This window comes from Procambarus clarkii, chromosome 50 (genome assembly GCF_040958095.1).
Source record: "Procambarus clarkii isolate CNS0578487 chromosome 50, FALCON_Pclarkii_2.0, whole genome shotgun sequence".
Taxonomy (NCBI): domain Eukaryota; kingdom Metazoa; phylum Arthropoda; class Malacostraca; order Decapoda; family Cambaridae; genus Procambarus; species Procambarus clarkii.
The window spans coordinates 22,664,149-22,736,237 of record NC_091199.1 but is presented as its reverse complement, the minus strand read 5'-3'; the positions used below and the strand labels follow the sequence as shown (position 1 = coordinate 22,736,237).

The 72,089-nt window shown below is 45.9% G+C and overlaps 1 protein-coding gene across 1 annotated transcript; it reads left to right on the top strand.

Annotated features, from left to right (window-relative positions):
- Positions 1-15,500: 15,500 nt before the first annotated feature.
- Positions 15,501-68,930, top strand: LOC138351694 (galactoside alpha-(1,2)-fucosyltransferase 1-like). Its single transcript, XM_069303714.1, has 4 exons — positions 15,501-15,638; positions 61,531-62,015; positions 63,671-63,756; positions 68,827-68,930. Exons 1-4 carry the CDS (start codon positions 15,501-15,503, stop codon positions 68,928-68,930), a joined length of 813 nt encoding a protein of 270 aa, XP_069159815.1.
- Positions 68,931-72,089: the final 3,159 nt, after the last annotated feature.

The window sequence follows — 72,089 nt, the reverse complement described above, 5'->3', positions numbered from 1 at the left end:
CTCCCTTGCTTTACAGTCTCCCTTGCCTCACAGTCTCCCTGGCTTTACAGTCTCCCTTGCCTCACAGTCTTCCTTGCCTCACAGTCTCCCTTGCTTCACAGTCTCCCTTGCTTCACAGTCTCCCTTGCCTTACAGTCTCCCTTGCCTCACAGTCTCCCTGGCTTTACAGTCTCCCTTGCTTCACAGTCTCCCTTGCCTCACAGTCTCCCTTGCTTCACAGTCTCCCTTGCTTCACAGTCTCCCTGGCTTTACAGTCTCCCTTGCTTCACAGTCTTCCTTGCCTCACAGTCTCCCTTGCTTCACAGTCTCCCTTGCTTCACAGTCTCCCTTGCTTCACAGTCTCCCTTGCCTCACAGTCTCCCTGGCTTTACAGTCTCCCTTGCTTCACAGTCTCCCTGGCTTTACAGTCTCCCTTGCTTCACAGTCTTCCTTGCCTCACAGTCTCCCTGGCTTTATAGTCTCCCTTGCTTCACAGTCTCCCTGGCTTTACAGTCTCCCTTGCTTCACAGTCTTCCTTGCCTCACAGTCTCCCTTGCTTCACAGTCTCCCTTGCCTCACAGTCTCCCTTGCTTCACAGTCTCCCTTGCCTCACAGTCTCCCTGGCTTTACAGTCTCCCTTGCTTCACAGTCTCCCTTGCTTCACAGTCTCCCTTGCTTCACAGTCTCCCTTGCATCACAGTCTCCCTGGCTTTACAATCTCCCTTGCTTCACAGTCTCCCTGGCTTTACAGTCTCCCTTGCTTCACAGTCTCCCTTGCCTCACAGTTTCCCTGGCTTTACAGTCTCCCTGGCTTTACAGTCTCCCTGGCTTTACAGTCTCCCTTGCTTCACAGTCTCCCTTGCCTCACAGTCTCCCTGGCTTTACAGTCTCCCTGGCTTTACAGTCTCCCTGGCTTTACAGTCTCCCTTGCTTCACAGTCTCCCTTGCCTCACAGTCTCCCTGGCTTTACAGTCTCCCTGGCTTTACAGTCTCCCTGGCTTTACAGTCTCCCTTGCTTCACAGTCTCCCTTGCCTCACAGTCTCCCTGGCTTTACAGTCTCCCTGGCTTTACAGTCTCCCTGGCTTTACAGTCTCCCTTGCTTCACAGTCTCCCTTGCCTCACAGTCTCCCTGGCTTTACAGTCTCCCTTGCTTCACAGTCTCCCTTGCCTCACAGTCTCCCTGGCTTTACAGTCTCCCTGGCTTTACAGTCTCCCTTGCCTCACAGTCTCCCTTGCTTCACAGTCTCCCTTGCCTCACAGTCTCCCTGGCTTTACAGTCTCCCTTGCCTCACAGTTTCCCTGGCTTTACAGTCTCCCTTGCTTCACAGTCTTCCTTGCTTCACAGTCTCTCTGGCTTTACAGTCTCCCTTGCCTCACAGTCTCCCTTGCCTCACAGTCTCCCTTGCTTCACAGTCTCCCTTGCCTCACAGGCTCCCTGGCTTCACAGTCTCACTTGCCTCACAGTCTCCCTTGCTGCACAGTCTCCCTTGCTTCACAGTCTCCCTTGCCTCACAGTCTCCCTGGCTTCACAGTCTCACTTGCCTCACAGTCTCACTTGCCTCACAGTCTCCCTGGCTTCACAGTCTCACTTGCCTCACAGTCTCACTTGCCTCACAGTCTCCCTGGCTTCACAGTCTCCCTGGCTTCACAGTCTCCCTGGCTTCACAGTCTCCCTGGCTTCACAGTCTCCCTTGCTTCACAGTCTCCCTTGCCTCACAGTCTCCCTGGTTTCACAGTCTCCCTGGCTTCACAGTCTCGCTGGCTTTACAGTCTCCCTTGCCTCACAGTCTCCCTTGCTTCACAGTCTCCCTTGCCTCACAGTCTCCCTGGCTTCACAGTCTCCCTTGCCTCACAGTCTCCCTGGCTTTACAGTCTCCCTTGCCTCACAGTCTCCCTGGCTTCACAGTCTCCCTGGCTTTACAGTCTCCCTTGCTTCACAGTCTCCCTTGCCTCACAGTCTCCCTGGCTTCACAGTCTCCCTGGCTTCACAGTCTCCCTGGCTTTACAGTCTCCCTTGCCTCACAGTCTCCCTTGCCTCACAGTCTCCCTTGCTTCACAGTCTTCCTTGCTTCACAGTCTCCTTTGCTTCTCATTCTCCCTTGCTTAACAGTGAGTCCCTTGCTTCACAGTGAGTCCCTTGCTTCACAGTCTTTCTTGCTTCACAGTAAGTCCCTTGCTTCACAGTCTCATTTGCTTCACATTGTTCCTTGCTTCACAGTCTTCCCTGCTTCGCATTGAGTCCCTTGCTTCACAGTCTTCCTTGCTTCACAGTAAGTCCCTTGCTTCACAGTCTCATTTGCTTCACATTGTTCCTTGCTTCACAGTCTTCCCTGCTTCACAGTGAGTCCCTTGCTTCACAGTTAATACCCAGCTTCACAGTGTACTGCTTGCTTCACAGTCTCCCTTGCTTCACAGTCTTCCCTGCTTCGCAGTGAGTCCCTTGCTTCACAGTCTTCCCTGTTTCGCAGTGAGTCCCTTGCTTCACAGTCTTCCTTGCTTCACAGTAAGTCCTTTGCTTCACAGTCTCATATGCTTCACATTGTTCCTTGCTTCACAGTCTCCCCTGCTTCACAGAGAGTCCCTTGCTTCACAGTAAGTCTCTTGCATCACAGTGAGTCCCGTGCTTCACAGTGAGTCACTTGCTTCACAGTGAGTCCCTTGCTTCACAGTGAGTCACTTGCTTCACAGTGAGTCACTTGCTTCACAGTGAGTCCCTTGCTTCACAGTGAGTCACTTGCTTCACAGTCTTCCTTGCTTCATAGTCTCCCTTGCTTGATGGCTGATAGTTGTGATGGTTGATGGTTGTGATGGTTGATGGTGGTGGTAGTTGGTGGTAGGGGTGGTTGGTGCCTTGATTGTAGTGGTGGTTGTTGAAGTTTGTGACAGTGGTGGTTGTTGAGGTTTGTGATAGTGGTGGTTGATTGTTGTATTTTGTGGTTGTAGTGGTTGATTGCTGTGGTGGTTAATGGTGGTCGTAGTTGGTGGTAGGGGTGGTTGGTGGTTGTTGAAGTTTGTGATAGTGGTGGTTGTTGAAGTTTGTGATAGTGGTGGTTGTTGAAGTTTGTGATAGTGGTGGTTGTTGAGGTTTGTGATAGTGGTGGTTGTTGAGGTTTGTGATAGTGGTGGTTGTTGAAGTTTGTGATAGTGGTGGTTGTTGAGGTTTGTGATAGTGGTGGTTTATTATTGTATTTTGTGGTTGTAGTGATTGATGGTTATCGTTGGCAGTAGTGGTGGTGGTTGATTATTGTTGTCGGTGGTAGTAGAGGTTGATTGTTGTTGGTGGTAGTGGTGGTTGATTGTTGTTGGTGGTAGTAGTGGTTGATTTTTGTGGTTTGTGGTTGTTTGTGGTTGTTGTTGGTGGTAGTAGGGATTGATTGTTGTTGGTGGTAGTAGTGGTTGATTTTTGTGGTTTGTGATTGTTTATGGTTGTTGTTGGTGGTAGTGGTGGTTGATTTTTGTGGTTAGTGGAAGTGGTTGTTGGTTGTAGTGGTGGTTGATGGTAGGGGTTGTTGATGATTGAGGTTGTTGAAGATTGTGTAGGTTGATAACAGTGGTTATTGATGGTTGTTGTTATTGATAGTAGTGGTGGTTGGTTGTTGTACTTGATGAAGGAGGTTAGAGGAGGAGGTCGAGGAGGAAGGAGGAGGAGGTCGAGGAGAAAGAAGGAGAAGGTCGAGGTGGAAGGAGAAATTTAAGGAGTATATATATATTTTTTTTCTTGCACGGGCCATTCGCCTCTGGTTGGCCTACTAAGTGTTGCTTGTATGAGTATAAATATTAATGAGTATTTATGACTTGTAAGGTCGCTTCTGTAAGATTTAACAATTACTTTTACTCTGTTGAATCTAATTTGAAGTCTTATTGGGTATGTATCTCTGCACCGTGTTAGATAATGTTTCAGTGGTCTGTCAGGAATGTCTCCACATGCTGACGTTTCCTCTCATCTTCTGGAACCTGTAAGCCTATTTCCCATCCACATAGGTATCCAAGCCCGATCCGATGTAAATGTTCATCTGTTGTTCTAATGCTCCCTTTATCAAAATAAGTGGTTCGTAATTGGTTTAATTCTTGTACCAACCCGCAGATCCTGATGTTGCAACTGCTGTGTTGTGGTCACTGTTCATCTTTTGCATTGTTCTATTTCTAATTACTTTCTTAATCTGTGATTGACTCTGTGGTATGTAAATGTCTACATTTCTTCTCTTAGTTGCAAGTTTTGCAGTTTCGTCTGCAGTGTCATTTCCTATTATTCCAACATGACTTGGCACCCAGTTGATAAGTACCTGATGGCCTTGACGTTTGAGTGTTTGCATTAATGATATGACATTCGTGATCCGATTGATGTTGTCACGTATGTGTTCTAGTTGCAAAGTTTCAATAGCAGTTCTCGAATCTCTATGTATGATAACATGTTGTCGGTGTTCAGCAAAAGCATGTTCCGAAGGCTTTTGAATGGCTAGCATCTCTGTTTGTAGCGATGAAAGCCCGTTTGAGAGTCTCCAACAATTTACAGAGTTTCCTGCTTTAACTGCAGCTCCGGTTTCTTGTTCCGGCTGGTCTAGTGATATATATATATGTGAAGGTACGAAACATGAAATAAGTGAAGCTGTCAGATGCCAAGTTTGCTTCTATAAGCATCTGTGCAATTTTACTTAACAGAGTAACAGACTGTTACTTAACAGTCTTATTCTTTTTTCCTTCAAGAGCCATAATCTTAAAGTCTGTTGGCAGCGATTCCCAAGGGGCTTGCATAATGAAGTCTGCATGTATTTCGTCAACACCCCTCTCAGTGACTGTATTTGTTATATCGAATGTATTGATGGTGTTTAATGCACAATGGGTCCACCTGTAAATATTAGAGGCTCTTCTGTTCCGAGTTAGCGCTCCAGTGATTATATCTTTAAGTGAACTGATTCTAGGTCTAGTCAATATCTTGGTCAGCATGAACGCATCAATTCTTTTTCCCTTATTTCGGTCGATATTAGCTTGGTTTTTAATGTTAGATTCAGTATTTTAGTCCATCTGGGAGCCCCAGTTATGACTCGCATTCCATCATTTTGAATAACCTTATCTTTTCCCCCACTGGCCAGGAGAAAGAGTGAGTAAGGCAGGCACTGCATAATCAACTAGGAAACGAATAGTGTGTATATTAAACATTCTTAACACTTTGTGTCTCGCTTCTAGACGTGGCCCTGAGATTGCTCTCATTATACTCAGTCAGGATTTTGCATTCTCCTTCAGATATTGAATTTGCTTGTTGAATGTCATTTTAGAATCTATCCACACTCCGAGATATTGATATTATGTAACCCACTGAAGGTTAATGTCTTGAATGCGTAGGGGCCTGTCTGGAGTGTGGCCACTTAGTCCCATTGCCTTAGATTTCCGTGCAGATAATTTTAGCCCTAAAATGCTGCATTCAGATGTTACGTTATCTAACACCCCTTGTGCTTTATTTAAAAGTGAAGGACCAGTGACGACTAATGATATATCATCAGCATAGCCTAGCAATTTAACCCCTTCTGCAAATGTCATGGTAACGAGGTTTTCCGAAAGGATGTTAAAAAGACTAGGACTGAGAACTCCTCCTTGTGGGGTCCCATTCTCATGCAAGTGGTAGTTCGACACTTGTCCTTGCAACTTTACTCTGGCATACCTGTGACTTAGGTAATCTTGAATCCATGCTAGCATATTTCCCTTTACACATTTTTTAACTGTGTGTAAAATTAGTTGCAGGCTTGCAAATTCGAATGTTTTTTCTAGATCAAGGAAGATCACTATTGCCGGACCTGAGTTAACTGTTCCTAGTAATGTTGCTATGCAGTTTTCTGTACCTACACCTCTAGGGAAGTCAAATAAGTGTTTAAGATGGTCTCTAGTCTTCCACAGTAGCCTATTTAAGACCATCCGTTCTGGAGTTTTACTAATGCATGAGGTTAATGAAATGGGTCTGTAATTGGCAGGTTCTTTTGACTTAGGAATCGGAATAATGTCTGGTTTCTTCCAAGAGTTACGACATGCGCTTGAAGAATATATTCTTATCATCATCTTCATTTGCTGTTTCTTCCAAGAGGTCGGTAGTTTGACTTGCTGCCAAGATCCATTGATAACGTCCAATATTCCTTGTTCTCCAGCAGGGCCTGCATGTGCGATCATTCAGTATGTAATGTTATCAGCACCTGGTGCAGTGTCCTTACTGCCTTGTTTGGCTCTGATTAGTTCTTGTTTGGTAAAGGAAAAGTCACATTCGTTATTTGTAGCTATGCTGTCATGAATGGCTGTCAACCTCTCTTATTTTAATTGTTCTTGCTTCCTTCTGACCATTGCAGGAAGCTGATATGAAGCTGCTCTTTCTGCAAATTGGAGAGCAAGTCTCTCAGCCTCCTGCAATGGTTGAATACATGCCTGTGGTCGGGCTGGTCGACCTGATATGGTTTTGATCTGACCCCATGTGCTGAGACTACTGTGTTCATTTAGAGTTTGACACCACTCAAACCATCTTGCGTCCTTTTCCTCTCTAGAAACTCGTATTGCTTCAGATATCACCACTCTTAGCAGAGTTCTTCCTTCTTGTGTGGGGTTTCTCTCTAGATGTTTTCTGAATATGTTGATTCATCAACATCTTGTGAAGATGTGGTTTTGTTCTTTATTTTCATTACTACAGAACCTATAGTTCTCACGTTTCGTGTTTCTTGGGGTAATGATTGGAATAGCTTTGCTTGCAGCAACTGCAATGGTTTTCTGGAAATTTGGTCTCATGTATGTTCAAATCCTCAGGTGGCATGTATGTTGCATACCATTTTGCAAGTTCCTCTTGGTATATATTTCAGTTGCCCTTTTTAAAATTCCACCTAGGTTGTGCAGGTGGTGTAGGAGATCGTACTATGTTCAATTTTGTGACAGTAGCATAGTGGTCACTGGTGATCACCGGGTCAACCTCCCACTTCGCCTGATCCTTGAGTGCTCTTGAGATTAATGTAAGATCAAGGGAACCCCCTTGAATGTGAGGGGGTTCCCCAGTGTTAAGAAGGATTATTTCAGGTACTTTTCGCAGAACTGCAGCTAAATGACGCCCATCTGAATTGGCTGATCCATTTGCACCTAACTCTTGATGATGACCATTAAAATCCCCAGTAATAACTACATGTTCATGTGTGGCCAAGGCAAACACTGCCTCTTCTTCTAGATTATGTCTAGGGGGCTTGTAGACGTTGTATACGAAGAGCTCAATATTAGCCAAATTTACTGTTACTGCTAATACCTCTACTCCATCCCGGCATGAAACTGGGTCTATTTTCTTGCTGGGTATTGTGTTTCTGAGTAGGGTCATTAACCCCTCTTTGTCTCCCCTGCTCATATGGTATAATATGGTGCTGATATCCAGCTAATCTGAAGGACTTCGTGGCTGGGAAAAGAGTTTCTTCCAAAAGGATTATATATGCTTTCGTACTGATTGCAGCTTCCTGAATGGTGTGGTTTTTATTTACAAGACGTTGTATGTTCCACTGCAGTATTCGTAATGGCCAGACGGCGGTTTCGACTCCTCTCAGAATTCCTAAGACTCCTCTTAGGAATCGACGTCTATATTCTCCACCTCGCAAGTCATGTCGCTGCAAATCGGAATGCGCTGATTGCCTACTGGCATTCCTTGCATTGTTGGAATCTGTGCATCCTTGTTGTCCATCACTTCGATGTTGGTATTGCTACACATGGGACTGCATTGATTGCTCGTGGCCGTTTCTTGTGTTGTCGGAATCTATGCATCTCTGCAATCCAGTATTTCGTTGTTGATGATGCTGCATATCGGGCTGCATTATATTGCTCATGCCCGCCTCTTGTATTGTTGGAACCTGTGCATCTCTGCTGTTCAATACTTCTTTGTTGGTGTTATTGGATATCAGACTGCATTGGCGGTTGATGTCTGTCTCTTGTGTTGTAAGAGTCTGCTGAACGTGAGTGGTCACTGCTTCTTGCAGTTCCTTTTGTAAGATTGATGTTCTGGTGTCTTGACTACCCGACTGTTGTTGGTAGTTTGTACATCCATGTCGCGTTGTTTGTCCTCTTGTGCTTCGTCTTGTCTCAGACTGTCTATTTCTTGTGTAACTCTGATCTGCTGCACGATCTTGTCCATTATTACACAAGTTATTTCTTGAGTATGTTGTTGTGAGGCGTTCTGCGTCATCTGTAGAAAAATTATAATGGTCTTTGCCATGATCTTCATGGTGTTTTTCAGCTGGATCTCTGTAAAACTGTAAATTAATTGTGTTTCGTTTCACTTTTTTTCTTTTGTTGTATTTTTGTAGCATTTTTGTGTGTTTTCTGATTTAGTATTGATAAATTCGAGGAATTTAGTTCTGTGAGAGTGGGTGTCTGTTGTGGCTGTGCACGAGTGTTCCAGACGTTGGTGTTGGTGTATGTGGTGCTGGTCTGTGTGTTTATCTTGGCCTGAGCTGTCTGTACCTTTTCTTTCCGTGCAGAGCAGGTTGTGCTCCAGGCATGATGTTTGCCTCCACAATTTGGACATTTGGCTGTTATCGTCTGGTTTGCTTTGTGCCTGGCTATACAGTCTTTGGCTGGATGCCTCAGGCTGCACACTCCGCATCTCTCCTGTCCGGTGCAGCATGATTGATGATGGCTGTATTGCTGTCATCTGAAGCAGCTCAGCGGCTCTGGGACGTATGGTCTCTGTCGGTATGTTCCCAATTTCCAAGATTTAATGCTTCTGGCACATGTCCCATGACGGTCACCAGCTCCTGACCTGTCGTTACTTTGTCTAGTTTTTGCGGCATCGTTTCGCATTCAGGATTTGTTTGTGTTCTATTACTGGATCCAGTTTAAAGTCGATTGAGTATCCCAAAAGCACGACTCATGTGTGTCTTTCTGAGGGGTCCAACTTTTCCAAGCATACAGGTTTCCCTTGCAGGGCTGTTACTTTTTCTGCGTAATTTGCAGTCTGTTGGTCTCGTGGTGTCATTATAATTTTTCCTCTCAGGTTGACTGTGATGAAAAGTTTGAGCTCTGGTTATTCCTTTTCCATTGGCGTTACTACTTCATAAGCTGTTGGAAAGTGGTCCGTCTGCATCATCTTGAATTTAGGAAAATGTGGAGAGTCTGAGAATGTCTGGTGTAAGACTGGTCGTGTCCTCTCCGGTCTCATACTGTTGTCCTGTGGCTGGGCTGTGGAGAGAGGTACATTGTCTGACACTGGCTGGTGTGTGACTGGTACTGTCCTCTCCTGTATCATACTGTCTTGTGACTGGGTTGTGGACAGAGAAGCATTGTCTGACCCTAGCTGGTGTGTGACTGATGGTGTCCTCTCTAGGCCCATTATGTCTGGTGTCTTGCTGGTAGAAGCACGTGGTGAAACCTCGATAGCAGTTTTCTTCGATGCCTGCAGCACCTCGGTCCATTATCCCTCCTCATCAGAACGCTGCCTCCATTCCCTCTTTCTCTTTGACTTCCTCATGACATCTCCACGTTATGAGGACCGATTCACTGCCCTACCTAATGCCTGTGACACTCCTAGGCCTGGAGAAATTTATTCCAATCCAACAGAGGTAAAATGATTCCTTCAGGTGGAATCAGGGATACCTAACACCTTAATGAGCTGTTTGGTTTACCTTTAACTGTTAGGCTCAGTACACGTTTTAAGGTGCCCCCTTGTGGCGATGCCCGCCGGGTATCGCCTCGCCCTTCAGGGTAAGACTCTAAGTGACCTGGTCGGTGATACAGTCCTCACAAAAAATAAATCGGCCATGGGCAACGAGTGTGGTACGACAGTTTGGGTCGCCTGTGTACTGGGTTGTGCAGTTGTTTCCTTGGGTTGTTTCCTTCCAAACAAGATATTCTCTGGGTCTTGGAGTATTGACGTGTTCTTTCTCATAAAACTGCGATGATTTGAGCTGATAGGTGCTCGAAATCTTAAGTTTTCCAGGGAACAAAACCGTGTGTGGCCAGCAAGCAATGGCACTGGCAGTGAGTCATTATGATGGTAGTGACAGTGCTCGTTGGTGATAGTGGTTGTTGATTGTGGTAGTGCTCGTTGGTGATAGTGGTTGTTGATTTTTTTTTTTTTTTTTTGAGATATATACAAGAGTTGTCACATTCTTGTACAGCCACTAGTACGCGTAGCGTTTCGGGCAGGTCCCTGGAATACGATCCCCGCCGCGAAGAATCGTTTTTTCATCCAAGTACACATTTTACTGTTGCGTTAAACAGAGGCTACAGTTAAGGAATTACGCCCAGTAAATCCTCCCCGGCCAGGATACGAACCCATGACATAGCGCTCGCGGAACGCCAGGCGAGTGTCTTACCACTACACCACGGAGACTGAACTTACCACTACTTAACACTACACCACGGAGATTGTGGTAGTGATTGTTGGTAGTAGTGGTTGCTGATAGTGGTAGTGGTTTTTGATGGTAGTGGTTGTTGGTTGTTGATGTGTTGGTAGTAGTGGTTGTTGGTTGTTGTTAGTGATAGTGGTTGTTGGTTGTTGATTGTGGTAGTGGTTGTAGGTTGTTGTTAGTGGTTGTTGGTGGTTGAAGAATATGAAAGGGTTAGGAAGAATAAGAACGGGTTAGGAAGAATAAGAACGGGTTAGGAAGAATAAGGAATGACGGAAGGAGAAGAATTAAAGAAGGAGGAAGAAGATATGGAAGGAGGAGGAAGAATAAGGAAGGAGGAAGACAAAGGAAGGAGGAGGAAAAAAGGAAGGAGGAAAAAAGGAGGAAGAATAAGAATAGGGTAGTGGTGCTGCAGGTGGTGGTGGTGTAGGTGTAGTGGAGGAGACGGTGGTGTAGGTGTAGTGGAGGAGACGGTGGTGTAGGTGTAGTGGAGGAGACGGTGGTGTAGGTGTAGTGGAGGAGACGGTGGTGTAGGTGTAGTGGAGGAGACGGTGGTGTAGGTGTAGTGGAGGAGACGGTGGTGTAGGTGTAGTGGAGGAGACGGTGGTGTAGGTGTAGTGGAGGAGACGGTGGTGTAGGTGTAGTGGAGGAGACGGTGGTGTAGGTGTAGTGGAGGAGACGGTGGTGTAGGTGGAATTGGAGGTGTTGGTTGATGGATGGTTGAGGTTTGTTGTAGTGGAGATAGTTGTGCTAGGTCGTAGTGGTGGTTGGGGTTGGTCCTAGTGGTGGTTGTGGTTGATGGTTGTGGTATGAGGTGGTTAGTGCTAGTGGTGGTTGGAGGCTGTGGTGATTGATGTTGTGGTTGGTGGTTGATGGCATTGGTGGCTGTGGTTGGTAGCAGTAGAAGTTGAGGGTTGTAGTAATGGAGGTTGATGGTCATGTTTGGTTGCAGTGGTGGTTAATGGTTGAAGTGGTGTGGTTGTGTGGTATGGTAATAGTGGTGTGGTTGTGTGGTATGGTAATAGTGGTGTAGTAGTGGTTTGTTGAGGTAATAAGGTGTTGTGGTGTAGTTGTGGTGGTGGTGTGGTGTTTAGTGTGTCTGGTAGTGTGGTAGTATGTGTGGTAATGTGGTGTGTGATAGTATGGTGTTTAGTGTGTGTGTGTGTGTGTGTGTGGTAGTATGGTGTTTAGTGTGTGTGTGTGTGTGTTTGTGTGGTAGTATGGTGTTTAGTGTGTGTGCGTGTGTGTGCGCGCGCGCGCGCGTGTGTGTGTGTGTGTGTGTGTGTGTGTGTGTGTGTGTGTGTGTGTGTGTGTGTGTGTGTGTGTGTGTGTGTGTGTGTGTGGTAGTATGGTGTTTAGTGTGTGTGTGTGTGGTAGTGTGGTGTGGTGTGGTGGTATGTGTGGTAGTGTGGTGCAGTAATGTGGTAGTGTGTGTGTAGGGTAGTGTGGAAGTATGGTGATTGTGTGTGTGGCAGTGTGGTGAGGTGTGTGGTGGTGTGTATGGTAGTGTGTGTGGAGTTTTGTGTGTGAGGTAGTGTGTGTGGTAGTGTGTGTTGTGGAGTGTACTCACCTATTTGTGAGTACCAGTACCAACCATGGATCTGGGAGAAGTGCCGTGAAAGGAAGAAATTAGAGGAATAACAGCCCAAGATATGATGGACCTGGTCATATGGATATGCATGGAGGTCAAAGAGAGATATTTATACCAACAGTAAAGGAAAAGTATATTTTTTTACCCTCGCCACCCTCATACCACCCCTAAGATACAACTGTCGGGAAAAACCGACTTCCTCTAATAATCTTAGTTACAATATGCAACTAATAGCGTTGCTGTTCTTGTAGTAATCCATTAACCCATATTAACACAAATGAATTTAATAAATTGTTCAAAGAAAACGAGATTACAGTGGAATTTTCCTTTAAACATGGGATATATTATTTCCACGTCATTAAACTATCTACATCCAATGTAAATTAGTCACTAAAAACCTCCAGTGCAGCATTAAAAACAATAAAAAACTGTTCTCTGTGATTGGATAAAATAAATTGTTATATATAAATGCGCCTCTCTACCTTCATCCGTAAATGTTCAGAAATTGAACCGGTTCTGGTGGCGTCACCAGACCGAGAAGGAGGAGGCGGCCCTTGTTGAATCAGCATTGCTCTCGTGAGGAAGCACAAAGAGACAGCTACGTTTGCACTCGTAATCAGAGCTATCCCTACCTACCTCAGCTGCCGCTACCTCTAAATAACGAGAAAACCTCGTATCCGGTCTGAGAGTTTCGAGATTTTGGGATTTAAGAAATGGTTTTGAATTTTGGATAATTTCTTTAAAAAAATTTCCTTAACTCCTTTAACCTTATTCCTATCGTGATATATACATCCGTCGACTTTACTTGAAAGTCTAGATGTGTCGCCTGAGGAAGGGCTTGCTTAGCTAACACACCAGTGTAGTAAGCAGCTCATTCCTCACTCTGGGACTATATAAGAACAATTGACTAGGCGAGAGTAAATGCCAAGACCTCAAAAAGTTGAAATCCCCTTCAATTAGGCCGTTGACCTTCGCGAATCACAGGAACGAATCTAACGAGTAGGTCATGCGCTCTCACAAAAAAGTTTCTTGTTTTGTAGTGCTATATATTCAGATCTAAACACAAGAAGCAGTCTCAATTTAATAATCGATTGGCAGAACTTAGTAGTGCAATAAAATGTGTGGGATGTAACGAAAAGACAGTGTTCAACATAACAACACAATTTATTCAATAAAGTACTAACTACTACAACATTGTAAGAAATATCAACGACGTTACTCAAAATCCTTCCTGTGACACTTTCACTGACAGCTAGACACCAGCCCGAGGCTGCATAATGAACTTACCCAAACATGCGGTGTGAACACAGAGGAATCAATCAAGCAAGCAAGATATCCTAATCTATAATCACTATTGCAACAATGACACAGTAGGCTAAGAGACAAGCCTCCAATAACCTCCTATCAGTACTCTACGCTTCTTGCAGCTCACTTCTGCAATGACAGTTACAATGCAATCAAACTAGTAGCCTATCAATGACATGACAATGACTATGGGGTTACTGGCAACTCCAGCAACCCTCCTCAATTAAATCTTTACGTTAACACTTCGTCCCTCGGACGATCAACAATCACTAACAAATTGTTTACATTAATATCAAAGTAACATTTATGTTAATTTAATCTTGTCTTCTCACAGACAAATCAAACTTGTACAACTGTCACTAGTAACTCGGAAATTACACAACACTCTACCAGTCGAGCATTTAGTGAGTAATCCACATTAATTCCTGTACTTCCAGACAGCTGATTAGTCTCTACTAGTTACGTTATCGGTTACTATCACCCAACGATAGTATACTCCAATTACAATGTCCAAAGTGCTAAGAGAACGGCAATCACTCGTGATTACCCTTAAGCAATTAATTACTTTCCCGAAGATCAATAATTAATTAATACAAATACGTAACCTCGTACAAATACGTACCACTGGCTCAGCAATTTACATTAAAGGCATGAATTCCGTTTGAGCCTTCCATACTGAGACCAATTCAGATGGCTAGTAACGATAATTAATCACCACGTTTACGTTATTTTACAATGACGTTACTCTTCCCACGAGTCAGTCATGTTACCTGTTCTCTGACAGATCAATAACAACGTTACGTTAATGGAACAATGGAGCCCTCGTGTGAGTCGATCAACACAGATCGAAGTTAATTACTTTGACTTCCTGGAACCTGTCAATTACGTGCCCCATGAGGGTGCGGACGTCAGGCTAGAGCAGCCAGTCGTCGTTAGCCGTTGCTGCGTGGTGGTTGGTTGTTGGTGTGGTGCGCCCGCTAGCCTGGGCCCCGGCTGGCAGTATGCAGGTAGCCGGTGGTAGCCATGTTCGACGGGTGGATACTGTACGGCTGGAATTTTCTGGTGCAGTGGACTGGTCCATTGTGGAGATTACTCTCCTGGACGTGCTCCGTGTCAACGTCTCTGATCTCCTGGGGCTAGAAAAGATATTGCCTACCCGTGTGGCGGTGTCCTTTGCCACGTCGTTTCTTTACCAGGAGTTTGTGGCACGCTGGGATGCACGCTCGCTTCCTCTTCCTGCTTCGGCTGTGACTGTGGAGATCTCGGATCCCTGGGGGCCCTTGACTTTTGTGAGTGTTCACGGAGTGCCGGTGACCTTCCCCGAGGCGGAGCTCATGTCGGCGTTTACGCGGTTTGGTGCGGCGGTGAAGCACCGGTTCACCACCTTGAGTGCGAGAGGTCTGAAAGGGGTCCGTCTGGGTGCTCGTATGCTCGTTATGCGGGTCGCGAGCCCTATTCCTTCCAGGGTTTCGTTTCATGGGCTCTTTTAGCAGGTATTTTATCAGGGTCAAACACGCACCTGTTTTCGGTGTAGTGCTGATAGCCACGTGGCAGCCAGCTGCGACGCTCCTCGTGCTGAGGCCCCTTCCGTTTTCCCGGAGGATGACTTTCCCCGCTTGTCTGTGCATGGGGATTCCCCGGTGGATCCTCGCTCTGTGAATGTGCCTGGTGTGGTTCCTGGGGCGGTTCCAGCTGTCGCTCTGTCTGGCCCTGATCTGTCTGCCCCGCCGGTAAGCCCTGAGGACCTAGGGGCACCTGCTTCAGACTTTCGCCGTTCGGTGGATGCAGAGGTGCATCCGCATCCGGTTGCTTCCGTGGTGGCATTGGATGCTGCTGTAGGGGTGGTGCCTGCATCGCCTACAGAAGGACTTGTGCTTCCCGGGGCTGTCGGGGTGGTGGTGTGTGTGTGACTCCGCCCCCGCCCTCTGCCTCGTCGCCTCTGGTAGTTTTCTCATTATCACGTGCCTCTTCTCCTCTACCGGTTCCGTCGCCCTCGCTGGATACCTCACATGTGCTGGAGTCTACCCTTCTGCATGTTGTGTCTCTTCCCTCTCCGAATCCGGTCTCCTTGAATGGTAGTGGCTTTCTGCCCCGCGTTGATGAGGCTGCCATTCTGCGTGATCGTGCTGCTCCGGCTTTGGGGCCGCCTGCCGATGGTTCTTCTGGGACACTGCTTGCAAGAAGTGACAGTTTCGACGATCTGCGGCCTATTTCTAAACGCCGTCGTTCAGCTTGGGATGTGTCACCTCGCCGGACGTAGGCAGAGGAGCCTGACGCAATGGATGATGCTGTGGGCGACGTTGTGCTACCTCCTGTAGTGCCTTCTGTGTTGGATGCTGTGCCCCCTGCTGGTGGCTCTTCTCAGTGGGCGGATGTCCCTGGTAACCGCGACCTCGTCGTGGTGTTGACGAAGGACGTGCGATAGGGGGACTCTGCTCCTGTTCCTGTTGGTAGGGGCCCTGGGGCGCCTGCGGAGCCACCCTCCGCGGGGCTCGGTGTGGTGCCTGGCGTGGAACGAAATGCGCGCCCTAGTGTGCGGCCCGATGGGCGGCCTCCGCGCCTGTTCCAGTATCTCCTGTTTCCTCGGCGGCTGTGTCCCTGCCTCCCGTGTCGGGTTCTTCGTCTTCGGTGTCCTATGGTTGGAGGCGAACATTCCGCAGGATGTGGTGATCCTCGAGTATATGGAGCGCCCGCGATCTCATGAGGGGCGTGCCCCTACGGAAAAGGAGTATTTGTTATGGGAGGCTTATACGCAGAGGTATCCAGTGAGGCAGTTCCCTGAGAAATATCCTCCTGTTTGACTATTGTGTGTTGTGGTGTTGCGCGCGCTTGGGTGCGTGGGTGTGGGGGTGGGATTGCATGTGTGTGCTTGAGTCGGGGGGGGAGGGATGTGTTTTCCGGTTCCAGCGTTTTCCGTTTTTTTTGTTTTTGGGCTTGCGTGTGTGTTTGGGTGTTGGCGTTTTTCTGTGTATTTTCTGTGTGATTGGCTGTGTGGTTGGGTGCGGTTTTGTGCTTGCAGATATGTGTGTCTTAGGTGTGGCTGGTTGTGCTACTGTAGTGCTGTGCTTCGTGTGGTGATCATTTATTTTCTGTACTTGTGTCCTTCTGGCCTTTTGATCGTTTCCGTGTTTTTGTGCTTTTTGTTTTTATGTGTTTTCAGTTCCCTGTGTGGTTTTGTTTTCTGTTATGTTATTCATGCCTTGTTGAGGCTGCTCCTGTGCTTGTGTGTTTGTTCTCCCCTTTTCCTTCGGGGTGGTTTGGTGTGGTTGTGTGTGGGTGCTTTTTTTTCCTGACCCCTGCATGGGCTTCTTCATTTGTTCTGTACATAATGTATTATTTATGGTTTTTTATATTACTTATGGTGTGAGTGCTTATTGCTCCTATGTCTCTGGCGCTTGCCATTTATGTTTTACTGTGCTCCTTAGTGTGAGGTTTGGGGTGCCCGGAATTGTATTTTGCTTTCCACCCCTTTAAGTTATAGAGGTATTTTTCATTATGTTCCTCTTCTGTTGATATACCTTTTCCCTTTTACATGATGTATTTTGTCATTTTCCTGTGCCATGTGTTATGTCTTATGCCGATTTTGTATTATTTTTTTATGTTTTCTCCTTGTTCTGAGGTTTGTACTTTGGATTTTTATATCAATAAAAAAAATTACCTGCCCCACTGTCCGATAATTATAACAGACAATACTCAAATTCTTCTCTGGCTTATGGCTTGGCTCCCTGAGACTAACAGCTGTTCCTAGGAAATAATTAACCCAAACGTGTCTTACGTTACTCAAGTTGTTAAAGAACAATTTCTCTATAAGCAATGGGTGTTCCCTTGGTTATGTTACATTAATTGCCTTGCAATCACCTCACTGAATACTGGACTTCGATGTCCAAGAGATACACAGGAGAATATAACCCAAGTACTCGACTCAATGCCAGTGTTTCACCCACGACAATTATAAATCACGATAACAAATCACCATGATTTACGTTACAATCCAGTTGCAATTACTAAACTGCAGAACACCAGTAAATAACGCTCAGTGCTCTAACCCACTAGAACACGGCCCCACAATAACTTACCGACTGCAATAACACACACGGTGATTGATCAGCACTAGCAAAAATCACCAACAACTACAACCCCTTGCAATAACCACACACGGCCTGTGCTCTAATTCAAATATATCAGAACTCGGCAAAACTCTTTACTGTCCTGTTGCGATGACCAACAGTGCTCTAATTACCACATAGAACATGAGCCTACACGTTGCAATAACCAGAGTAAATAACACACTATACACACTGGTCTTCGTGACGCTACGATTACTAAACTGTATATATATATATATATATATATATATATATATATATATGTCGTACCTAGTAGCCAGAACTCACTTCTGAGCCTACTATGCAAGGCCCGATTTGCCTAATAAGCCAAGTTTTCATGAATTAATTGGTTTTCGACTACCTAACCTACCTAACCTAACCTAACCTAACTTTTTCGGCTACCTAACCTAACCTAACCTATAAAGATAGGTTAGGTTAGGTTAGGTAGGGTTGGTTAGGTTCAGTCATATATCTACGTTAATTTTAACTCCAATAAAAAAAAATTGACCTCGTATATAATGAAATGGGTTGCTTTATCATTTCATAAGAAAAAAATTAGAGAAAATATATTAATTCATGAAAACTTGGCTTATTAGGCTAATCGGGCCTTGCATTGTAGGCTGAAAAGTGAGTTCTGGCTACTAGGTACGACATATATATATATATATATATATATATATATATATATATATATATATATATATATATATATATATATATATATATATAATATATATATATAATATATATAGATATATATATGTCGTACCTAGTAGCCAGAACGAACTTCTCTGCCTACTATGTGTCACGTGGAGGTGGTGGGCCGGGGCTCTGCTAACACTCGGCTGCTAGGGGCTCAAAAGGCCCAAATACTCAGCCCCTCCGACTCCCGGGATTCACCGGAGTCTCCTTGGTCACACAGGAGAGGACCAACAATGCCCACCTCCGCAGGTCTTTGCTTCCACCACAAAAGGGGTGCCACTGATTCACCCTGGAAGCCCTTCAGTCAAACACGGGGAAACTGCTGTTAACAGTTCCGGCCTAGACCCATGGGGGAGTGAAGGAAGACTCAGGCTTACCTTATAACCATAACCTCCCTGAGTCTTGCCTGCCAGACAAAAAAGGTTGCAGGAACTCCTTTCCCGCCTGTCTTCTCTATCTTCTTCTTGGCAAGGTCGCCAGCTGGGTTATTATATCTGCACCCCAGCAATGCAGTTCAGTGGGTGTATTATATATTGTTTGTAGCCAGAAGATTGCTACTCCCATAGATCTGCTACTAGACTGCTGGCCCAGGGTATTCTCCCAGGAAGGTCTGTGTGGCTTTGCCTCTCTATAGCCACTACGTTAATAGTTGCCACCATTCAGGCACTGATACTGATCGGATGGCTAAGGGTACACTTTTATGTAAGTCTGTGCTGTCTTTACCACTCTCCAGGCAATGAGAACTTCTATAGAGAACGTAGTGTTCCCTAGGCGGTACTATTATAACCTTCGTGTATGCTCATAGAGAAAATATCATAATTGGAGGCACACTTAAACACAGTGATAAAATGTGTGAATTTACTGATGCAAATTACATGAACACACACACACAATCACAAGTAATACATGAATATGGAAATAAGGATAATAAGTCTGGAGATCGTCAGCCTCTTCTTCCACGACCTCCAACACTCCTTCAACTGGGCAGAAAGACAGGAGTCCCACACTCTCTCACAGGAGGGCCTCTTCACCACGTCGGCGCCTCTTCTTCACTGTCCTGCCATCCGTACACACTGTCCCCTCTGACAGTCCTGGACACAAGCTGCCTTGCAGCCTATTCTACTACTAAAGTATTAAAGTCCTGCTGCCACATACATAAGTAAATATTGTGGCCTAACTAGCCTACTCACACAAGGGGTAATGGGAGGGAAAATGATCTACCTTACATTCCTGGCTCACGATGCCTGTCCCTCGATGGTGTGAGGTTCCCACGCTTCCTGAGTCGATCTTCGACGATCCAGGAACGTTCCACAGGTCCTCAGGTGTCGTGGAGCTTTCGCGTCGTCGCCGTTCCAATCCCTGAGATTCAGCTACCCCAATCCTGGTTCATCGAAAGGCGCTGAGCTAATCACTATTTTCCCACACTCGCCCCTTCCACAAGGCGTTGCTCCTTGTCCTAGGCACGGTGTCGTCCTTCCAAAACCCTTAGTGGATGTGACCCAGTCACAGCTAGGCCTGCCCGCCGCACCTTCCAGACCTCAACGTCCAGCGGTGCCGCCCAGCGTCGTCGCCGACTATTTTCCAAGTTTGGCACTTCTCTGCTCAATGAACTTGGTTCCTTTTTGCTTCCCAGAAGCGCAGGGTCTCCAATAACTTATGGTGGGCTGCGATGGCTAGTTTAATCCACTGAATAGGGCTTGTAGAGCCTCTAATCCTTGAGAGCAGACCGGGGCGCGTCCTGTCGCTTCCAAGGTCGGGTCAACTCTGATGTTGGCGCCGCCCGGGGCACTCGGTGACGTCATGGCGGGCCCTGATTGGTCGCCCGCGACCTAAGTCGGCCAATCCGCGATCGGCTAGTGTCCCTTCCAAAAGGTCATATCTGCATTAGGGGATACTCTTTCATTTTATATCAGGGCGCCAATTTCCCCTTATTTACAACTTATAATGTAACGTTCTCCCTTAACTGGCAGCCGGTCTGGTCGCCACATATATCATTAGACTCCCTGAACCTCAGAGAATCAGTAGGGAGAGCTGATATGACTCTTAAAGCAGGCAAACGAAAGAGATAGGAGAGGGCACCGTAACATATGCAAGGCCCGATTTGCCTAATAAGCCAAGTTTTCCTGAATTAATATAGTTCCTCTAATTTTTTTCTTATGAAATGATAAAGCTATCCATTTCATTATGTATGAGGTCAATTTTTTTTTATTTGAGTTAAAATTAACGTAGATATATGACCGAACCTAACCAACCCTTCCTAACCTAACCTAACCTATCTTTATAGGTTAGGTTAGGTTAGGTAGCCGAAAAAGTTAGGTTAGGTTAGGTTAGGTAGGTTAGGTAGTCGAAAAACAATTAATTCATGAAAACTTGAATTATTAGGCAAATCGGGCCTTGCATAGTAGGCTGAGAAGTGCGTTCTGGCTACTAAGTACGACATATATATATATATATATATATATATATATATATATATATATATATATATATATATATATATATATATATATATATATATATATATATATATATATATGTCGTACCTAGTAGCCAGAACTCACTTCTCAGCCTACTATGCATGGCCCGATTTGCCTAATAAGCCAAGTTTTCCTGAAATAATATATTTTCTCTAAATTTTTTCTTATGAAATGACAAAGCTACCCATTTCATTATGTATGAGTTCAATTTTTTTTCATTGGAGTTAAAATTAACGTAGATATATGACCGAACCTAACCAACCCTACCTAACCTAACCTAACCTATCTCTATAAGTTAGGTTGGGTTATGTAGCCGAAAAAGTTAGGTTAGGTTAGGTTAGGTAGGTTCGGTAGCCGAAAAACAATTAATTCATGAAAACTTGGCTTATTAGGCAAATCGGGCCTTGCATAGTAGGCTGAGAAGTGAGTTCTGGCTACTAGGTACGACATATATATATATATATATATATATATATATATATATATATATATATATATATATATATATATATATATATATATATATATATATATATATATATATATATATATATATGCGAACAAGCCTGAATGGTCCCCAGGACAATATGCAACTGAAAACTCACACCCCAGAAGTGACTCGAACCCATACTCCCAGAAGCAACGCAACTGGTATGTACAAGACGCCTTAATCCACTTGACCATCACGACCGGACATAATGAGGTGATAGCCGAGGCTATTTGAACCACCCCACCGCCGGCACTCGGATAGTAATCTTGGGCATAGCATTTTACCAAATCACCTCATTCTTTGGGGCACACGTGAGGAACACAAATGCGAACAAGCCTGAATGGTCCCCAGGACAATATGCAACTGAAAACTCACACCCCAGAAGTGACTCGAACCCATACTCCCAGAAGCAACGCAACTGGTATGTACAAGACGCCTTAATCCACTTGACCATCACGACCGGACATAATGAGGTGATAGCCGAGGCTATTTGAACCACCCCACCGCCGGCACTCGGATAGTAATCTTGGGCATAGCATTTTACCAAATCACCTCATTCTTTGGGGCACACGTGAGGAACACAAATGCGAACAAGCCTGAATGGTCCCCAGGACAATATGCAACTGAAAACTCACACCCCAGAAGTGACTCGAACCCATACTCCCAGAAGCAACGCAACTGGTATGTACAAGACACTCTACTATCCCCCACCTGGAGGACACTCTACTATCCCCCACCTGGAGGACACTCTACTATCCCCCACCTGGAGGACACTCTACTATCCCCCACCTGGAGGACACTCTACTATCCCCACCTGGAGGACACTCTACTATCCCCCACCTGGAGGACACTCTACTATCCCCCACCTGGAGGACACTCTACTATCCCCCACCTGGAGGACACTCTACTATCCCCCACCTGGAGGACACTCTACTATGCCCACCTGGAGGACACTCTACTATCCCCCACCTGGAGGACACTCTACTATCCCCCACCTGGAGGACACTCTACTATCCCCCACCTGGAGGACACTCTACTATCCCCCACCTGGAGGACACTCTACTATCCCCCACCTGGAGGACACTCTACTATCCCCCACCTGGAGGACACTCTACTATCCCCCACCTGGAGGACACTCTACTATCCCCCACCTGGAGGACACTCATCATTTTGTTGTCTTATATGTTATTAGAGAATCATTTTGTTATATTTTATGATTTAGCTTAGATTTTCTTTTTATTCCAACCATCCCCCTACCATCGCCACCCACACTACCCCCTAACACCGCCACCCACACCGCCCCGTACAATCACCACCCACGCCACTTTGTATAATCACCACCCATACCACCTTGTACAATCACCACCAACACCACCCTGTACAATCACCACCCAGTACAATCACCACCCACACCACCCAGTACAAGTGTAACACTGTAAAAGTGTTTGGTTTAGTTGTATTTAATACATACATAGAGTACATGAGTCACAGACAGGGATTTGAGAAGGCGCCAAGTTGTCGGCCGGAGTTTCACACCTCTAAGAGTTAATGACCACCAAGTGACCTGAGGTCAGATCATGCGAATTTCACCTTACTTCTACTAATCTTATAATTGGAGCCTGGTAGCCTTCAAACATGCCGACGTTTAAGGAGTGGCTTGGTAGAGTGCCTGAGGCTATCTACTTGTGGGCAGAGTTAGTTACTAGGTTCCCCAATATATACTAGGAGAGCGATCGATTTGAGAGCATTAACAGAGAAGAACAGCAGCCAGCAGAGCAGAGGAGACGGCCTAGCAGGGAGGCTGTCGGCTGGCAGGGCGGGACAGTCTCTGTCGACTACAGACCCCCCCCCCCCCCCCTCTATCCAGCTATAGGCAGACACTTGGTGAGTTGAACATTAAGGTGACTTGGTCGTGTTTTACAAGTGTTGTGTGATGATCAGGGGCAGTCAGTTGTAGTGTTCATAGATTCTTGGAGGATGACTCACTTTACATATATATATCTTGAACATTGCTTAAATTATGATACTTAGTATGTGAAATATAATTGAATTTATTATGTACATTGCCTTTAACTGTGTCCCCTAGAGTTGAGTTGAGGTGAGAAAGCCTCTGGGTTTACTGGTTCCATGATTTTACTGAGTACATGAAAGATGGGACATACTAATAATGACCTTGATAACATCTTTTGAGAATTTTGTGATACAGACAAGTTCCATTCCTTGTCTTGTATGTAATGATCATGAATGGATGGCGGCAGCATTTCGTCTTCTACTATCTACTCTTCTACTTCTACCTATCTACACCTCTCCCTCCACCCCTCTCTAAACTCTCACTTTCAATTAATGACCCTCCTTGCTCCTCCCACCTCCCTACCTCTCACCCCAAACCCTCACTAATTACTTCACTATTCATTTCTTTCCTTTCGTTTTCTCTTATACGTTTGTGGCAGTGAAATGTATTCTAGAGTTCTCTCTAGAGTTTCGGGTAACTGATCAAGTTACGGCGCCTTGTAGTCTTAGCACCTAGGTAGTCAAATACCGAGGTTACAAGGTGTTGAACGAGAGAGGTTGCCTTAGGAACTCTGGAGGGGCTCTAGAATAGTTAGCTAACTGAGGACGGGATAACGGACTAGAGAGAGCTGTTTCCCCCGGCCTCGTTAGTTAACTGGGGGGTGGAATAATGGACAAGATAGAGCTATTTCCCCCACCCCCTGTTACAATGTTGGCAGCGGTGTTGAACAATGTTTATCGTAGTGTTCATTTAACATTGTTCAGTCCCACGTGTCTTTTTGCCGCTCAGGCGCTATCAGGGAGATCTTGACAGGTGTTTAAATATTCGCGATTTAGCGAGTTTTTCAGTTTAGGAGATAGTGATTTTCTGGCGTTGTGGTTTAGTGATTTTGTGAGTTTTGTGGTGTTCAGGGAATGTTCACCAGAACTTGCGTGTGTAGTGATTAATGTTAGTGATAAGATTTGGTGATTTGGGAACTTAGCGGTTGTTGGTAGAGGAGGTCAGTTGAGTGTGACAGGTGACCCCCATGTCCCAGGGGGACACCCAGCCTCCGCTGGTTGCCAGGTCAGTTGGGGAGTGGCAGGTATAGTCCTTAAGTAGGTTTAAGTGGTGGTTCTGCTCAGATTATTGCGATGACTGTTTTACTTCATTTGAACGCAATAACCCGAGGTGTACTGGTAATTGTACAGCATACTAGAGGGAGGCTTAGTATGTCAGTAGACTTCACGTTGGGGACGCTCGACGTTAGATAGTCTGGTCACAGGGGTGGCAAAAGTTTAGAGCAACTACCTCAACAACTACACCATTACTACCACACCACCACTACCATCAGTACCACACCACCACTACCAGCAGTACCACACCACCACGACCACGACAACCACCACTAACACCACCACCACAACCACACTATCACTACTTTCACAACCACTATCACACTACCAATTCCACCACTACCACACTACCAACACCACCACTATCAGCAGTACCACACCACCACTACCACACACGCAACCACCACATACACCACCACTACCACACACGACCATTACCACACCAACACACCACCACTACCACATCACCACTACCACACTATCACTTCCAACACTACCACACCACCACTACTACACTATCACTTACTCCACTATAATCACATCACAACTAGTACACCACTACTACCACACCACAAATAGTACACCACTACTACCACACCACAACTAGTACACCACTACTACCACACCACAACTAGTACACCACTACTACCACACCACTACTACCATACCACAACTAGTACACCACTACTACCACACCACTACTAGTACACCACTACTACTACCACACCACCACTAGTACACCACCACTAGTTGATACCTGGTTGATGGGGTTCTGGGAGTTCATCTACTCCCCAAGCCCGGCCCGAGGCCAGGCTTGACTTGTGAGAGTTTGGTCCACTAGACTGTTGCTTGGAGCGGCCCGCAGGCCCACATACCCACCACAGCCCGGTTGGTCCGGCACTCCTTGGAGGAATAAATCTAGTTTCCTCTTGAAAATGTCCACGGTTGTTCCGGCAATATTTCTTATGCTTGCTGGGAGGACGTTGAACAACCGCGGACCTCTGATGTTTATACAGTGTTCTCTGATTGTGCCGATGGCACCTCTGCTCTTCACTGGTTCTATTCTACATTTTCTTCCATATCGTTCACTCCAGTACGTTGTTATTTTACTGTGTAGATTTGGTACTTGGCCCTCCAGTATCTTCCAGGTGTATATTATTTGATATCTCTCTCGTCTTCTTTCTAGTGAGTACATTTGGAGGGCTTTGAGACGATCCCAATAATTTAGGTGCTTTATTGCGTCTATGCGTGCCGTATATGTTCTCTGTATTCCCTCTATTTCAGCAATCTCTCCTGTTCTGAAGGGGAAAGTGAGTACTGAGCAGTACTCAAGACGGGACAACACAAGTGCCTTGAAGAGTACAACCATTGTGATGGGATCCCTGGATTTGAAAGTTCTCGTAATCCATCCTATCATTTTTCTGGCTGTCGCAATATTTGCTTGGGTATGCTCCTTAAACGTTAGGTCGTCAGTCATTATTATTCCCAAATCCTTTACATGCTGTTTTCCTACTATGGGTACATTTGATTGTGTTTTGTATTCTGTATTATGTTTAAGGTCCTCATTTTCACCGTACCTGAGTACCTGGAATTTATCACTGTTAAACATCATGTTATTTTCTGATGCCCAGTCGAAAACTTTATTAATATCAGCTTGAAGTTTTTCAATGTCTTCAGCCGAGGTAATTTTCATACTGATTTTTGTGTCATCTGCAAAGGATGATACGAAGCTGTGACTTGTATTTTTGTCTATATCTGATATGAGAATAAGGAAAAGCAGCTGTGCAAGGACTGTACCCTGAGGTACAGAGTTTTAACTGCACTTGGACTAGATTTTATATGGTTGACCGTTACTCGCTGAGTCCTGTTTGACAGAAAACTGAGTATCCAGCGTCCTACTTTACCGGTTATTCCCATTGACTTCATTTTGTGTGCTATCACGCCATGGTCACATTTATCGAAAGCCTTTGCGAAGTCCGTGTATATCACATCAGCATTCTGATTTTCTTCTAATGCCTCAGTGACTTTGTCGTAGTGCTCAAGTAGCTGTGAGAGGCACGATCTTCCCGCTCGAAATCCATGTTGGCCTGGGTTGTGAAGGTCATTGGTCTCCATGAAATTGGTGACCTGACTCCTAATCACTCTCTCAAATACTTTTATGATGTGCGATGTTAGTGCAACTGGTCTATAATTCTTTGCCAATGCTTTGCTCCCTCCCTTGTGTAGAGGGGCTATGTCTGCTACTTTAAGTGCATCTGGTATCTCCCCCGTGTCCAAGCTCTTCCTCCACACTATACTGAGTGCCTGTGCTACCGGCACTTTGCATTTTTATATAAATATTGAATTCCATGAGTCTGGACCTGGGGCCGAGTGCATGGGCATGTTTTCAATTTATCTCTCAAAATTTAGTGCGCTCGTGTTTATATCAGTTATATTTACAGGGGTTTGAATATCCCGCATAAAGAAATTGTCTGGATCTTCCACCTTCATGTTGTTTATTGGAGTGCTAAACATGTCCTCATACTGCTTTCTAGGATTTCACTAATTTCTTTGTCATCCTCCGTGTATGAACCTTCACTTGTACGAATAGGTCCAATACTGGCAGTGGTTTTTGCTTTTGATTTCGCATATGAGAAGAAATATTTTGGATTTTTCTTTATTTCCTGAATTGCTTTCTGTTCTAACTGCCTTTCTTCAGTTTCATATGAGTGTTTCAATTTCCGCTCGATTTCTTCAATCTCCCTATTTAAATTATTCCTTCTTTGACGGGAAATTCGTGTCTGCATAAGCGTTCCGTTATTTTTTTACTGCGTTTATAGTGTCGTCTGCGTTCTCTTTCTACGTTAGATCTCTTTCTGGCTTTCCTCAAAGGAACATGTTTCAGACAGACTTGATATGCTTCTGAAGTCAGTTTTTCTATTCCTTCTGTAGGACTTGTATTACTTAAACAGTTCCCCATGGAATGTTTGTAAGTTCCCTGTTTATTATCTCCCAGTCTATCCTTTCATTATTATAATTGAATTTACTGAATAGCCCCTCTCGCTTTATCAACGTTTTAGGTCTATTCTGAGTATTGATGGTCGTTTGCACTTCAATGAGCTTGTGATCTGAGTATGTGGTATCTGATATCGTAATGTCTCTGATAATGTCTTCATTGTTCGTAAAGACCAGATCTAGAATATTTTCATTTCTCGTTGGCTCCGATATCTGCTGATTGAGTGAAAATTTGTCACCGAATCAAAGTAGTTCTCTAATCTGTGGTTGGTTAGGTCCTGATAGATTTCCTGGTATAATATTATTGTTTGCTGTTCTCCACCTGAGATTAGGCAAGTTGAAGTCACCTAGGAATTAGTGTATAGGTGTATTAGTAGTGGTGTATTAGTAGTACACCACTACTAATACACCACCACTAGTATCCCACTACTACCACACCACAACTAGTACACCACTACTACCACACCACAATTAGTACACAACTACTACCACACCACCACTAGTACACCACTACTACCACACCACAACTAGTACACCACTACTACCACACCACAATTAGTACACCACTTCTACCACACCACCACTAGTACAACACTACTACTACACCACTACTACCACACCACTACTACCACACCACAACTATTACACCATTACTACACCACCACAACTAGTACACCACTACTACCACACCACAACTATTACACCATTACTACACCACCACAACTAGTACACCACTACCACCACACCACAACTAGTACACCACTACTACCACACCACAACTAGTACACCATTACTACACCACCACAACTAGTACACCACTACTACCACACTACAACTAGTACACCACTACTTCCACACCACAACTAGTACACCACTACTACCACACCACAACTAGTACACCACTACTACTACTACCACACCACCACTAGTACACCACTACTACCAAACCACCACTAGTACACCACTACTACCAAACCACCACTAGTACACCACTACTACCACACCACTACTACCACACCACCACTAGTACACCACTACTTCCACACCACAACTAGTACACCACTACTTCCACACCACCACTAGTACACCACTACTACCACACCACCACTAGTACACCACTACTACCACACCACAACTAGTACACCACTACTTCCACACCACCACTAGTACACCACTACTACCACACCACAACTAGTACACCACTACTACCACACAACCACTAGTACACCACTACTACCACACCACAACTAGTACACCACTACTACCACACCACAACTAGTACACCACTACTTCCACACCACAACTAGTACACCACTACTACCACACCACAACTAGTACACCACTACTTCCACACCACAACTAGTACACCACTACTTCCACACCACAACTAGTACACCACTACTACTACCACACCACAACTAGTACACCACTACTACCACACCACCACTAGTACACCACTACTACCACACCACCACTAGTACACCACCACTAGTACACCACTACTACCACACCACCACTAGTACACCACTACTACCACACCACAACTACCACACCACTATTACCACACCACAACTAGTACACCACTACTACTACACCACTAATACCACACCACCACTAGTACACCACTACTACCACACCACAACTACCACACCACTATTACCACACCACAACTAGTACACCAAAACTAGTACACCACTACTACCACACCACTAGTACACCACTACAACCACACCATATCTAGTACACCACAACAAGTACACCACCACTAGTACACCACTACTACCACACCATATCTAGTACACCACTACTACCACACCACAACTAGTACCCCACTACTACCACACCACAATTAGTACACCACTACTACCACACCATATCTAGTACACCACTACTACCACACCACAACTAGTACCCCACTACTACCACACCACAACTAGTACCCCACTACTACCACACCACACTAACATGTACACTGCAACCACGAACACCATCACTCATTACCACCAACTGTAACCACCACTCGCTACTGACACCAACCATAATAACCAACCACAACTACAACCAACCTCAACCCACCAAAAACTACCACCACCACCACCATGGATTCTCCATCGAGTGCAAAATTGAATAAAAATGATGAAACAACCTTTATTATGATCCTGTTTTATTTTACTAAATGTAGAAATATATTTTTATATTTCTACATATATATATATATATATATATATATATATATATATATATATATATATATATATATATATATATATATATATATATATATATATATATATATATATATGTCGTACCTAGTAGCCAGAACGCACTTCTCAGCCTATTATGAAAGGCCCGTTTTGCCTAATAAGCCAAGTTTTCCTGAATTAATATATTTTCTCTAATTTTTTTCTTATGAAATGATAAAGCTACTCATTTCATTATGTATGAGGTCAATTTTTTTTATTGGAGTTAAAATTAACTTAGATATATGACCGAACCTAACCAGCCCTACCTAACCTAACCTAACCTAAATAAATAGCCGAGGCTATTTGAACCACCCCACCGCCGGCACTCGGATAGTAATCTTGGGCATAGCATTTTACCAAATCACCTCATTCTTTGGGGCACACGTGAGGAACACAAATGCGAACAAGCCTGAATGGTCCCCAGGACAATATGCAACTGAAAACTCACACCCCATAAGTGACTCGAACCCATACTCCCAGAAGCAACGCAACTGGTATGTACAAGACGCCTTAATCCACTTGACCATCACGACCGGACATAATGAGGTGATAGCCGAGGCTATTTGAACCACCCCACCGCCGGCACTCGGATAGTAATCTTGGGCATAGCATTTTACCAAATCACCTCATTCTTTGGGGCACACGTGAGGAACACAACACTCAGGCTTGTTCGCATTTGTAAACCGAAAAATATGACATTTTTCGGTCATATTTAATAATATATATATATATATATATATATATATATATATATATATATATATATATATATATATATATATATATATATATATATATATATATATATATATATATATGTCGTACCTAGTAGCCAGAACGCACTTCTCAGCTTACTATGCGTGGCCCGATTTGCCTAATAAGCCAAGTTTTCATGAAATAATGTTTTTTCGACTACCTAACCTACCTAACCTAACCTAACCTAACTTTTTCGGCTACCTAACCGAACCTAACCTATGAAGATAGGTTAGGTTAGGTTAGGTAGGGCTGGTTAGGTTCGGTCATATATCTAAGTTAATTTTAACTCCAATAAAAAAAATTGACCTCATACATAATGAAATGAGTAGCTTTATCATTTCATAAGAAAAAAATTAGAGAAAATATATTAATTCAGGAAAACTTGGCTTATTAGGCAAAACGGGCCTTTCATAATAGGCTGAGAAGTGCGTTCTGGCTACTAGGTACGACATATATATATATATATATATATATATATATATATATATATATATATATATATATATATATATATATATATATATATATATATATATATATATATATATATTTATATATGTAGAAATATAAAAATATATTTCTACATTTAGTAAAATAAAACAGGATCATAATAAAGGTTGTTTCATCATTTTTATTCAATTTTGCACTCGATGGAGAATCCATGGTGGTGGTGGTGGTAGTTTTTGGTGGGTTGAGGTTGGTTGTAGTTGTGGTTGGTTATTATGGTTGGTGTCAGTAGCGAGTGGTGGTTACAGTTGGTGGTAATGAGTGATGGTGTTCGTGGTTGCAGTGTACATGTTAGTGTGGTGTGGTAGTAGTGGGGTACTAGTTGTGGTGTGGTAGTAGTGGGGTACTAGTTGTGGTGTGGTAGTAGTGGTGTACTAGATATGGTGTGGTAGTAGTGGTGTACTAATTGTGGTGTGGTAGTAGTGGGGTACTAGTTGTGGTGTGGTAGTAGTGGTGTACTAGATATGGTGTGGTAGTAGTGGTGTACTAGTGGTGGTGTACTTGTTGTGGTGTACTAGATATGGTGTGGTTGTAGTGGTGTACTAGTGGTGTGGTAGTAGTGGTGTACTAGTTTTGGTGTACTAGTTGTGGTGTGGTAATAGTGGTGTGGTAGTAGTGGTGTACTAGTGGTGGTGTGGTAGTAGTGGTGTAGTAGTAGTGGTGTACTAGTTGTGGTGTGGTAATAGTGGTGTGGTAGTTGTGGTGTGGTAGTAGTGGTGTACTAGTGGTGGTGTGGTAGTAGTGGTGTATTAGTGGTGGTGTGCTAGTGGTGGTGTGGTAGTAGTAGTGTACTAGTGGTGGTGTGGTAGTAGTGGTGTACTAGTTGTGGTGTGGTAGTAGTAGTGGTGTACTAGTTGTGGTGTGGAAGTAGTGGTGTACTAGTTGTGGTGTGGAAGTAGTGGTGTACTAGTTGTGGTGTGGTAGTAGTGGTGTACTAGTTGTGGTGTGGAAGTAGTGGTGTACTAGTTGTGGTGTGGTAGTAGTGGTGTACTAGTTGTGGTGTGGTAGTAGTGGTGTACTAGTGGTTGTGTGGTAGTAGTGGTGTACTAGTTGTGGTGTGGTAGTAGTGGTGTACTAGTGGTGGTGTGGAAGTAGTGGTGTACTAGTTGTGGTGTGGTAGTAGTGGTGTACTAGTGGTGGTGTGGTAGTAGTGGTGTACTAGTGGTGGTGTGGAAGTAGTGGTGTACTAGTTGTGGTGTGGAAGTAGTGGTGTACTAGTGGTGGTGTGGTAGTAGTGGTGTGGTAGTAGTGGTGTACTAGTGGTGGTTTGGTAGTAGTGGTGTACTAGTGGTGGTTTGGTAGTAGTGGTGTACTAGTGGTGGTGTGGTAGTAGTAGTAGTGGTGTACTAGTTGTGGTGTGGTAGTAGTGGTGTACTAGTTGTGGTGTGGAAGTAGTGGTGTACTAGTTGTAGTGTGGTAGTAGTGGTGTACTAGTTGTGGTGGTGTAGTAATGGTGTACTAGTTGTGGTGTGGTAGTAGTGGTGTACTAGTTGTGGTGTGGTGGTAGTGGTGTACTAGTTGTGGTGGTGTAGTAATGGTGTAATAGTTGTGGTGTGGTAGTAGTGGTGTACTAGTTGTGGTGGTGTAGTAATGGTGTAATAGTTGTGGTGTGGTAGTAGTGGTGTAGTAGTAGTGTTGTACTAGTGGTGGTGTGGTAGAAGTGGTGTACTAATTGTGGTGTGGTAGTAGTGGTGTACTAGTTGTGGTGTGGTAGTAGTGGTGTACTAGTGGTGGTGTGGTAGTAGTTGTGTACTAATTGTGGTGTGGTAGTATTGGTGTACTAGTTGTGGTGTGGTAGTAGTGGGATACTAGTGGTGGTGTATTAGTAGTGGTGTACTACTAATACACCACTACTAATACACCTATACACTAATTCCTAGGTGACTTCAACTTGCCTAATCTCAGGTGGAGAACAGCAAACAATAATATTATACAAGGAAATCTATCAGGACCTAACCAACCACAGATTAGAGAACTACTTAGATTCGGTGACAAATTTTCACTCAATCAGCAGATATCGGAGCCAACGAGAAATGAAAATATTCTAGATCTGGTCTTTACGAACAATGAAGACATTATCAGAGACATTACGATATCAGATACCACATACTCAGATCACAAGCTCATTGAAGTGCAAACGACCATCAATACTCAGAATAGACCTAAAACGTTGATAAAGCGAGAGGGGCTATTCAGTAAATTCAATTATAATAATGAAAGGATAGACTGGGAGATAATAAACAGGGAACTTACAAACATTCCATGGGGAACTGTTTAAGTAATACAAGTCCTACAGAAGGAATAGAAAAACTGACTTCAGAAGCATATCAAGTCTGTCTGAAACATGTTCCTTTGAGGAAAGCCAGAAAGAGATCTAACGTAGAAAGAGAACGCAGACGACACTATAAACGCAGTAAAAAAATAACGGAACGCTTATGCAGACACGAATTTCCCGTCAAAGAAGGAATAATTTAAATAGGGAGATTGAAGAAATCGAGCGGAAATTGAAACACTCATATGAAACTGAAGAAAGGCAGTTAGAACAGAAAGCAATTCAGGAAATAAAGAAAAATCCAAAATATTTCTTCTCATATGCGAAATCAAAAGCAAAAACCACTGCCAGTATTGGACCTATTCGTACAAGTGAAGGTTCATACACGGAGGATGACAAAGAAATTAGTGAAATCCTAGAAAGCAGTATGAGGACATGTTTAGCACTCCAATAAACAACATGAAGGTGGAAGATCCAGACAATTTCTTTATGCGGGATATTCAAACCCCTGTAAATATAACTGATATAAACACGAGCGCACTAAATTTTGAGAGATAAATTGAAAACATGCCCATGCACTCGGCCCCAGGTCCAGACTCATGGAATTCAATATTTATATAAAAATGCAAAGTGCCGGTAGCACAGGCACTCAGTATAGTGTGGAGGAAGAGCTTGGACACGGGGGAGATACCAGATGCACTTAAAGTAGCAGACATAGCCCCTCTACACAAGGGAGGGAGCAAAGCATTGGCAAAGAATTATAGACCAGTTGCACTAACATCGCACATCATAAAAGTATTTGAGAGAGTGATTAGGAGTCAGGTCACCAATTTCATGGAGACCAATGACCTTCACAACCCAGGCCAACATGGATTTCGAGCGGGAAGATCGTGCCTCTCACAGCTACTTGAGCACTACGACAAAGTCACTGAGGCATTAGAAGAAAATCAGAATGCTGATGTGATATACACGGACTTCGCAAAGGCTTTCGATAAATGTGACCATGGCGTGATAGCACACAAAATGAAGTCAATGGGAATAACCGGTAAAGTAGGACGCTGGATACTCAGTTTTCTGTCAAACAGGACTCAGCGAGTAACGGTCAACCATATAAAATCTAGTCCAAGTGCAGTTAAAACTCTGTACCTCAGGGTACAGTCCTTGCACAGCTGCTTTTCCTTATTCTCATAACAGATATAGACAAAAATACAAGTCACAGCTTCGTATCATCCTTTGCAGATGACACAAAAATCAGTATGAAAATTACCTCGGCTGAAGACATTGAAAAACTTCAAGCTGATATTAATAAAGTTTTCGACTGGGCATCAGAAAATAACATGATGTTTAACAGTGATAAATTCCAGGTACTCAGGTACGGTGAAAATGAGGACCTTAAACATAATACAGAATACAAAACACAATCAAATGTACCCATAGTAGGAAAACAGCATGTAAAGGATTTGGGAATAATAATGACTGACGACCTAACGTTTAAGGAGCATACCCAAGCAAATATTGCGACAGCCAGAAAAATGATAGGATGGATTACGAGAACTTTCAAATCCAGGGATCCCATCACAATGGTTGTACTCTTCAAGGCACTTGTGTTGTCCCGTCTTGAGTACTGCTCAGTACTCACTTTCCCCTTCAGAGCAGGAGAGATTGCTGAAATAGAGGGAATACAGAGAACATATACGGCACGCATAGACGCAATAAAGCACCTAAATTATTGGGATCGTCTCAAAGCCCTCCAAATGTACTCACTAGAAAGAAGACGAGAGAGATATCAAATAATATACACCTGGAAGATACTGGAGGGCCAAGTACCAAATCTACACAGTAAAATAACAACGTACTGGAGTGAACGATATGGAAGAAAATGTAGAATAGAACCAGTGAAGAGCAGAGGTGCCATCGGCACAATCAGAGAACACTGTATAAACATCAAAGGTCCGCGGTTGTTCAACGTCCTCCCAGCAAGCATAAGAAATATTGCCGGAACAACCGTGGACATTTTCAAGAGGAAACTAGATTTATTCCTCCAAGGAGTGCCGGACCAACCGGGCTGTGGTGGGTATGTGGGCCTGCGGGCCGCTCCAAGCAACAGTCTAGTGGACCAAACTCTCACAAGTCAAGCCTGGCCTCGGGCCGGGCTTGGGGAGTAGATGAACTCCCAGAACCCCATCAACCAGGTATCAACTAGTGGTGGTGTACTAGTGGTGGTGTGGTAGTAGTAGTGGTGTACTAGTAGTGGTGTGGTAGTAGTGGTGTACTAGTTGTGGTATGGTAGTAGTGGTGTGGTAGTAGTGGTGTACTAGTTGTGGTGTGGTAGTAGTGGTGTACTAGTTGTGGTGTGGTAGTAGTGGTGTACTATTTGTGGTGTGGTAGTAGTGGTGTACTAGTTGTGATGTGATTATAGTGGAGTAAGTGATAGTGTAGTAGTGGTGGTGTGGTAGTGTTGGAAGTGATAGTGTGGTAGTGGTGATGTGGTAGTGGTGGTGTGTTGGTGTGGTAATGGTCGTGTGTGGTAGTGGTGGTGTATGTGGTGGTTGCGTGTGTGGTAGTGGTGGTGTGGTACTGCTGATAGTGGTGGTGTTGGTAGTGTGGTAGTGGTGGAATTGGTAGTGTGATAGTGGTTGTGAAAGTAGTGATAGTGTGGTTGTGGTGGTGGTGTTAGTGGTGGTTGTCGTGGTCGTGGTGGTGTGGTACTGCTGGTAGTGGTGGTGTGGTACTGATGGTAGTGGTGGTGTGGTAGTAATGGTGTAGTTGTTGAGGTAGTTGCTCTAAACTTTTGCCACCCCTGTGACCAGACTATCTAACGTCGAGCGTCCCCAACGTGAAGTCTACTGACATACTAAGCCTCCCTCTAGTATGCTGTACAATTACCAGTACACCTCGGGTTATTGCGTTCAAATGAAGTAAAACAGTCATCGCAATAATCTGAGCAGAACCACCACTTAAACCTACTTAAGGACTATACCTGCCACTCCCCAACTGACCTGGCAACCAGCGGAGGCTGGGTGTCCCCCTGGGACATGGGGGTCACCTGTCACACTCAACTGACCTCCTCTACCAACAACCGCTAAGTTCCCAAATCACCAAATCTTATCACTAACATTAATCACTACACACGCAAGTTCTGGTGAACATTCCCTGAACACCACAAAACTCACAAAATCACTAAACCACAACGCCAGAAAATCACTATCTCCTAAACTGAAAAACTCGCTAAATCGCGAATATTTAAACACCTGTCAAGATCTCCCTGATAGCGCCTGAGCGGCAAAAGACACGTGGGACTGAACAATGTTAAATGAACACTACCATAAACATTGTTCAACACCGCTGCCAACATTGTAACAGGGGGTGGGGGAAATAGCTCTATCTTGTCCATTATTCCACCCCCCAGTTAACTAACGAGGCCGGGGGAAACAGCTCTCTCTAGTCCGTTATCCCGTCCTCAGTTAGCTAACTATTCTAGAGCCCCTCCAGAGTTCCTAAGGCAACCTCTCTCGTTCAACACCTTGTAACCTCGGTATTTGACTACCTAGGTGCTAAGACTACAAGGCGCCGTAACTTGATCAGTTACCCGAAACTCTAGAGAGAACTCTAGAATACATTTCACTGCCACAAACGTATAAGAGAAAACGAAAGGAAAGAAATGAATAGTGAAGTAATTAGTGAGGGTTTGGGGTGAGAGGTAGGGAGGTGGGAGGAGCAAGGAGGGTCATTAATTGAAAGTGAGAGTTTAGAGAGGGGTGGAGGGAGAGGTGTAGATAGGTAGAAGTAGAAGAGTAGATAGTAGAAGACGAAATGCTGCCGCCATCCATTCATGATCATTACATACAAGACAAGGAACGGAACTTGTCTGTATCACAAAATTCTCAAAAGATGTTATCAAGGTCATTATTAGTATGTCCCATCTTTCATGTACTCAGTAAAATCATGGAACCAGTAAACCCAGAGGCTTTCTCACCTCAACTCAACTCTAGGGGACACAGTTAAAGGCAATGTACATAATAAATTCAATTATATTTCACATACTAAGTATCATAATTTAAGCAATGTTCAAGATATATATATGTAAAGTGAGTCATCCTCCAAGAATCTATGAACACTACAACTGACTGCCCCTGATCATCACACAACACTTGTAAAACACGACCAAGTCACCTTAATGTTCAACTCACCAAGTGTCTGCCTATAGCTGGATAGAGGGGGGGGGGGGGGATCTGTAGTCGACAGAGACTGTCCCGCCCTGCCAGCCGACAGCCTCCCTGCTAGGCCGTCTCCTCTGCTCTGCTGGCTGCTGTTCTTCTCTGTTAATGCTCTCAAATCGATCGCTCTCCTAGTATATATTGGGGAACCTAGTAACTAACTCTGCCCACAAGTAGATAGCCTCAGGCACTCTACCAAGCCACTCCTTAAACGTCGGCATGTTTGAAGGCTACCAGGCTCCAATTATAAGATTAGTAGAAGTAAGGTGAAATTCGCATGATCTGACCTCAGGTCACTTGGTGGTCATTAACTCTTAGAGGTGTGAAACTCCGGCCGACAACTTGGCGCCTTCTCAAATCCCTGTCTGTGACTCATGTACTCTATGTATGTATTAAATACAACTAAACCAAACACTTTTACAGTGTTACACTTGTACTGGGTGGTGTGGGTGGTGATTGTACTGGGTGGTGATTGTACAGGGTGGTGTTGGTGGTGATTGTACAAGGTGGTATGGGTGGTGATTATACAAAGTGGCGTGGGTGGTGATTGTACGGGGCGGTGTGGGTGGCGGTGTTAGGGGGTAGTGTGGGTGGCGATGGTAGGGGGATGGTTGGAATAAAAAGAAAATCTAAGCTAAATCATAAAATATAACAAAATGATTCTCTAATAACATATAAGACAACAAAATGATGAGTGTCCTCCAGGTGGGGGATAGTAGAGTGTCCTCCAGGTGGGGGATAGTAGAGTGTCCTCCAGGTGGGGGATAGTAGAGTGTCCTCCAGGTGGGGGATAGTAGAGTGTCCTCCAGGTGGGGGATAGTAGAGTGTCCTCCAGGTGGGGGATAGTAGAGTGTCCTCCAGGTGGGGGATAGTAGAGTGTCCTCCAGGTGGGCATAGTAGTGTCCTCCAGGTGGGGGATAGTAGAGTGTCCTCCAGGTGGGGGATAGTAGAGTGTCCTCCAGGTGGGGGATAGTAGAGTGTCCTCCAGGTGGGGGATAGTAGAGTGTCCTCCAGGTGGGGGATAGTAGAGTGTCCTCCAGGTGGGGGATAGTAGAGTGTCCTCCAGGTGGGGATAGTAGAGTGTCCTCCAGGTGGGGGATAGTAGAGTGTCCTCCAGGTGGGGGATAGTAGAGTGTCCTCCAGGTGGGGGATAGTAGAGTGTCCTCCAGGTGGGGGATAGTAGAGTGTCCTCCAGGTGGGGGATAGTAGAGTGTCCTCCAGGTGGGGGATAGTAGAGTGTCCTCCAGGTGGGGGATAGTAGAGTGTCCTCCAGGTGGGGGATAGTAGAGTGTCCTCCAGGTGGGGATAGTAGAGTGTCCTCCAGGTGGGGGATAGTAGAGTGTCCTCCAGGTGGGGGATAGTAGAGTGTCCTCCAGGTGGGGGATAGTAGAGTGTCCTCCAGGTGGGGGATAGTAGAGTGTCCTCCAGGTGGGGGATAGTAGAGTGTCCTCCAGGTGGGGGATAGTAGAGTGTCCTCCAGGTGGGGGATAGTAGAGTGTCCTCCAGGTGGGGGATAGTAGAGTGTCCTCCAGGTGGGGGATAGTAGAGTGTCCTCCAGGTGGGGGATAGTAGAGTGTCCTCCAGGTGGGGATAGTAGAGTGTCCTCCAGGTGGGGATAGTAGAGTGTCCTCCAGGTGGGGGATAGTAGAGTGTCCTCCAGGTGGGGGATAGTAGAGTGTCCTCCAGGTGGGGGATAGTAGAGTGTCCTCCAGGTGGGGATAGTAGAGTGTCCTCCAGGTAGGGGATAGTAGAGTGTCCTCCAGGTGGGGGATAGTTGAGTGTCCTCCAGGTGGGGGATAGTAGAGTGTCCTCCAGGTGGGGGATAGTAGAGTGTCCTCCAGGTGGGGGATAGTAGAGTGTCCTCCAGGTGGGGGATAGTAGAGTGTCCTCCAGGTGGGGGATAGTTGAGTGTCCTCCAGGTGGGGGATAGTTGAGTGTCCTCCAGGTGGGGGATAGTAGAGTGTCCTCCAGGTGGGGGATAGTAGAGTGTCCTCCAGGTGGGGGATAGTAGAGTGTCCTCCAGGTGGGGGATACTTGAGTGTCCTCCAGGTGGGGGATAGTAGAGTGTCCTCCAGGTGGGGGATAGTAGAGTGTCCTCCAGGTGAGGGATAGTTGAGTGTCCTCCAGGTGGGGGATAGTAGAGTGTCCTCCAGGTGGGGATAGTAGAGTGTCCTCCAGGTGGGGGATAGTAGAGTGTCCTCCAGGTGGGGGATAGTAGAGTGTCCTCCAGGTGGGGGATAGTAGAGTGTCCTCCAGGTGGGGGATAGTAGAGTGTCCTCCAGGTGGGGGATAGTAGAGTGTCCTCCAGGTGGGGGATAGTAGAGTGTCCTCCAGGTGGGGGATAGTAGAGTGTCCTCCAGGTGGGGGATAGTAGAGTGTCCTCCAGGTGGGGGATAGTAGAGTGTCCTCCAGGTGGGGGATAGTAGAGTGTCCTCCAGGTGGGGATAGTAGAGTGTCCTCCAGGTGGGGATAGTAGAGTGTCCTCCAGGTGGGGGATAGTAGAGTGTCCTCCAGGTGGGGGATAGTAGAGTGTCCTCCAGGTGGGGGATAGTAGAGTGTCCTCCAGGTGGGGGATAGTAGAGTGTCCTCCAGGTGGGGATAGTAGAGTGTCCTCCAGGTGGGGGATAGTAGAGTGTCCTCCAGGTGGGGGATAGTTGAGTGTCCTCCAGGTGGGGGATAGTAGAGTGTCCTCCAGGTGGGGGATAGTAGAGTGTCCTCCAGGTGGGGGATAGTAGAGTGTCCTCCAGGAGGGGGATAGTAGAGTGTCCTCCAGGTGGGGGATAGTTGAGTGTCCTCCAGGTGGGGGATAGTTGAGTGTCCTCCAGGTGGGGGATAGTAGAGTGTCCTCCAGGTGGGGGATAGTAGAGTGTCCTCCAGGTGGGGGATAGTAGAGTGTCCTCCAGGTGGGGATAGTTGAGTGTCCTCCAGGTGGGGGATAGTAGAGTGTCCTCCAGGTGGGGGATAGTAGAGTGTCCTCCAGGTGGGGGATAGTTGAGTGTCCTCCAGGTAGGGGATAGTAGAGTGTCCTCCAGGTGGGGGATAGTAGAGTGTCCTCCAGGTGTGGGATAGTAGAGTGTCCTCCAGGTGTGGGATAGTAGAGTGTCCTCCAGGTGGGGGATAGTAGTGTCCTCCAGGTGGGGGATAGTAGAGTGTCCTCCAGGTGGGGGATAGTAGAGTGTCCTCCAGGTGGGGGATAGTAGAGTGTCCTCCAGGTGGGGGATAGTAGAGTGTCCTCCAGGTGGGAGATAGTAGAGTGTCCTCCAGGTGGGGGATAGTAGAGTGCCCTCCAGGTGGGGGATAGTAGAGTGTCCTCCAGGTGGGGGATAGTAGAGTGTCCTCCAGGTGGGGGATAGTAGAGTGTCCTCCAGGTGGGGGATAGTAGAGTGTCCTCCAGGTGGGGGATAGTAGAGTGTCCTCCAGGTGGGGGATAGTAGAGTGTCCTCCAGGTGGGGATAGTAGAGTGTCCTCCAGGTGGGGGATAGTAGAGTGTCCTCCAGGTGGGGGATAGTAGAGTGTCCTCCAGGTGGGGGATAGTAGAGTGTCCTCCAGGTGGGGGATAGTAGAGTGTCCTCCAGGTGGGGGATAGTAGAGTGTCCTCCAGGTGGGGGATAGTAGAGTGTCCTCCAGGTGGGGGATAGTAGAGTGTCCTCCAGGTGGGGGATAGTAGAGTGTCCTCCAGGTGGGGGATAGTAGAGTGTCCTCCAGGTGGGGGATAGTAGAGTGTCCTCCAGGTGGGGGATAGTAGAGTGTCCTCCAGGTGGGGGATAGTAGAGTGTCCTCCAGGTGGGGGATAGTAGAGTGTCCTCCAGGTGGGGGATAGTAGAGTGTCCTCCAGGTGGGGGATAGTAGAGTGTCCTCCAGGTGGGGGATAGTAGAGTGTCCTCCAGGTGGGGGATAGTAGAGTGTCCTCCAGGTGGGGGATAGTAGAGTGTCCTCCAGGTGGGGGATAGTAGAGTGTCCTCCAGGTGGGGGATAGTAGAGTGTCCTCCAGGTGGGGGATAGTAGAGTGTCCTCCAGGTGGGGGATAGTAGAGTGTCCTCCAGGTGGGGGATAGTAGAGTGTCCTCCAGGTGGGGGATAGTAGAGTGTCCTCCAGGTGGGGGATAGTAGAGTGTCCTCCAGGTGGGGGATAGTAGAGTGTCCTCCAGGTGGGGGATAGTTGAGTGTCCTCCAGGTGGGGGATAGTAGAGTGTCCTCCAGGTGGGGGATAGTAGAGTGTCCTCCAGGTGGGGGATAGTAGAGTGTCCTCCAGGTGGGGGATAGTAGAGTGTCCTCCAGGTGGGGGATAGTTAGAGTGTCCTCCAGGTGGGGGATAGTAGAGTGTCCTCCAGGTGGGGGATAGTAGAGTGTCCTCCAGGTGGGGGATAGTAGAGTGTCCTCCAGGTGGGGGATAGTAGAGTGTCCTCCAGGTGGGGGATAGTAGAGTGTCCTCCAGGTGGGGGATAGTAGAGTGTCCTCCAGGTGGGGGATAGTAGAGTGTCCTCCAGGTGGGGGATAGTAGAGTGTCCTCCAGGTGGGGGATAGTAGAGTGTCCTCCAGGTGGGGGATAGTAGAGTGTCCTCCAGGTGGGGGATAGTAGAGTGTCCTCCAGGTGGGGGATAGTAGAGTGTCCTCCAGGTGGGGGATAGTAGTGTCCTCCAGGTGGGGGATAGTAGAGTGTCCTCCAGGTGGGGGATAGTAGAGTGTCCTCCAGGTGGGGGATAGTAGAGTGTCCTCCAGGTGGGGGATAGTAGAGTGTCCTCCAGGTGGGGGATAGTAGAGTGTCCTCCAGGTGGGGGATAGTAGAGTGTCCTCCAGGTGGGGGATAGTAGAGTGTCCTCCAGGTGGGGGATAGTAGAGTGTCCTCCAGGTGGGGGATAGTAGAGTGTCCTCCAGGTGGGGGATAGTAGAGTGTCCTCCAGGTGGGGGATAGTAGAGTGTCCTCCAGGTGGGGGATAGTAGAGTGTCCTCCAGGTGGGGGATAGTAGAGTGTCCTCCAGGTGGGGGATAGTAGAGTGTCCTCCAGGTGGGGGATAGTAGAGTGTCCTCCAGGTGGGGGATAGTAGAGTGTCCTCCAGGTGGGGGATAGTAGAGTGTCCTCCAGGTGGGGGATAGTAGAGTGTCCTCCAGGTGGGGGATAGTAGAGTGTCCTCCAGGTGGGGGATAGTAGAGTGTCCTCCAGGTGGGGGATAGTAGAGTGTCCTCCAGGTGGGGGATAGTAGAGTGTCCTCCAGGTGGGGGATAGTAGAGTGTCCTCCAGGTGGGGGATAGTAGAGTGTCCTCCAGGTGGGGGATAGTAGAGTGTCCTCCAGGTGGGGGATAGTAGAGTGTCCTCCAGGTGGGGGATAGGATAGTAGTATCCTCCAGGTGGGGGGGGATAGTTGAGTGTCTCCAGGTGGGGGATAGTAGAGTGTCCTCCAGGTGGGGGATAGTAGAGTGTCCTCCAGGTGGGGGATAGTAGAGTATCCTCCAGGTGGGGGATAGTAGAGTGTCCTCCAGGTGGGGGGATAGTAGAGTGTCCTCCAGGTGGGGGATAGTAGAGTGTCTTCCAGGTGGGGGATAGTAGAGTGTCCTCCAGGTGGGGATAGTAGAGTGTCCTCCAGGTGGGGGATAGTAGAGTGTTCTCCAGGTGGGGGATAGTAGAGTGTCCTCCAGGTGGGGGATAGTAGAGTGTCTCCAGGTGGGGATAGTAGAGTGTCCTCCAGGTGGGGATAGTAGAGTGTCCTCCAGGTGGGGGATAGTAGAGTGTTCTCCAGGTGGGGGATAGTAGAGTGTCCTCCAGGTGGGGGATAGTAGAGTGTCCTCCAGGTGGGGGATAGTAGAGTGTTCTCCAGGTGGGGGATAGTAGAGTGTCCTCCAGGTGGGGGATAGTAGAGTGTTCTCCAGGTGGGGGATAGTAGAGTGTCCTCCAGGTGGGGGATAGCAGAGTGTTCTCCAGGTGGGGGGATAGTAGAGTGTCCTCCAGGTGGGGGATAGTAGAGTGTCCTCCAGGTGGGGGATAGTAGAGTATCCTCCAGGTGGGGGATAGTAGAGTGTCCTCCAGGTGGGGGATAGTAGAGTGTCTTCCAGGTGGGGGATAGTAGAGTGTCCTCCAGGTGATGGATAGTAGAGTGTCCTCCAGGTGGGGGATAGTAGAGTGTCCTCCAGGTGGGGGATAGTAGAGTGTCCTCCAGGTGGGGGATAGTAGAGTGTCCTCCAGGTGGGGGGATAGTAGAGTGTCCTCCAGGTGGGGGGATAGTAGAGTGTCCTCCAGGTGGGGGATAGTAGAGTGTCTTCCAGGTGGGGGATAGTTGAGTGTCCTCCAGGTGGGGGATAGTAGAGTGTCCTCCAGGTGGGGGATAGTAGAGTGTCCTCCAGGTGGGGGATAGTAGAGTGTCCTCCAGGTGGGGGATAGTAGAGTGTCCTCCAGGTGGGGGATAGTAGAGTGTCCTCCAGGTGGGGGATAGTAGAGTGTCCTCCAGGTGGGGGATAGTAGAGTGTCCTCCAGGTGGGGGATAGTAGAGTGTCCTCCAGGTGGGGGAGTAGAGTGTCCTCCAGGTGGGGGATAGTAGAGTGTCCTCCAGGTGGGGGATAGTAGAGTGTCCTCCAGGTGGGGATAGTTGAGTGTCCTCCAGGTGGGGGATAGTAGAGTGTCCTCCAGGTGGGGGATAGTTGAGTGTCCTCCAGGTGGGGGATAGTAGAGTGTCTCCAGGTGGGGGATAGTAGAGTGTCCTCCAGGTGGGGGATAGTAGAGTGTCCTCCAGGTGGGGGATAGTAGAGTGTCCTCCGGTGGGGGATAGTTGAGTGTCCTCCAGGTGGGGGATAGTAGAGTGTCCTCCAGGTGGGGGATAGTACAGTGTCCTCCAGGTGGGGGATAGTACAGTGTCCTCCAGGTGGGGGATTGTACAGTGTCCTCCAGGTGGGGGATAGTACAGTGTCCTCCAGGTGGGGGATAGTACAGTGTCCTCCAGGTGGGGGATAGTACAGTGTCCTCCAGGTGGGGGATATGTTACGTCCCTCTAGAGTCGCAACTGGGTTCTTTCTCTGATGTTAGTAGAGTTTGGGTATCCGGCCCCAAGCTAGTAGTGGCTTTCAAGGGGTGTGCTCCGTAACGCAAGTAAATTAAAGGGGAAGGGATAAAACTGCTCAGAAATAAATATATATTCACCACCACCAATAAATAAATATATAAACAGTCACACGCTGTCACTATTACTACACTTATGTACATGTCTTGTCTTCTTCTGAAGACACAGGATGCTCTGCTTAACGGTGCTCAAGACGAGTAGCCCTGGTTCTCTTCTTGTGGCCTCTCGACGAATCCTTAGATTCTCTTAGCGAGTCTACCCCGGCCACAGGCCAGCCAAAACACAATCCCACTGGGTGCACCGTCGTGGAGGCCGTCAACCACAAATCCAGCCTGTAGCTGGCAGGTTCCAATCAGCTACGCTGCGTAGGCCACTCCACGACCGATACTAGGGTTGCTAGCCCTAGGCAGGAGCCTCGTGTGATTCCACAGATCACTCTCCTCAGCATAACACCCCAGTGGGTATTCTTCTCCACGAGTCAGCCCCAGGTACGACAATTCCTCAACTGCCACGTCACAGGCAGGCTAACACAACAGTGTTCATCCGGGGGAATGACTCACAACTTCTGCAGCTAATACTTCGAGACTCTACGGCTGCCTTGGGTAGACTCATCCAATGTCTGATTCAGCAGTCCCAGGTCGACTCTGTAATCAGACACGTCATCAGTACTAATGACACTCTAGGGCACCTCACTCATAGGCTTAGACACAAACGTCCACCTATCCACTCCATAGATGGCGTTGCTGTCCTAGCGTCACCTCAGAGGTCAGCAGCGGCTCTGTTATGAGCTGATCAGGACAGGAAACTAGCCCTTGAGGCCAGTATATCTCGTCCTCACTAGATGGCGTCGTCCATTTGGAGGGGGTTTCGGGAGCTGACCCACAGATGGCGCGATCGTCACTGCTCCGTTCTCGGACGCTGGGCTCGGGTCCGTAACAGGATAGTTGAGTGTCCTCCAGGTGGGGGTTAGTTGAGTGTTCTTCAGGTGGGGGATAGTTGAGTGTCCTCCAGGTGGGGGATATTAGTGTCCTCCAGGTGGGGGGATAGTAGAGTGTCCTCCAGGTGGGGGATAGTAGAGTGTCCTCCAGGTGGGGGATAGCAGAATGTCCTCCAGGTGGGGGATAGTAGAGTGTCCTCCAGGTGGGGGATAGTAGAGTGTCCTCCAGGTGGGGGATAACTGAGTGTCCTCCAGGTGGGGGATTGTAGAGTGTCCTCCAGGTTGGGGATAGAAGAGTGTCCTCCAGGTGGGTGATAGTAGAGTGTCCTCCAGGTGGGGGATAGTAGAGTGTCCTCCAGGTGGGGGATAGTAGAGTGTCCTCCAGGTGGGGGATAGTAGAGTGTCCTCCAGGTGGGGGATAGTTGAGTATCCTCCAGGTGGGGGATAGTAGAGTGTCCTTAAGGTGGGGGATAGTAGAGTGTCCTCCAGGTGGGGGATAGTAGAGTATCCTCCAGGTGGGGGATAGTAGAGTGTCCTCCAGGTGGGGGATAGTAGAGTGTCCTCCAGGTGGGGGATAGTACAGTGTCCTCCAGGTGGGGGATAGCAGACTGTCCTCCAGGTGGGGGGATAGTTGAGTATCCTCCAGGTGGGGAATATGTAGAGTGTCCTCCAGGTGGGGGATAGTAGAGTGTCCTCCAGGTGGGGGATAGTAGAGTGTCCTCCAGGTGGGGGGATAGTAGAGTGTCCTCCAGGTGGGGGGATAGTAGTGTCCTCCAGGTGGGGGAGAGTTGAGTATCCTCCAGGTGGGGGATAGTAGAGTGTCCTCCAGGTGGGGGATAGTAGAGTGTCCTCCAGGTGGGGGATAGTAGAGTGTCCTCCAGGTGGGGGATAGTACAGTGTCCTCCAGGTGGGGGATTGTATACTGTCCTCCAGGTGGAGGATAGTAGAGTGTCCTCCAGGTGGGGGATAGTAGAGTGTCCTCCAGGTGGGGGATAGTAGAGTATCCTCCAGGTGGGGGATAGTAGAGTGTCCTCCAGGTGGGGGATAGTACAGTGTCCTCCAGGTGGGGGATAACTGAGTGTCCTCCAGGTGAGGGATAGTAGAGTGTCCTCCAGTTGGGGGGATAGTATAGTGTCCTCCAGGTGGGGGATAGTAGGGTGTCCTCCAGGTGGGGGATAGTAGAGTGTCCTCCAAGTGGGGGATAGAAGAGTGTCCTCCAGGTGGGGGATAGAAGAGTGTCCTCCAGGTGGGGGATAGTAGAGTGTCCTCCAGGTGGGGGATAGTAGAGTGTCCTCCAGGTGGGGGATAGTAGAGTGTCCTCCAGGTGGGGGATAGTAGAGTGTCCTCCAGGTGGGGGATAGTAGAGTGTCCTTCAGGTGGGGGATAGTAGAGTAAGTAATTATCAAAAGAAGGCACCAAACCGGGAAGGCTATGTAGCACCATCAAATACGCAAAATAATCAGAGGGCGCTAAATATCACCAAGGATGCCAATACGAGAACAAAAACGCATAAGGCGAACGATATCAAAAGTATCCGAGTCACCAAGAATTCTATCGAGGGACAGGTGACCGCGAGGGGCGGTCGGAAAGCAAGACACACGCTCGTCCTGGAAGTCAGGACATTCAAGAAGGACATGCACGACTGTAAGAGGGACAATGCAACTAGGACAATAAGGAGCAGGGCGGCGCTCCATCAAGTGACCATGGGTTAAGCGAGTATGGCCAATACGCAACCTCGCCAGAGCTGTTTCCCACCGCCGGTTACGGTGGAAGGAGGACGGCCACGAGGAAACACAACATTTAAGAGTACGTAGCTTGTTACCAGTAACAGACAACCAAGAAGCCTGCCAACGGGTAAGGACTGAGGAATGGATAACCGGGTAAAAGTCGGAATACGGAATGCCTTTACGAGAGATGGGACAAGAGCGGACAGCTTCCTTAGCGATAGCATCCGCACGCTCATTTAAAGACACACCAATATGGCTGGGAACCCAACAAAACTCAATCGACTTAAATTTACTGTGAACGAGAAACAGCCAATGCTGGATCTCGACAACTACTGGATGAAACGGATTAAAGGACCCGAGAGCCATGAGGGCACTACGAGAGTCAACAACAACCACAAAGGAAGACTGACAACGAGAAAGCAGGAGACGAAGAGCATAGAGAATAGCATAAAGTTCCGCTGTAAAGATGCTAGTCTCCGGAGGCAAGCGACACATATAAGTGCGATCAGGAAAAACAACAGAGTAGCCAACACCGTCTGCTGACTTAGACCCATCGGTGAAGATAGAAACGGAGCGGGAGTGAGAAGAAAAGTGCTCGAGGAAAAGGCGTTTTAGAACCGTAGGAGGGGTAAAAGCTTTAGTGACACGGGTCAAGGAAGTACAAAACCGCGGAAGAGGGACCCTCCACGGGGGCAAAGAAGGAACAACACGAGGAGAAACATCAGAAATACGAACGGAGAGAGAATCCTGTAGGCGAGATAACCGGACAGAAAGAGGGAGGTGGTGAAGAGGAACAGGAACCGCAGGAGGGGTAAAAGTTAAAGCACGACAGAGGCGAGAGGAAGGATGTTGCAAGGACCACGCAAGATAGCGAAGACAGTAGCGATCACGGCGGTCCTGGAGAGACAGGAAGCCAGTGTCAACATACAAGCTAAGGATGGGAGTCGAACGAAAGGCACCAGAACTGAGGCGCAACCCAGAATGGTGCAAAGCATCAAGACGGCGAAGAGTAGAAGGAGAAGCAGACGAGTAAGCAGGGCAACCATAATCGAGCTTAGACAGGACGAGAGAGGAATGTACAGCAAGGAGAGTGCGCCTATCTGCCCCCCAAGAAGTATGGGACAAGACCCGAAGGAGGGTAAGGGCCTTAGAGCACTCAACACGGAGGTAAGAGATATGGGGAGACCAAGACAAACGAGTGTCAAGGAATAACCCCAAAAGCTTCGCGGAATCTTTGTATTTAAGGGGATGACCATAAAGTGACAAAGAGGGACGAAGAACAACCCGTTTCCGCGTAAAAGTCATGGCACAAGTCTTAGAAGTAGAGAACTTGAAGCCATGACCTGTGGCCCAAGACGACACGGCATCAATCGCAATTTGAAGCCGGCGTTGAAGGAGAGGCGAATCATCACCCTGACAACAAAGGGTAAGATCATCGACATAGAGAGCGGAGAAGACACCAGAAGGAAGAGAGGAAAGAAGACCATTGAGGGCAACCAGAAAAAGAGTAGTGCTCAGAACACTACCCTGGGGCACACCTTCGTATTGCTGAATAGAGGGAGAGAGAGCGGTACCAAGGCGCACCCGAAAGGAACGACGAGAGAGGAAGCTGCGGAGAAAGAGAGGGAGATGACCACGAAGGCCAAAAGAATGAAGTTGAGATAGGATATGATAACGCCAAGTGGTGTCGTAAGCCTTTTCTAGGTCAAAAAAGACGGCAACAACGGAGGACTTCGCAGCAAAAGCAGTACGAATATAGACCTCCAAGTTCACCAGGACATCTGTCGTGCTGCGGCACTTGCGGAAACCAAATTGAGAAGGGGAGAGGAGGTGATGGTGTTCCAGGAACCACATCAGACGAACGTTAACCATACGTTCAAAGAGTTTGCAGACACAACTTGTGAGAGCAATAGGGCGAAAGTCCTTAGGGGAAGTACCCAGAGACCCCGGTTTGCGAACAGGGAGGACAACGGCTTCGAGCCAGTCCTCAGGGACTGACGACGACTCCCAGATCCGATTATACAGACTCAGTAAATACTGAGACGTGCTCGGAGGGAGATGGCGAAGCATCTCATAATGAATACCATCGGAGCCCGCCGCCGTAGAACCGCAGAGGGCCAGGGCAGAACGAAGTTCAGAGAGAGAGAAGGGATCGTTATAGGGAAGCTGAAGATGAGTGCAGAAATCTAAAGGACGAGACTCAAGGACAGGTTTACGAAGAAGGAAAGATTGGGGAAGATGAAGACCAGAGCTAACAGAAGAAAAGTGGGAACCCAGTTCGGAAGCGACCTGCAACGGGTACGCCACAAGAGTATCATGGAGGTGAAGGACCGTTGAAACATCGGGAACGAACTTATCCGCTATCTTGCGGATACGCTTCCAGATCTGGGCCAGAGGGGTCTCGGACGTAATTGTTGAGACATAAGATGCCCAACATTCACGTTTAGCCGTACGGATGGTCCTACGGGCCACCGCACTCGCTTTCCGAAAGAAAAGAAAAGAATCGGTCGTCTGCCTACGGCGGTGCCTCTTCCAGGCTGCATGCTTACAGCGGACAGCCCGAGCACAGTCCGCATTCCACCAGGGAACGCACTTCCGTGGACCCCGAGAGGAAGAGCGAGGAATAGAGCGGAGGACAGCGTTGAAGACAGTGTCATGAAAAAGGAGGAGAGCGCGAGAGAGAGGCAGAAGGGAGAGGTCAGAGAGAGCAGCACTGAGGGTAAATAGGGTCCAGTCTGCCTTAGCAAACTGCCACCTAGGGAAAGAGAGGGAAGGGCGAAAAGAGAAAAAGGAAACAAGGATGGGGAAATGATCACTTCCATGGAGGTCATCAAGAACCTGCCACGTGAAATCTAAGTAAAGAGAAGAAGAGCAGAGAGAAAGATCAAGACAAGAAAGGGTGCGAGTCCGAGAGTCCAAATGAGTGGGCTCACCAGAATTCAGAAGAGACAGGGAAGAAGAGAGGAGAAACGGCTCAAGGAGGCGACCCCGGGTATTCGTCAGAACGTCACCCCAAAGAGAATGACGACAATTGAAGTCACCCAGCAGGAGCACAGGCTCCGGCAAGGAGTCTAGGAGGTGTTTCAAATCAGGAAGAGAGAGCGGGACACTCGGGGGGAGATAAATGGAACAAACTGTGTACCATTTCCCCACAAAGATACGAGCAGCAGAACAATGGAGAGGCGAAGGAAAAAGTAAAGGAACAAAGGGAACATCAGCCCGAATCAAGAGAGCAGAAGAATTAGAAGCCCCAGCAATGGCTGGGGGGGGGGAGAGAAAGGAATAGCCACGAAAACGACCAGGACGAGCACCAAGCATTGGCTCCTGGAGACAGACACAAAGGGGCGAAAACCGCGAAATCAGAAGTTGGAGTTCGAGGAAATTGGCGTAATAACCTCGAACGTTCCATTGAAGAATGGACAACGACGAGAAGAGAAAGGACAAAAACAGAGAACAAGGAAGAAACAAAGGCGAAAGAGCAACAGAGCACGTTAAAGAATATCAGGGTCGGGATCAGGGTCAGCAAAGTCAGGGTTAGGGGGCATGGGTAAACTGAGCAAAGACGGAGGGAAGGAAACGGGAGAACAGATCAGAGGTGGGCGGGCAGGGTCCGGAGGAGGAGGAGGAGGAGGAAGAGGAGGAGACAACGGAGAGGAGCAGTCAAGGACAGCAGCAGGAGGAGGGGGAGTAGAAAGAGGGGAGCGCACCCCAGCAAGAGCAGCAACCGAAAGGGAAGCAGGGGCCAAAGAAACCTCCATAGCAGGAACAGGGGGCGCAAGCACTGAAACGGGAGGGGAAGAAGCAACAGAGCCAGAAGGAGGAGCTGAGGAAGAAAGCGAAGCCTTCTTACCCGCCGGGGAAGAGGAAGGAGAGGAGCCAGGCTTACGCTTCTGACTTAAAGAGACCGGTGTCCCAGCAACTACGTACCGGGCAACGGATTCCAGTGTCTCAACAGGAGAAGCCGAACGAGAGCACACACGACGGCCGTTAGGAGAGCGATGGACATCCGCCCGCACCGACAGGCGGTGGGGAGAGCCGATAGATGGAGGAAGAGGATGGGAAGGAGGATCGGAGGGGGACGAGGAAGAAGACACAGAAGACACGACAGACCGGGTAGAAAGAAGGGGAACCCCAGACAGAGGACCAGGAGGAGGATCCTTCGGGAGAGAACCCAAAGGAACAGAGGAGGGGGCAGTGGGCGCATCAGGGTCCAAGGCCCGGAAATGGTTGTGAGTCTGAGGAAGGCGGGAAGGACGAGGAGAGGAAGAGCGCAACACGCGAGCATAAGAGATATTAGCATAAGGCGGGAGCCGGCGAACCTGGCGCCTCGCCTCAGGAAAAGATAAACGCTCCCGGTGCTTCAGGTTGAGGACGGCTGCCTCAAGCTTGTAATGGACACACGCACGGGAGAAGGTAGGATGGGCCTCACCGCAGTTGAGGCAACGAGCCTGGGGAGAAGTGCACTCCGACTTAGAGTGACCTTCGCCACCACACAAAGGACAGAGAGAGACAGTCCCGGAGCAGCGGAGGGCACCATGCCCAAACCTCCAGCACTTGTTGCAGAGCCGAGGAGAAGGAATGTACTCCTGGACAGAGCACCTGGCACCAGCAAGAATGACAGAGGGTGGAAGGGTCCTACCATCAAAGGTAATCTTCACAACCCGGAGGGGTTGACGGCGACTACCACGAGGGGGACGAGTAAACGTGTCCACCTGGAGAATAGAATGGCCCTGGGCAGTGAGGATATGTCGAATATCGTCGTGGCAGTCGCGCAGGTCCCGAACACCGGTCGCAACATGGGGCGGGAGCAAAATAGTGCCAACACTGGCATTCAACTGAGCGTTCTTCGAGACCCGAACGGGGGTCTCGCCAAGGCAGGATAAGGCAGCCAAGCGGGAAGCAGCATCCTGAGAAGGAGCAGCAACGACACGTGTACCGAGACGAGTGGGGTTGAAAGTAATGGAGGCATCCACGGAATCAATGAGATGTCGATGGAGGGAGAAATCGTCAGGAGGCGCAGAATCAAGAGGGAGGAGAGCAAAATATTTGGCCCACAAAGCGGGACCAAACAAGGCTTGATAGGTAGCAGAACTGGAAGGAATCGAGCGAGGGCGGCCGTGACGAGGACGGCGGTGAGAACCCCCAGAGAGAGAGGGGTTAAAAGGCGCAGTAGTTACAACTAGAGAAGGAACCGCGCCAGGGGACGAGGTAGTCACCACTGGGGGCTTGGGGCTCGACCCAACCACAGAGGAGGGAGGGGAGCCAGGGGAAGGAGTCAGAGAGGCCAAAGGAGGAGCAAGGTCGGGGCCCAATGCAGCGGAGGCTACAGAGCCCGGTCTTCCAATACGGACCGACTCGGGGGCTTGGTCGCCCACCCCACGAGCCTGAGAAGGTAAGCCAGAAGCAGCCGAAACAGGGGTTATCATCTTGACGAAAAGAAGAATTCATTCACGAATGTGCCCCCACACCCACCATGGAGCCACAATTAGAGGCAGGACACCCAACAAGAAGCAATCGCCGATCTTGTCGGGGCCTCTTAGAGGTGCGTCGTGAGTATACGCCCCACAAACGCCACCTTAAGAAACCGACAGTCCGTCGAGATCGGGTTCAGTGACGAAGTGGGGATTGACAATAAAAGGTTCCCCTCGCTCTCGACGTCGGGTACTGCAGTTCGACGGGTGCATGAGTATGCCTCCTCAAGCACCCGGGCTTCAAAATAGAAGAAGTCCAAGGGAAGAACCAGAACGAGCAAAAGGTCGGCAGGAAACGGCAAGCAGATAGGAGAAGAGGGGGGAGAAAAACGAAACAGAAGGAAAAGGAAAAGGTGCCCAGCAGAATTGGAGAGGACGGCAGCAGCTCCGGAGCACAAGGCTAGAAAAGGACAGCCCAGCAAACAATTTTAGGTTGCCACAACATATCTGGAAAGTATTTGAAAGTATTGGAAACGTTTGTTTTATCGTATCAGATACGATATTGTGTGTGGACTTAAATAGGTTTCCAAAACTTATAACCAAGACATATGTATCTAACACTAATTTGAGATGTTGTGGCAACTTTACACTCCTAACATGAGTCATTCATAATCCATTCATATACCAATATGAATCTCTTATGAAAGGTTTGAGCCAATAATCTGAACCCTTTTCACATCTTTGTGTTTAAAGTTAAATTTCTTGAAATTAAATTATATTTTATATTATATTATTTTTATTATATTTTATATTATATTATTATTTTCAATTTAAATATTAAAACCAATTTAAGGGTAAAAAAAATCTAATAATTTATATTTCTTTTATTATTTACTTACAATTATAATTATTTACTAACGGAGAGAGGGGAGGCTGTACGGCGGAGAGTGGCGGCTGTGGCGGACAGTGGCGGCGGTGGCGGATAGTGGCGGCGGCGGGCGGACAGTGGCGGCGGGCGGACAGTGGCGGCGGGCGGCGGTGGCGGATAGTGGCGGCGGGCGGACAGTGGCGGCGGTGGCGGATAGTGGTGGTGGCGAGTGGTGGCGGGTGGTGGCTGGTGGCGGCTGGTGGTGGGTGGCGGGTGGCGGCGGGTGGTGGGTGGTGGCGGCGGGTGGTGAGTGGCGGTGGTGGGTGGCGGTGGCGGGTGGCGGCTGGTGGTGGGTGGTGGCGGGTGGCGGCTGGTGGTGGGTGGTGGCGGGTGGCGGGTGGTGGCGGGTGGCGGCTGGTGGTGGGTGGCGGGTGGCGGCGGGTGGTGGGTGGTGGCGGCGGGTGGTGAGTGGCGGTGGTGGGTGGCGGTGGCGGCTGGTGGTGGGTGGTGGCGGGTGGCGGCTGGTGGTGGGTGGTGGCGGGTGGCGGGTGGTGGCGGGTGGCGGCAGGTGGTGGGTGGTGGCGGGTGGCGGCTGGTGGTGGGTGGTGGCAGGTGGCGGCTGGTGGTGGCGGGTGGCGGGTGGTGGTGGGTGGCGGCTGGTGGTGGGTGGCGGGTGGCGGCTGGTGGTGGGTGGCGGGTGGCGGCGGGTGGCGGCTGGTGGTGGGTGGTGGCAGGTGGCGGCTGGTGGTGGGTGGTGGCGGGTGGCGGCTGGTGGTGGGTGGCGGCTGGTGGTGGGTGGCGGCTGGTGGTGGGCGGCGGGTGGCGGCTGGTGGCGGCCAGCTGGGACAGAACCTTCACCACTGAAGGTCTGAGCACAACTAACCATATGTCTCTCTCACCCACCAGCCCAGTGTTGCCAGCTCGCGCTCTCAAAATGTTTCCTTCAAAGATTGTATATTATCTTTGAACAACAAGTTTGATTATCAAGGAAATAATGCATATATTATTGTCACATTAATACTGTGCAATATCTTATTACATTCCTGCTAAATAATTATAATTTGAAACAGGACAAAAAACCAACATATATATAAAAACCAACATTATAGATCACGAGGCCTAGGCCTCGCCTGTGACCACACATCCTGCCTCCCTGGCCTGCTACCCTCTCACACCTCACACTCTTAACTCTCTCATAATCACTCTCACTCTCTTACTCTGTCACTCTTACTCTCTGTCACTCTTACTCTGTCACTCTTACTCTCTGTCACTCTTACACTCTGTCACTCTTACTCTCTGTCACTCTTACTCTCTGTCACTCTTACTCTCTGTCACTCTTACTCTCTGTCACTCTTACTCTCTGTCACTCTTACTCTCTGTCACTCTTACTCTCTGTCACTCTTACTCTCTGTCACTCTTACTCTGTCACTCTTACACTCTGTCACTCTTACACTCTGTCACTCTTACTCTCTGTCACTCTTACTCTCTGTCACTCTTACTCTCTGTCACTCTTACTCTGTCACTCTTACTCTGTCACTCTTACTCTCTGTCACTCTTACTCTCTGTCACTCTTACTCTGTCACTCTTACTCTCTGTCACTCTTACACTCTGTCACTCTTACTCTCTGTCACTCTTACTCTCTGTCACTCTTACTCTCTGTCACTCTTACTCTCTGTCACTCTTACTCTCTGTCACTCTTACTCTCTGTCACTCTTACTCTGTCACTCTTACTCTGTCACTCTTACTCTCTGTCACTCTTACTCTCTGTCACTCTTACTCTCTGTCACTCTTACTCTCTGTCACTCTTACTCTGTCATTCTTACTCACTCTCAGTCACCCTTACCCATTCATACTCACTCTCTCACTCTTACTCTCATACTCTTACTCTCAATTACTCTTACTCTCAATCACTCTTACTCCCAATCACTCCTACTCCCAATCACTCCTACTCTCAATCACTCCTACTCTCATTCTTACTCTTACTCTTACTCCCAATCACTCTTACTCTCAATCACTCTTATTCTCATTCTTACTCTTACTCTCACTCTTACTCTTACTCCCAATCACTCTTACTCCCAATCACTCTTACTCTCAATCACTCTTACTCTCAATCACTCTTACTCTCAATCACTCTTACTCTCATTCTTACTCTTACTCACTCTTACTCTCAATCACTCTTATTCTCATTCTTACTCCTACTCCCAATCACTCTTACTCCCAATCACTCTTACTCTCAATCACTCTTACTCCCAATCACTCTTACTCTCAATCACTCTTACTCTCAATCACTCTTACTCTCAATCACTCTTACTCTCATTCTTACTCTTACTCACTCTTACTCTCAATCACTCTTATTCTCATTCTTACTCCTACTCCCAATCACTCTTACTCCCAATCACTCTTACTCTCAATCACTCTTACTCTCAATCACTTTTACTCTCAATCACTCTTACTCTCAATCACTCTTACTCCCACTAACTCTCAATCACTCTTACTCTCACTCTAACTCTCAATCACTCTTACGCACTATTACTCACTCTTTCTCTCAGTCATCCTTACTCACTCTCATACTCACTCGTACTCTGTCACTCTTACTCTCTGTCACTCTTACTCTCTGTCACTCTTACTCTCTGTCACTCTTACTCTCTGTCACTCTTACTCTCTGTCACTCTTACTCTCTATCACTCTTACTCTGTCATTCTTACTCTGTCACTCTTACTCACTCTCAGTCACCCTTACCCATTCATACTCACTCTCTCACTCTTACTCTCATACTCCTACTCTCAATTACTCTTACTCTCAATCACTCTTACTCCCAATCACTCCTACTCCCAATCACTCCTACTCTCAATCACTCCTACTCTCATTCTTACTCTTACTCTTACTCCCAATCACTCTTACTCTCAATCACTCTTATTCTCATTCTTACTCTTACTCTCACTCTTACTCTTACTCCCAATCACTCTTACTCCCAATCACTCTTACTCTCAATCACTCTTACTCTCAATCACTCTTACTCTCAATCACTCTTACTCTCATTCTTACTCTTACTCACTCTTACTCTCAATCACTCTTATTCTCATTCTTACTCCTACTCTCACTCTAACTCCTACTCCCAATCACTCTTACTCTCAATCACTCTTACTCCCAATCACTCTTACTCTCAATCACTCTTACTCTCAATCACTCTTACTCTCAATCACTCTTACTCTCACTAACTCTCAATCACTCTTACTCTCACTCTAACTCTCAATCACTCTTACTCTCATACTCACCCTTACTCTCAATCACTTTACTCTCACTCTTACTCATTCTGTCACCCTTACTCTCACTCTGTCACTCTTACTCACTCTGTCACTCTTACTCACTCTTACTTATACTCACTCTTACTCACACTTACACACTCTCTGGCACTCTCACTCACCTTCAGTCACTCTTACTCACTCTTACCCACTCTCGCTCACTCTTACTCACTCTAGTTAATAAGAACACGCCAATATAAGACAACAAAACGTTTTCAGATTCTTTCTCACCACTTTCCAGCAACTTTTATAATTTATATAAATTATCTTAGGGAATAATACATAAATTATATATTTAAACATGATATTAGTGTTTAGTGGAATGCATAAGGAGTCAAATTGTGTTAAAAAGAGCGATTTTTAGAAAATTTGGAAAACTACTTTTTTCTGTTCATATTATAACTAAATGGATTTTAAAGGTTTCACTCGGCCAATATATATCATTCACAATTTATTAATGAATTTTACAAAAAAACACCATAAATTTTATATTTAAACATGTAAAAACTATTTGTTTTACATTTGGAAGAAAATAATTGTAGAAAAACAATTTATAATTAAACCTTTGTGTTTGGATTTTTTGAGTAAAAGTTTCTCAAAGGCTCTCCTGCACCATTCTCAATGCAAATCATTCCCACACCTATGGGAAGAGATAGGCGAACGTTGTGTAGATGATTTGTGTTTGCTGGGAGAGGACTGTCCCAAGGAGCATCACACTCCGGCAGCCGCCCACGAAGCCCCCACACGGCGACAACGAGCTGAACGGGGAGGGGGTGGGGGATAGTAGAGTGTCCTCCAGGTGGGGGGGATAGTAGAGTGTCCTCCAGGGGGGGGGGGATAGTAGAGTATTAGCCAGATGGGATGATAGTATAGTGTTAGCCAGATGGGATGATAGTATAGTGTTAGCCAGATGGGATGATAGTATAGTGTTAGCCAGATAGGGGGAAGAATAGAGTGTCAGTAGCTGGAATAACATTAATGTCAGCCGAGATGCGAGTAATCAGCCTTTAACTGTGTTACAGACTGCTCGCTGCATTACGTCACTATAAACTCGGTCGGAAGGTTGGGCAACAAGATCACAGAATACCTGTCTCTCTCTGTCATACGGAAGGTCTTCGGTGTACGGGTGAGTTGTAATGTTCTCTTCATACAAGATCCCACAATACCTGTTTCTATCATACGGAAGGTCTTCGGTGTACGGGTGAGTTGCAATGTTCTCTTCATACAAGGTCACACAATACCTGCTTTCTCTGTCATATGGAAGGTCTTCGGTGTACCGGTGATGTGGGGAAATATCTCCAATATGTAATCTAATATAATCATAAATTAATTAATTGATCTAAATAAACATCAGAGAACTGGACTGTATAAAATTCTAATCGTTAGTTGGATTATTTCCCCTGCACATATTTTTTTTTTTGGGGTGGGTGGGGTAGAACTAATAATGCTGGAACTACCTATTGCATATAAATGTTGAATAAATTCAATAATAAATTTCATCAATAAATCAAAGTTATAGAGTTAGTAAACTAACTACAATAATATAACTGAGAAACATCTGCTTAGCTGTTTAGCAGTTAATAAGGCGTGGATCAGACAGCCTTCCAAATCAGTCTAATCCTGTCTGGACGTGATGGCGTTGCAGACACGTGATTCACCAGACAAGACGATCCTCTCTCGTAGATAAACTCCACTCTGTGAAAATCATACAATGTAATTTCTATATGACTATGAGTATATCCACTAATTTTCATTCAAAGGGGTTGACTGATTTAGGGAAATACACTTACTATGGTTTTTTGATAATCTAACGTAATAACGATTGGACAATCACTAGGTATTATGCCCATAGAACGTGAAAAGATTACTAATCCAACCGGACGTGGTGTCCTCAATGATAAATGAAGCAGGCAGCAAAATCTGGGACCCGATAATGCTCAGATGATCTCTATAATGTGTGATGCTAACGGAGAGCTTCGGGACACCGATCAAAGTTGGCTTCTCCTCTGCCAAGTCTCTAGGCAAATGACATGAGCGCCACCGTAGCTTCTATCTGTGCAATCTCGGCATATAAGTCTCGATATTTTATTCTGATTTACAATCTAATTAAAACATTGCCGACGTTATTTTACGTCATAATAATGCACTTCAGGTATCAACAGGTGGTTTTTAAATTAAACCGACTGTTTAAAGTAAATTAAACAAAGGTGAGACTGGGTTTAATTCGATTTATATAAATAATTTATTCTCGTGGGAGCTGGGCAGCTGATGTAACAGCGTCATTTATATCAGGGAGAATTTGGCTGCCCCTGGCCACCTGTTAATAATGTTAGTAAATTTAATTTCCTAGCACACTAAATTTATCTTATCGTACTAGGGTGTTAGTATTTGGGGAGTCGGAGATTTCCGACAGGTGAGTTGTAATGTTCTCTTCATACAAGATCTTACCCAAGGTTGGGTTTGGTCATATATCTACGTTAGTTTTAACTCAAAATAAAAAAAATAACTCGTTTATAATGAAATGGATAGCTTTATCATTTCGTAAGGAAAAAAATAGAAAAAATACATAAATTCAAGAAAACTTGGCTTATTAGGCAAAGCGGGTCTTACATAGTAGGCCGAGTACTGCATTTTGGCCAGAATGCTGTTCTTGGCCTACTATGCAAGGCCCGATTTGCCTAATAACGCAAGTTTTCCTGAATTTCTGTATTTTTCAATTTCTTTTCTTATGAAATGTTAAAGCTATCCATTTCATTATGTATGTGTTAATTTTTTTAAATTTGAGTTACAACTAACATAGATATATAACCGAACCTAATCTAACCTATCTTAACCTAACCTAAACTAACATAACTACATCAATAATTTATGTTCTTAATATAATATAATAATTATATTGAAAATAAACCAATTGGAAACAATTTATTGAAAATAAAGAAAATCACTCGGCCTATTAGGTAAATCGGCCCTTGCATAGTAGGTCGAGAAGTGCGTTCTATATATATATATATATATATATATATATATATATATATATATATATATATATATATATATATATATTAGTATATTTTGGTAGCAGTCTTTCCTGTAGACATATATTATTAAATATGACCGAAAAAGTAACATTAATAATTCTAACACGAATTTTCTCAATGTTTCTTATATTTTTCTTCACTGTTCATGGTAACTGAAAAATCAATTCTCCAAAATTCATTTTTATTTCTAGTCTGACGCGACACTTGAGCGCGTTTCGTAAAACTTATTACATTTTCAAAAACTTTAGTTTACACATACACAACTTATAACTGAAACAGAGCTTAAACATCTTTGATTTTGTACCTGCATTTAGGTGAGGTGATATGTTACAACAGTTTTGCATGAGGTGAAAACAAACTTTCAACACAAGACAGAACACGAAACAATGGGGTATAATATTTTGTAAGTTAAAGGGAAGAATGGAAGTAACTGCAAAGGGCCTATTGGCCCATATTTCTTGATGCTTCTATATTGGTGCGGAGTCTTGAAGTGGGTAGAATATAGTTGTGCATTAATTGGCCTTTGATTGCTGGTGTCGACTTCTTAATGTGTAGTGCCTCGCAGATATCTAGCCGCCTGCTATCGCTGTATCAATCGATGATTTCCGTGTTTTTTGTTAAGACTTCTCTGGTGATGGTCTGGTTGTGGGAAGAGATTATATGTTCCTTAATGGAGCCCTGTTGCTTATGCATCGTTAATCGCCAGGAAAGAGATGTTGTTGTCTTGCCTATATACTGAATTCTTTGAGGCTTACAGTCCCCAATTGGGCATTTGAAGGCATAGACGACATTGGTCTCTTTTAAAGCGTTCTGCTTTGTGTCTGGAGAGTTTCTCATGAGTAGGTTGACCGTTTTCTTGGTTTTATTGTAGATCGTCAATTGTATCTTCTGATTTTTTTTTATGTAGGGATAACGTTTCTATAAACAATATCTTTCAAGACCCTTTCCTCCGTTTTATGAGCTGTGGAAAACAACTTTTCTTTTCCGTTTTATGAGCTGTGGAAAAGAACTTTTCTTTTCCACAGCTCATAAAACAGAGGAAAGGGTCTTGAAAGATATTGTTAATAGAAACGTTATCCCTACAGAAAAAAAATCAGAAGATACAATTGACGATCTACTATTAAACCAAGAAAACGGCCAACCTACTCATGAGAAACTCTCCAGACACAAAGCAGAACGCTTTAAAAGAGACTAATGTCGTCTATGCCTTCAAATGCCCACTTGGGGACTGTAAGCCTCAAAGAATTCAGTATATAGGCAAGACAACAACATCTCTTTCCAGGCGATTAACGATGCATAAGCAACATGGCTCCATTAAGGAACATATAATCTCTTCCCACAACCAGACCATCACCAGAGAAGTCTTAACAAAAAACACGGAAATCATCGATAGATACAGCGATAGCAGGCGGCTAGATATCTGCGAGGCACTACACATTAAGAAGTCGACACCAGCAATCAACAGCCAATTAATGCACAACTATATTCTACCCACTTCAAGACTCCGCACCAATATAGAAGCATCAAGAAATATGGGCCAATAGGCCCTTTGCAGTTACTTCCATTCTTCCCTTTAACTTACAAAATATTATACACATTGTTTCGTGGTCTGTCTTATGTTGAAAGTTTGTTTTCAGAGAGATTTTATAGTGATCCAGAGAGATTTTACTCTCTTTTTTATGTAACTGAATAACTATTACGTATGAATATGGAATGTGTGAGTCTCATCACTGAGGATGGGAAGAGTGAACATTGTTCTGTACGTCTTAATGTGTGTGTCACATCACTGAAGATGGGAACAGTGATCATTGCTCTGTACGTCTAAATGTGTGTGTCCTATCACTGAAGATGGGAACAGTGATCACTGTTCTGTACGTCTAAATGTGTGTCCCAAAAATGAAGATGGGAACAATAAACATTGCTCTGCACGTCTAAATGTGTGTGTCACACCACTGAGGATGAGAAGAGTGAACATTGTTCTGTACATCTAAATGTGTGTGTCCCATCACTGAAAATAAGAACAGTGTACATTGAGTGAGTCTGACACTGCGGTAATCCAATACTCTGACCTGTGTCTGTGTTCCCTCCAGGCGGCCATTTCTCAAGAATTGAATGCTTCACTGGTGGTGATCTTCCCCAAGCTCAGCCTACCGGTTGCTGCCGGCGAGTGCTATCCTCGCCTCACTCAGCACGAATCATTCGCAAGCTTGTACATGAAGCTGTTTGCCAAGAGCGCAGGAAGCAGTGATAGAACACTCTACGACACCCAGCTCTACCCGTACCCGCTCCAGCAGTCTGTCTACATCAACGACTTCCCCTGTCCTTCTCACATTCTCATCACTATGAGAGATCACTTTCGCCAGGAGTTCACCTTCAACCAGCGGATTCTGAATGAAGCTAAGGCCCAGGTTGCTGCCGCTCTTAAAGCAGTGAACAACCCGGCCCTGACCAACGCCACCATAGTGACCGTCCACGTGCGCAGGACCGACTACCTCGCTCACGTCCAAAACTATTATGGCCAAAGTCCTGTCAAAGATATATACTATCAACGGGCATTTAATTTCTTCAGGAACAGGTGAGTGGAGACGTTGAGTTATTTCACTGTGTCATGGCAAGTCCTGTGTAACAGTGTGATTATCCTCACAGATCGACCACCTCTGTGATGCTCCGAGCACCTCAGCTTGACCACCTCTGTGATGCTCCGAACACCTCAGCTTGACCACCTCTCTGATGCTCCGAACACCTCAGCTTGACCACCTCTGTGATGCTCCGAACACCTCAGCTTGACCACCTCTGTGATGCTCCGAACACCTCAGCTTGACCACCTCTCTGATGCTCCGATCACCTGAGCTTGACCACCTCTCTGATGCTCCGAGCACCTCAGCTTGACCACCTCTCTGATCCTCCGAACACCTCAGCTTGACCACCTCTGTGATGCTCCGAACACTTCAGCTTGACCACCTCTGTGATGCTCCGAACACCTCAGCTTGACCACCTCTGTGATGCTCCGAACACTTCAGCTTGACCACCTCTGTGATGCTCCGAACACCTCAGCTTGACCACCTCTCTGATCCTCCGAACACCTCAGCTTTATTTGATTATTAATCCACTTTCTCTTCACCTTCGTGCCCTTCTCATCACTTTCTCTTCCCTCTGCTGACCTGCACATCACATTTTCTTCACCCGCTTAACCTGCACATCACTTTCTCTTCTCTCTCCTGCCAGGCACATCATCTTTTCTTCACTCTCCTGCCCTCCGCATCACTTTCTCTTCGCACTCCTGCCCTTCACACCACTTTCTCTTCACCGTCCTACCCATCACATCACTTTGTCTTCTCCCTCTCCCCTTCACATCACTTTCATTTCACCCTCCTGCCTTTAACATCACTTTCTCTTCTCCTTCCAGCCCTTCACATCACTTTCTCTTCGCTCTCCTAACCTGCACATCATTTTCTCTTCTCCCTCGTGCCCTTATCATCATTTTTTTTCACCCTCCTGCCCTGCGCAATGCTTTCTCTTCTCCTCTCTTCACATTTCTTTTTTTTTTCTCCCTCCCAAACCTTCACCTATATCATTGGTCGGTGAAACCACCCAATTACGATTATAACCCACATAATAGACTAACCAATTATGTTTGCAGCCCAGATAATAGGCCAAGCAATGATGTTTGTAACCCACAGAATAAACTAACCAATAATGTTTGTAACCCTCATAATAGGCCAACCAATGATGTTTATATCTCACACAATAGACCAACCAATGATTTTTGTAACCTGCATAATAGACAAACCAATTATGTTTATATTCCACATAATAGACCAACCAATGATGTTTATAGCCCACATAATAGACATACCAATGATGGTTGTAACCCACATAATAGACCATCCAATTATGTATAGCCCCACATAATAGACCAACCAATGATATTTATAACCCATATAATAGACCAACCAATGATATTTATAACCCATATAATAGACCAACCAATGATATTTATAACCCATATAATAGACCAACAAATTATTGTTGTAACACACATAATAGACTACCCATTGAAGTTTGTAACCCACATAATAGACCAAACAATTATGTTTATAGCCCACATAATAGCCCAACCAGTGACGCTTATAACCTTAAATATAGATCAACCAAAGATGTGTGTAACCCACAAAATAGACCAACCAATGATGAACAGAACAATTAATCCGGTGTTCTCGTGTTCCTCAGAACAAACAATCCGGTGTTTGTGGTGGCTAGTGACGACCCAGAGTGGTGCAAGAAGAACTTTAGAGACAAGGATATTGTTTATGGTGGTGAGTATTGTTGTGGTGATGAGTATTGTTGTGGTGGTGAGTATTGTGGTGGTGGTGAGTATTGTTGTGGTGGTGAGTATTGTGGTGGTGGTGAGTATTATGGTGGTGGTGAGTATTGTGGTGCTGGTGAGTATTGTTGTGGTGGTGAGTATTATGGTGGTGGTGAGTATTGTGGTGGTGGTGAGTACTGTGGTGGTGGTGAGTATTGTGGGGATGGTTAGTATTGTGGTGGTGGTGAGTATTGTGGTGGTGGTGAGTATTATGGTGGTGGTGAGTATTGTGGTGGTGGTGAGTATTGTTGTGGTGGTGAGTATTATGGTAGTGGTGAGTATTGTGGTGCTGGTGAGTATTGTTGTGGTGGTGAGTATTATGGTGGTGGTGAGTATTGTGGTGGTGGTGAGTATTATGGTGGTGGTGAGTATTGTGGTGCTGGTGAGTATTGTTGTGGTGGTGAGTATTATGGTGGTGGTGAGTATTGTGGTGCTGGTGAGTACTGTGGTGGTGGTGAGTATTGTGGGGATGTTTAGTATTGTGGTGGTGGTGAGTATTGTGGTGGTGGTGAGTATTATGGTGGTGGTGAGTATTGTGGTGGTGGTGAGTATTGTTGTGGTGGTGAGTATTATGGTAGTGGTGAGTATTGTGGTGCTGGTGAGTATTGTGGTGGTGGTGAGTATTATGGTGGTGGTAAGTATTGTGGTGCTGGTGAGTATTGTGGTGGTGGTGAGTATTGTTGTGGTGGTGAGTATTGTGGTGGTGGTGAGTATTGTTGTGGTGGTGAGTATTGTGGTGGTGGTGAGTATTGTGGTGGTGGTGAGTATTGTGGTGCTGGTGAGTATTGTGGTGCTGGTGAGTATTATGGTGGTGGTGAGTATTGTGGTGGTGGTGAGTATTGTGGTGGTGGTGAGTATTGTGGTGGTGGTGAGTATTGTTGTGGTGGTGAGTATTGTGGTGCTGGTGAGTATTGTGGTGGTGGTGAGTATTGTTGTGGTGGTGAGTATTATGGTGGTGGTGAGTATTATGGTGGTGGTGAGTATTGTTGTGGTGATGATTATTGTGGTGGTGGTGAGTATTGTTGTGGTGGGGAGTATTGTTGTGGTGGTGAGTATTGTGGTGGTGGTGAGTATTGTGGTGCTGGTGAGTATTGTGGTGGTGGTGAGTATTGTTGTGGTGGTGAGTATTGTGGTGGTGGTGAGTATTGTTGTGGTGATGATTATTGTGGTGGTGGTGAGTATTGTGGTGGTGGTGAGTATTGTTGTGGTGGTGAGTATTGTGGTGGTGGTGAGTATTATGGTAGTGGTGAGTATTGTGGTGCTGGTGAGTATTGTTGTGGTGGTGAGTATTATGGTGGTGGTAAGTATTGTGGTGCTGGTGAGTATTGTGGTGGTGGTGAGTATTGTTGTGGTGGTGAGTATTGTGGTGGTGGTGAGTATTGTTGTGGTGGTGAGTATTATGGTGGTGGTGAGTATTATGGTGGTGGTGAGTATTGTTGTGGTGATGATTATTGTGGTGGTGGTGAGTATTGTTGTGGTGGGGAGTATTGTTGTGGTGGTGAGTATTGTGGTGGTGGTGAGTATTGTGGTGCTGGTGAGTATTGTGGTGGTGGTGAGTATTGTTGTGGTGGTGAGTATTGTGGTGGTGGTGAGTATTGTTGTGGTGATGATTATTGTGGTGGTGGTGAGTATTGTGGTGGTGGTGAGTATTGTTGTGGTGGTGAGTATTGTGGTGGTGGTGAGTATTATGGTAGTGGTGAGTATTGTGGTGCTGGTGAGTATTGTTGTGGTGGTGAGTATTATGGTGGTGGTAAGTATTGTGGTGCTGGTGAGTATTGTGGTGGTGGTGAGTATTGTTGTGGTGGTGAGTATTGTGGTGGTGGTGGTGAGTATTGTTGTGGTGGTGAGTATTATGGTGGTGGTGAGTATTGTGGTGCTGGTGAGTATTGTGGTGGTGGTGAGTATTGTTGTGGTGGTGAGTATTGTGGTGGTGGTGAGTATTGTTGTGGTGATGATTATTGTGGTGGTGGTGAGTATTGTGGTGGTGGTGAGTATTGTTGTGGTGGTGAGTATTGTGGTGGTGGTGAGTATTGTGGTGCTGGTGAGTATTGTGGTGGTGGTAAGTATTGTTGTGGTGGTGAGTATTGTGGTGGTGGTGAGTACTGTGGTGGTGGTGAGTATTGTGGGGGTGGTGAGTATTGTGGTGGTAGTGAGTATTGTGGTGGTGGTGAGTATTGTGATGGTGGTGAGTATTGTGGTGGTGGTGAGTATTGTGGTGGTGGTGAGTATTAAGGTGGTGGTGAGTATTGTGGTGGATGTGAGTATTGTGGTGGTAGTGAGTATTGTGGTGGTGGTGAGTATTTTGGTGGTGGGGTATATTTTGGTGGTGGTGAGTATTGTGGTGGTGGTGAGTATTGTGGTGGTGTTGGTGAGTATTGTGGTGGTGGTGAGTATTGTGGTGGTAGTGAGTATTGTGGTGGTAGTGAGCATTTTGGTGGTGGTGAGTATTGTGGTGGTAGTGAGTATTTTGGTGGCAGTGAGTATTGTGGTGGTAGTGAGCATTTTGGTGGTGGTGAGTATTGTGGTGGTAGTGAGTATTTTGGTGGTAGTGAGTATTGTGGTTGTGGTGTGTATTGTGGTGGTGGTGAGTATTGTGGTGGTGGTGGTGAGTATTTTGGTGGTAGGGAGTATTTTGGAGGTGTTGAGTATTGTGGTGGTGGTGAGTATTGTGGTAGTAGTGAGTATTGTGGTGGTGGTGAGTATTGTGTTGGTGGGGAGTATTGTGGTGGTGGTGAGTATTGTGGTGATAGTGAGTATTGTGGTGGTGGGGTGTATTGTGGTGGTGGTGAGTATTGTGGTGGTGGTGAGTATTGTGGTGATAGTGAGTATTGTGGTGGTGGTGAGTATTGTGTTGGTGGGGAGTATTGTGGTGGTGGTGAGTATTGTGGTGATAGTGAGTATTGTGTTGGTGGGGAGTATTGTGGTGGTGGTGAGTATTGTGGTGATAGTGAGTATTGTGGTGGTGGTGAGTATTGTGGTGGTGGTGAGTATTGTGGTGGTGGTGAGTATTGAGGTGGTGGTGAGTATTGTGGTGGTGGTGAGCATTATGGTTGTAGTGAGTATTATGGTTGTAGTGAGTATTTTGGTGGTAGGGAGTATTGTGGTGGTGGGGAGTATTGTGGTGGTGGTGAGTATTGTGGTGGTGGTGAGTATTGTGGTGGTGGTGAGTATTGTGGTGGTTGGAAGTATTGTGGTGGTGGTGAGTATTGTGGTGGTAGTGAGTATTTTGGTGGTGGTGAGTATTGTGGTGGTGGTGGTGGTAGTGAGTATTGTGGTGGTAGTGAGTATTGTGGTGGTAGGGAGTATTGTGGTGGTGGTGAGTATTGTGGTGGTAGTGAGTATTGTGGTGGTAGTGAGTATTGTGGTGGTGGTGAGTATTGTGGTGGTAGTGAGTATTGTGGTGGTAGTGAGTATTGTGGTGGTGGGGTATATTTTGGTAGTGGTGAGTATTGTGGTGGTGGTGAGTATTGTGGTGGTAGTGAGTATTATGGTGGTGGGGAGTATTGTGGTGGTGGGGAGTATTGTGGTGGTGGTGAGTATTGTGGTGGTTGGAAGTATTATGGTGGTTGTGAGTATTGTGGTGGTAGTGAGTATTTTGGTGGTAGGGAGTATTGTGGTGGTGGGGAGTATTGTGGTGGTGGTGAGTATTGCGGTGGTAGTGAGTATTGTGGTGGTGGTGAGTATTGTGGTGGTGGTGAGTATTGTGGTGGTAGTGAGTATTGTGGTAGTGGTGAGTATTGTGGCAGTGATGAGTACTGTGGTGGTGGTGAGTATTGTGGTGGTGGTGAGTATTGTGGTGGTGATGGTGAGTATTTTTGTGGTGGTGAGTTTTGTGGTAGTGGTGAATATTGTGGCAGTGGTGAGTATTGTGGTGGTGGTGAGTATTTTGGTGGTGGTATGTATTGTGGTGGTGAGTAATGTGGTGGTGAGTATTGTGGTGGTGATGGTGAATATTGTTGTGGTGACGGTGGTTAGTGGAGGTGGTGGCAGTTAGTGGTGACGGTGGTTAGTAGTAGTGGTGCTTAGTGATAATGAGAGTGTTAGCTAATGTTGTGGTGGTACTTTGTGGTTGGTGATGGTGGTTAGTGAATGTAGTGGTGGAGCTGCTTAGTGATCGTGATGTTGGTTAGTTGAGTTGGTTGTGGTGATGCTTAGTGATGGTGTTTAGTGGTGGTGGTGGTACTTAGAGATGGAGATGGCTGTTATCTCTGGTGGTGGTGTTGCTTAGAGATTGTGATGGTGGTTAGTGGTGGTGGTGCATAGTGATGGAAATTGTGATGCTGACAACCTACCTTGAGGTTGCCTTCAGAGGATTCCGGGGCTTAGCGTTTCAGCGATCTGGTGGCTGACAAGGTCACTGCTGAAGTAGGACTGTTAATCTGGTCGCTGACAAGGTCATTACTGAAGTAGGACTGTTTAACTGGTCGCTGGCAAGGTCATTACTGAAGTAGGACTGTTTAACTAGTCGCTGGGAAGGTCACTGCTGCAGTGGGACTGTTTAACTGATCGCTGACAGTAGTAGGGAGTGCGTCGCACACACGATTTTGTTTTTAATATCCCTTGTGAGGCGCCGTGGGTTCCGGGTAATATTTCCAGAGTTAAAGACCGAAATTTTTCAAAGACCATTTTCGGATTAAGCGGTCATAAAAGTTTGTTAGGAAAATCTCATAGAAAAATAGAGGGGCAAAGTTCGCTCATGTATTACTGAGAATAAACTCTAAGGTCTTTTTTTTTTTAAATCACTCATTTGGAGTTAAAGAGTTTTTATGGGGAAAATTCAGACCAAAAATCACTCACTGGAGTTAAAGAGTTCTTATGGGAGAAATTCACAATTTTTCTGAGTTCAGTTTTAGGAAAATATTTCAGAGTTCGCATAATCTTAGGAGTTTATTTATTCTATTTACGAGTGTAAGATCAAAATTTGGAAAAAAGACCATTTTCAGAGAATATTGTCATTAAAGTTTTGTTAAGTAAAATAGACATCTTAGCTGTATGTTTTAGTTATTATTGCCATTTACAGCTGTTTCACCTGTAAAAAGACCGAAAATTATTCAGAGACCATTTGAAGACCAAAAATATGAAAAAGACCATTTGAAGACCGAAACTGAACAGAGTCCACTTTGAGACCAAAACTCGTTAGGGGTTCATTTTAAGGCCAAAATTTGAGTCCAGTTCATAACCGAAAATTAGGCAGAGTTCGTTTGAAGACCGAAATTTGACAGAGCCCACATCAAGGCCAAAATTAATATGAGTCAACTTTGAGACCAAAATATTTCAGAGTTTTACTTATACATGCATTCTTAGAGTTCTAATGGAGGAAATTCAATTATTATCAGAGTCCAGTTGAGACCCAAAAAATTGAGAGACCAATTTAAGACCAAATTTGTTAGAGACCCCATTTATAAGTGTAGTTTCGCTACTAACAGCCCAATGTTAGCCCTAACGTTTTGTTAGGCCAAAACACAGTAACAAATTTACCAAGTCATTCTTTTCTTAACGTTCCTTAACTAAAATAACAGTTTTCTCATAGATAAATAGTCAAAGGAAATTTTCAACACTGTCCATAACTAACTTTATCCATCGGCAATCAACTAAAAAATAGTCACTGTCACCATTTCTTAACTAAACTTATTCACCAATCAACAGAAAATAGCTGTTCGTCATCTTTTCTTGTCATTGCTTCACTAAAATATCACATCTCTTAGCTGAAAATAGTCTAGTGTAGCTTCGTTCAACACTTTCTTAACTGACAGTATACTTCATAGAGTAAGAAACAGTCAAAAAACACTCTTCGAGACTTCAGGGACACACACCCAAAGACACTCTTCAAGACATCAAAGATACTCTTCGAGATATCAAAGACTCTCTTCGAGACATCAAAGACACTCTTTGAAACATCCAGGACACACTCAGATACATAAAAATACTCTTCAAGACATCAAAGACACTCGCAGAGACATCAAAATACTCTCAAGGACACCAATAACACGCCCAAAGACACCAATAACACACGAAAAGACGTTAATAACGCACTCAAAGGCATAATAACGCACTCAAAGGCATAATAACGCACTCAAAGGCATAATAACGCACTCAAAGACATCAAATACACAATCAAACACATTAATAATGCACTCAAAGACATCAAAATACTACTCATGTCCTCAAAGTTTTTCTTAAAGACGTCAAAATACTACTCATGTCCACAAAAATTATTCTCAGATTCATCAAAAGGGAATCTCAATCATCAAAGTTATTATCAGAGTCATCAAAATTATTCTCAGTCATCAAATGTTAATCTCAGTCATCAAAGTTACTCTCAGAGACATCAAAAGTTATTCTCAGAGACGTCAAAAGTTATTCTGTCATCAAATTTGATCGCAATCCCTTTTCTTCATTCATCAATGTTGTTCTCTAAGACATCAATGTTGTTCTCTAAGACATCAATGTGGTTCTCTGAGACATTGTGGGGAACTGACTCGTGAGATTTATATTTATTTAATTTATATGAATTTATTTAGAATTTATATTTACATTAATTTATATATTTTGATAGCAATTTGTATGAGGTTTAGCAGACTGTATTTCTGCAATATTCTCACAAATCGACTCCTTACACATTAGGGGAGGGGTTATATTAAATTGATATATGCAGCCAATCAAACTATAGGATTAAACTACATATACTATCAATGAATATTTAGAAGCCTTATCTAATTGTATGGTAGTCTTAGTACACACTGTATGAATACGGATGTTGACACCAAATAATCCTCATAGTTGAGAGACTAGCATCCACCCATATACTGATGTACCAAGATTAATTCTTGCCTCCTCTTCTATACCTGTTAAAAGGACACGTGCTGTAGAGAAAGAATCCTATATATGACAGCTATATCGGAGGAAAAACTGTATATCAGAGAAGATAAGGACCAAGGAATAATTACCTGGATGATGTCACTTGTCATGCGTGCTAACCGGAATTAATCTTATCTACCTAACATTACTGGCTAATAATGACTAGACAGAATTTCGGAAAGACACTTTCCTTGTTTAGATGTTGACTGCGTGTTGATGATGGTAGAAGCACTAATTTGATATCCATAACACTCCGTCTAAGGGAGAATTATTGGCGCTGAACTCGCTCAAGCGACTATGATCTTAAACAATGGCCGACCTCATTCCCACCACTGACGCTTGGCTCTTCTTATTCAGATGTCAATAATTGGTAGAAAGGTCACATTTAATCTATTTTAGTACTGATAATTAAGTTATTTGATATTAAAAGTCCAAAGACTGCTGTATTAAGAATAATTCCCAAGAGAATAACTGGGGAATTTATAGCGCTATGTGGTAATGATATCCCGTTTTCTATTGACGGAAAATTCTACTATGCTACAATTTCTATGGGTTAACTTGTATATATAACACAGTAGCAATATTATCTGCATATTGTATTCAGTATTGGTAAATGGTGTCGGACTCTTCCTAAGACATCTTCAGGCATTAAATAACGCTCTGTATTGTAACTATTTCAGCTTTTCATAACAAACTTGTACTTCAGTTAAAATAGTCCAGCCACTTGTGCTGGACGGTAGAGCGACGGTCTCGCTTCATGCAGGTCGTCGTTCAATCCCCGACCGTTCAAGTGGTTGGGCACCATTCTTCCCCCCCCCCCTCCCATTCCAAATTCATATCCTGTTTCCTTCCCAGTGCTATATAGTCGTGATGGCTTGGCTCTTTACCCAATAGTTCCCTTCCCTTCAGTTAAAACATATTTTCTTAGTCACTTTATCTTAAAACTGTTCTCTGAACAAAAATGCATAACCATACCTAACCTAACTTACCTGTACTAACCTATTCCTTCCCTACCTGATGTAACTTACCTAATCAAACTAACCTAACTTACCTGTACTAACCCATTCCTTCCCTACCTGATGTAACTTACCTAATCAAACTTATCTAACCTAATCTTACGTCACCTAAACTAACCTTACCCTACCTTACTAAATTTAACTTACACAACTCATCCTATATTAACTAACTTAACTTACCTAACTTAACCTAACCTAACTTACTTAATCTAACCTAACTTATCGTAACTTACCTAACCTAACCGAACTTAACTTATTGTAACTTACCTAACCTAACCGAACTTAACTTACCTAACCTATACTAACTAAACATAATGTAGCCTAACATAACTTATTGTAGCCTACCTAAACTAACCTAACTCACCTAACCTATCCAAACTTAACATAACTTACCTAACCTAACTTAACA

Excerpts from the sequence above, each read along its gene's own strand:
- LOC138351694 (XM_069303714.1), top strand. The coding sequence starts at position 15,501 with ATGGATGATGCTGTGGGCGACGTTGTGCTACCTCCTGTAGTGCCTTCT. Across the intron at positions 15,639-61,530 it reads TCGTGGTGTTGACGAAGGAC|GCGGCCATTTCTCAAGAATT; the intron begins GTGCGATAGGGG and ends TGTTCCCTCCAG. Across the intron at positions 62,016-63,670 it reads TTTAATTTCTTCAGGAACAG|AACAAACAATCCGGTGTTTG; the intron begins GTGAGTGGAGAC and ends CGTGTTCCTCAG.